General features: G+C 40.4%; 1 protein-coding gene across 1 annotated transcript; it reads left to right on the forward strand.

Moving 5' to 3' along the window:
• Positions 1 to 4,701: 4,701 nt before the first annotated feature.
• LOC124621928 (transcription factor SOX-5-like) lies at positions 4,702 to 46,801 on the forward strand. The gene is made up of 7 exons (XM_047147434.1): positions 4,702 to 4,796; positions 33,860 to 34,012; positions 38,729 to 39,080; positions 40,201 to 40,377; positions 42,330 to 42,377; positions 42,482 to 42,634; positions 42,869 to 46,801. Exons 2-7 carry the CDS (start codon positions 33,923 to 33,925, stop codon positions 43,360 to 43,362), a joined length of 1,314 nt encoding a protein of 437 aa, XP_047003390.1. The 5' UTR covers positions 4,702 to 4,796; positions 33,860 to 33,922; the 3' UTR covers positions 43,363 to 46,801.
• Positions 46,802 to 72,089: the final 25,288 nt, after the last annotated feature.

Here is a 72,089-nt window from a genome sequence, read left to right on the forward strand (position 1 = left end):
TTTCCTGTTAATAGTTTGCACATCACCAAGAATATAGTTATCTAAACCAGCATAAGAGTTATGGAAGTATAAGAATAAATAACAAAATGCCTTTAAACGACTTAGAGGCAGGACAGACATCCAGCCACAAAGTTACAATAAATAATTTTCCAAATCAAGTACCAGAGCGAAGTCTGTGACCACGAGACCAACACGAAGAAGAAGAAGAAGAAGAAGAAGATGATGATGAAGAAAAGCATGTGCGATGAATTGTCAACATGATATTTTCTTCACTCTATACAATCCTTTTGATGTTAAATAGAGTTGGCTAACAGTATACAACTCCTAACTATTTTAGTTTAATAATTTATTATCAAACTGTACAGTTAACGAGCCCTGGCTTCGCAAGCATCCGATCCTGACAATCTCACTTTTAGGCCTAAGAGCATTCTTCAAATATTGTTGTCGAGCCTTTCCGGAACATTTACACATACACTGCACAAACGCTGGAGCAAACATAGTGCATCCTAAGACAGAACGATTGCTTCTTTTCTTTCTTTTTTTTTTTGCATTCAAAACTTCACAAATTTTACACGTAACAAAAAGAATGGAACAAAACACTTGTACTGCTTTTAGTAGAATAGATTCTGTAGTTTTTTTGCTGTCTGTGTACATTTCTTAAGCATTTCCACAGGAAACTTCAGCAATGCAGAATTACAAAATATTCGATTATTCCATGTTTGCACTCATTGTAAAGTCTCGAGTTTAGATTCAGAATAATACATTGCTGAGGTACAAATTTAAATCTAACGCACGTGTTTGGAAATTTCTTATTGTCCCATAAAAGTACAGGAGCTTATTCTATCCGTAGCAGAAAGGATTTTTCAGTTTTCACAATTTCGGTATCATAAAATGTACTAAAATATTTTGTTGTTGCCATAGTTTAAATGCTGGGTTCCAACAACGTAACACCCAACGAATACTGGTTATTTGAAGATTTTCTTGGTACTACTACAAAATTACGTGCAGTAATATAGGAGGTTACTTACCTCTTTTCACTGTAGGAAAATAGTGTGCAGAAATTAGCACTTGAGTTTCAGGTCGTGGGACATCGTAAGCCCGAAAACAGGACTGATTGGCTGTGGAGACAAAATTACACGTACGTTCTTGAATTATGTTTCAGTAAATGCATCTAATTTGTCTTACAAATGGAATTTAAAAGACATTCTTTGCGGGAAACAGTTTCTCCCATGACGATCACGAGGAGCAAAGCCTACCCTGCCACCTAGTGGTTCCTCATGAAATTAGTCCCGCCTCTTGCTGAGAGGGAAACTCGTGTGCTCGTGCCTCACTTCATCCGACATATTCTTATACGATAAAATGCTAAAATAGCTAGGCTTAAAAAAATCTTGTACTTTACGAAAGGCTAACAGAAAGCACCTTAACGAAATTAAATATGTTTCCTCACTAAACAGACAAGTTGTCTCCCTCACTTTAATGTTATATCGGTCACTTTTGAAATGCACTTGCTAATAAACTGTTACACAGAAAACTATTTTTCATATATTGTACGTACACTTGTTTAGACTTCATTAGAATACTCTGTTAGCAAAGTATTGAGCAAAACGTGCACAGATCTTACACTGAAAGCTGGGGAAACGAGATGCTTTAAAAACGCACGTTATTTGCTCTTTTCTTTATAAATTACACGCATTTAAGGATTCTGGAGTTGATGAACGGTATTAATAGTTTAGAGCATAGTTTACTAAAATAAATCTTCCAGGACAATGACAACTTTCGTTCGACATTCGAGTGGACGCATGCAGTACTAGGGAGAAAAGAGTAGCGGACCGATTTTCTGTGTAATTAGGCTATAGTCACACCTACTTAAAAAGAGATTACAGTGAATACCTTTGAGTAAACAGTATACGTACATAACTATTTATTGGTACCTAATTAGTGCTTCTTATGCAAAAAAAACTTGATAATAGCTGCTTCTCAGAAATTACGTGTACCTATACACAGCACACGTCCGTGAATGTTCTCTTACGCTCGGATCTTGGGTAAACACTAACGAGGCCAACGATTTCCGGGAACACCTGTGTTTAAACTTTGTTTATGTTTTATGTGCTGTCATTACGAATCCACGTGCTATTAAAGCTTTTCGGCACATTTGTCTTCCTAACAAACAAACAGGAAGACAACAAAATTTAAATTCATGAATTGGTCAGATGTGGCACAATCAAACTTGACTCATCCGGTATGTCACAGTGAAACGAATACCTGATTAAACAACAGTGGGAGACATGAAGTAAGAATCAATTTCGAAATAAACAAACACTTTCAAACAGATTTGATGTTGTCTCGATGGAGGACAATCAGTGTGAAAATTGGCGACTGCTGGATATACCAGTGACGAGAAATGTCCAAGTTTTATTTTCTCATACATAACAACAAATATGCGCAACAGCAAGAAGATACAGGTCGAGACAGAAGAAGTCAAATCTTGCCAAAGTTAGTTCCGGAGGGCGACATATTAAGCGCAGCGAAACAGAAACAAAACATTTTACTGGAGTTGGACAGAAACTAGGAGGGCAACTGGTAAACTACCAACGACAGAATTTCTTAACCATGCCCGAAACCGAAACAAAAGGAACACACTTGTTTACGTGAATTCCTGTAACACGTGGATTTCATAACGGCGTAATAACACTTGCCAGTCAATTAATTAATGAGCTAAAATCGTTTTCGTAAGGCCAACGAAATTGTATTACACTTGGTCAAGTCCAAAACGGAATAAATATTGATAAGTAAAAAAGGAAACTGAACGATAATTGACGAAGTTGTAGAAGAATTTCAAAATCTACAGCTGTAAAAATAAGTGAGCATTAGAATGACTGGTATTTAATTACCACAGATGCAGTCAATTTAATGAAAATTTACTGGTCTCGTAGTAAGTACTCGATTTTCTTTGTTTTGCTCCTTTCAGTATTAGGTTATGACAACTGGTAGCTAGAAATTACAATTTCGTAGTTATAACGGTTGATGTTCCTTTGGACGTTTACAATTCTAACATTTATCTACAGGTGGCAGTAAACAGTCATATCTCTTTTTCCTTGTATTATGGAAACTATCACAAAAAGTTTAGATAACTAAGAAAAGCATACAGAAATTTCATTAAGCAGACTGTGCACAAATGAAAAGACTATAAAGGAAACCTCTCTTCAAATTAAAATGGATTGCGATTTGCAGCACTGGTTACTGCCTTTTGTCATAGTTCTGATCTAATCTCTGGCTCGACACAACGAAGCGTGATGTCTACCTTCTTGGTCTCTGTCTTTACGCAGATAAAGATCTTTGATCTTCTGTTGCTCTACGTGGTCCTTCAAACAACATGAAGAGAGTAGAGAGATTCGTGACCGTCTCAACGTTTTGACAATATCAGATATGTTGATGACATTGTCGTGTCTTTAGATCTTCAATAAGTACTAAACAGTCTATTTGAAAGTAGCAAATCTCATGGTTTACCCACCAGTAAATAAAAAATCAAAATTAATAGTTTTTTAGAGAAAAGAATAGCATTCAGAAAACACTTTGGCTAGACTTTTCTATAAATGAGATAGCTGATAAAATGGGACACCTGGGGACCTCTTTTAATTCAGAATGGGACAGTCAGATTGAAATTAAATTTCACGTTGAATGGGCAGTGTTTAAAATTCAGTTCTGTACTTATAAAGCAAAATGAGCACTCAGAGGAATCTATGACTGACGGCCTTCTGTAAGAAACATACGGTTAGACACTGAACGGGGCACTGGACTCGCATTCGGGAGGACGACGGTTCAATCCCGCGTCCAGCCGTCCTGATTTAGGTTTTCCGTGATTTCCCTAAATCACTCCAGGCAAATGCCGGGATGGTTCCTCTGAAAGGGCACGGCCGACTTCCTTCCCCATTCTTCCCTAATCCGATGAGACCGATGACCACGCTGTCTGGTCTCCTTCCCCAAACCAACCAACCAACCGGGGCAAGGAGACCACGATACACTTGAAGGCCTCTGATATGTGGGTTTACACTTACATATTCAGAATCTCCTTAAATGGCCACGATGATAAGTGCGAAACACTGAGGAAAATTGAAAAAGTGTTACAAATTGAAAATAATACCAAGAAAGGAAAACTAATTTTGTCATGCGATGCGGCATCCTAAGAGGTAAAGGTTCCTACAGCTGACACTTTAACGTAATATAACCTCTAGACCAAGAATTTAAGAAGCGGGTTTGAGGCAGATCTTTATTCGAACGTCGATGGACAAACAGAAAACTGGCAAATGAACCGCTAATATCCGGTAACGGATCGGTTCTTGAAAATGAACTGTTCGAGTAAGCAGCTGAATTGGAAGTATATCTCACTAGCGTACCCTGCGAGGTGATTTACAGTTTTGTGTCTTGAGTGGTGAAAACAGGATTAGCCATACTTGGTCCACATAGTTTGATAACAGATATAAAAAAATGTCGTGTGGCTAGGGCCTCCCGTCGGGTAGACCGTTCGCCTGGTGCAGGTCTTTCGATTTGACGCCACTTCGGATATGTTAATTATAGAGATAAATTTAGCGGTCCCGCAAGTCTCACACACAACGATCAGTCTTTCAGCATACGTAGTACATGTAATTTCGCTTTGTTGTTATCAACTTGTGACTTAGTGGTGTACTCTATTGTTGCAGGCATTCGCCAGCGCAGAGACGCAGAAGCAGCTGGAGTTGCACCGCTTCCAGCACCACCACTTCCTGCAGCAGCAGCACAACAAGATTCAGGAGCTGCAGGTCTGTGTTTTCTTATTATTATTACTTTTCGTTTCCCACCACTAAAGGTGGAACGGGCTGCTTGAGTAAGGACCCATTGTACATGCAGTGACCTTTCAGCCAAATACTAGGCGAGCTGGTTACAGCAGCACAGGGAATCCACATTACGAACATTTTGGAGGGGAATTCCAATTCTGGCATTTCGTTTGTAGCCAAGGGAACGTTGGTCAGAACCTGTGGACCCTTAATTCTGGGACAAAAAATGTGAAGCCTAGTGTACGTGGACGTGTATTTCTTCATGCGCATACTGAGTGAAGTCAATGACTTGCTCTATCTATGTTACAGGTCTGTGCCACACTTTTTTCAGTATAAATGACAAGCATCCAGAAATCACATGAATGGTAAAGAAAGCATTCTATAACGAATACCTGAATCCGATTGACGAATGAATTTTTTCTAGGCATCCCTGATGAGACAATTTCATATTTAAAAATACAAAAAAAAAGAGTAAATTATGCTGCAGACTTTCAGATAACTAGACCATCGTGTGACAACTGACTATGTTCGACAGTGACCATACGGTATAAGAAATATAATTTTGAAAGTACACAGAGACTACAACAACTGAATGATGACTTCATCTACTGCAACAAATACGAAATTATCTCTCTCCCTCTCCCTCCCCCCCCCCCACCCCCCCCCTCTCTCTCTCTCTCTCTCTCTCTCTCTCTCTCTCTCTCTCACTCTCTCACTCGCTCTCGTTTGCGGATGAGAAGCTTCGTCATTTCCGCACAAATCGGTTCAATAAAAACCAATTTTTTCTCATTTCTTAGGGCTAATTATACTCATGTTTTTACTGCTAAAACTTTAACACAATACGCGTTTAAGAAGATAATTACTCTGCACTTTCTGCAAATTATCTCAAATGTCATACTGGTCAGACAGTAGCGAAGAAATATAACATGTGTCAAGCGACTGTTATCAATATATGAAATGAAGTAGGCTACCTTCCTTCCCTTTTGTGTTCAGCGTCATAACCTTTTGTAGAAGTACTTTCAGAAGAAAGGCTGACGAATATAAATATTTAAATAAAACCTAATTTCGCCGGCCGAAGTGGCTGCTCGGTTCTGGCGCTGCAGTCTGGAACCGCGAGACCGCTACGGTCGCAGGTTCGAATCCTGCCTCGGGCATGGATGTGTGTGATGTCCTTAGGTTAGTTAGGTTTAACTAGTTCTAAGTTCTAGGGGACTAATGACCTCAGCAGTTGAGTCCCATAGTGCTCAGAGCCATTTGAACCAATTTCAACCCTGTTTCGATGCCATCACATTTCCATTCTGTGAAAAATGTGTTCTCGGTGATTTAGTTCTAAGTGAGTGTTATAAAATTAAAAGTGGTAACGCAGCCGCGAAACAAGACTTCCTGGATAAATAATGTTAAGCAGTACTTGTTAAAGGAGAATACATTCCAATTAGTCTTAAGACAAGTTCTGGCCAAACAAAATTTCTACCAGCTTGAACCTTTATCCATTCCATCGGACGATGCTGACTGTGAGCAGCAAAAGCACTGGAAGCAAATGAAATGGAATTCCTTGAGGAGTTTCCACATTACAGATGACTGTGCTGCTTCCGCAGCTGAAGCCTTCATTTTATACGAAAAAGCAGCTACTAAATGCATGTATTTTGTATAAAAAATAAATACATTTAGCAGTTGCTTGGTGTAATTTTTTCTCATATATAAATGAAATAATTATGTAAACGCAGTCAATAAGAAACGTAAAAACAAATTCACCAGGATATCAAACCGAAAGATGCCAACTGCTTAGAAAATCGATTATTTTAGCTTTACTTGACTATCGGTAATGGTCTCCCAAAACGAAAGCCGCATTTCTTTACAGAAATAAAACTTGCTTGTTATTCCATAGTACATTTAAAAGTTATGATAGTCTCCTGGTAGTTAATATACGCTTGAGAACTAAATGATGTACGTATTTAGATCCAAAGTTGTATTAACATCATTAAAATTGTTGATGAAATAAACATTTCAGTCACAGACAGTGGTTCTTTTTTCTCACTGATAGTTTTCACAATTAAAAGTAAATTTAAATAAAAAGTAATGAGTGAAGGGACAAAAGGCAGATGTGTCGGATGTAGTATTTATATTCACTTAATAGTAACTGTGTTAACTGCCAACATTCAACGAAGACTAACGTAAAATTGCTTTATCCAGAGCGGATGAACAGATATCCACGGTTGTTTCTGGACCACCTAATGCAGAAGACACATACTGATGATTCCACCCAACGAGGAGATGCAGTGATTAAGACTGGAAAAGTGTTTGAAGGAAGTAGATTTAAAATAATCCGACCTCCTTGTCCGTAGTGGCGGTTTATTTGTACTTTTAGCTACTTGTAAATATGCAGCAGCTGCGTGGAGAGGTATGCTTGCATTGGGTTGTGATTACGCCGGAAGGAAGAGTATATAAGTTTTGCATTAGGCAAGAATGCCGTACCAGACAAATCTACACAATTCCCGTTAGTAGAAAAGTGAAATAAACAATATAAGCTACTCAAAATGGATGTCGCATCAGCGATCTACTAGTGGAATAAAATCATAAATAAATCTTAAGCGTAGACCATATTAAGGAAGTTATTCGCCAGACGGTTTCGATTTATTGTTAAAACAGCACCAGTGTCACTTTTGTAAACAACTTATAAGAAAAACAAATCAAACACAACATAGTAATGAGTGTAGCTACAGTAGAATTTGTATAACGTCAACTTGTCGGAAGTTTCACGAAACTAAACTGATGAGAGAACGGAAAAAAGAGGATCTGAAAACCCGTAAACAGGGTATACAGGGTATATCGAGCTTTCCTCGCCTAGCAATGGGGCCAAACACCGTAAGTAACGTGTACGAAACATCTCATTCGTAAGCAAAACTATTTTAACTCTAGGAATACAAATCTAAAAATGTAAAATGTATGCAAAATGTTTACTACCAGTTCTTAAACAATACAGCGAAACTCGTCTGGGGAATAATTTGCTTAATGTGCAACGCGGTGAGGACAGAGGAAAAACATGCTTGATGAGTAATAGCTACTGCCGAAGAGGGCCTTCCAAACAAATTTATCATAAAAAACACTAGTGAGTTTCATCCTAGAATACTGCTCAAGTGTGTGAAACCTTACTAAGTAGTACTAGTTGGGAACATTGAACATATAAAAAGAGGACACCAAGAATAATCGCAGTAAAAGTCGGAGTGGATATAAAATAAGCCCAATAACATCGTAGGAAACATGGCCTTGCATTGATTATAAAACTGCACATTTTGATACACTAAAAATATTGACAGGCTTTACCATTAAATGGAGTTATATTTTGACATGTTCGAAATTTTAAGAACATGCTTCACCAATGAAAAACGTAATTACACTTAATAACATTCTAAAATATTTGTAGTGGACATATTATATCATGCGTTTTCAATTTCAGTGTCAGAGACACTAGAGAATGGCTTCAATAATAAAGCAGATACCGGTCGTGTACTAAAATGATGAACTTCCCGGCAGCTAGAGCACTCTCCAAAGAAGGAGAAGCTCATAAAAAATTAGGCCATTTACAACGCGTAAAGAGGCAGTTAAGCGGTTATTCTTCTCGCGTTCCAAACACGGAAGAATCCCCTAATCCGCTACACGTAGGAAGTGCCCTCTGCCATGCACTTAGTATTGATTTTCAGAGTACGGATGTACATATACAATAAAGGTTCTCGTAAATGATCAAATACTTAGTCAAACTTTCTTATTATGTCAAATTATTTCGCAGTGCACTGTTTTGATTGACGTGTTTGACTGAAATTTTGTCTGATGGCTGATTTCACAAGATGGTGAACGTGTTAATGTTTCGCTAAGAATGTTTAGCAAGAAAGAGTGTTTATTGTAATGTAACTCATTGTATCGCGAGTTTCCGCGCGGGAGTGCAATAAAGTAAAATAAAATCAAAGCTCTCCGGTTCTTACATTGGACGAGGTAGGTTACGAGTTCCCACATTGTGGTATTTTAATTAACTTTCACTGGAGGAGTAAGAAGAAGACAACATATTTTCGCGTAACTGTGTTTCCTTTTTCAATTCGAGTGCGTAGTAATTCTAAGAAGTTATTAAAAGCTTCACTGTCCATTCGGAGAAAGTTAACGAAATCATCAGCTTTTGAAAGTAGTATTTCTTTTAGCAGATTTTCATGGGTAAATTTAAATTTCAATTTTAGCTACGCCCTGAACCAGCTTCTTTTTTTCTTCTTTATGTACACTGCTAAGGTAAACGCATGATACGCTTAGTCTCCATTGGCACCTATTCATACCAGTATCAAAATACTTCGCAACACGAACACACAACGTGACAGCTGATTCAAAACTGAGGTTATCCTATACTTGACAAACTTGGTTGGTACATCTGCGGTCTTCTTTGAGAAACCGTTGGATAGGAAACAGCGAATTTGACAAACAAGTATGATCGTTACCAGGGGTGCTGTTGCTACTAACGTAGAACCGAATAAAAAGCGTCGAGTCATTCGCTGGAGCTATCTAAGGAAGCCGCGCAGAAGAGGCTGGGACGGGATTAGAGCATCCTAGTAGCCCCAACGCCGCATCGCTCACTTGCCAGATGAAGCGTGGTACGCAGGTCTAATTATCACCGAACAACTCCAGAGAAGAACGGTGCTGTGACGATCCGTGACTGGGATGGCCACAGTATGTGACGACGCGAGCGTGCTCCTCGGATATCGGCCAACAAAGGCAGTTCTTTTCGCATTCCTTTCTGCGGACGGGACAACTGGCGGATTAGAGCCCGAAGGTAACGGTCGGCGGAGGGGCTGTCGAGCACAAAGGCGGAGGGAGCGCCGAGGCAGCGAGCATCAGTGTCCCGCCAGCATCCGAGCAGGTAGCGTCTCGAACAACACAGCACCACACCACACCGCACGCTGCGTCTCTCCGGTGAGTCGGCCGGCCCGCCAGCTGATGCAGCGTCCCGTCACCACTGCCCTTTGCATTGGCCTTAGCGGCATAACTGCGACATCTCCGGAGGCATGGGGGAGGTTTACAATAGCGAAGGAACGGACGCAGTTCCACAGCGGCTGGGACTCGGCCGTCGTGTACTTCTGTAAAACTGACGACATTTAGGACGACAAAGGAAGTGGCGCCGGTTTAGAGCGAGGATGTTCCGATCCACAGTGGCGCCAGTGCAAATGAATTTCCAGGCAGTGTCAGCTTCGAAGGAAGCCGAATGAATAATCACCCCCACCGGGAGTCGTTAGTGCGGAATAACTACAGCGTAACAGTGCTGCGCAACATCTCCGACGAACGTATCGTGTGAAGGAAGTCTACACTGACGCTCAGGTACCAACGTGCTTAGAAAAAAGTTCTGCTCGCCTTGCTCAACCACCCAACAACTGTCCTGCGACTGTGATATAAATTGAGGATAATTCTGCAATAAACATGCACTGGTTGCAATTTTTTCTTATATTTTCGCTGGATCGTTTTCAAGCACCAACACCTTCACCATCGTATGTGAAATTTGCTGTAGATTTCGCGAGCAGACCGTCACAAAAGCTGTAGCACTGACGGAAAAAGTTAAGCTCGAATAATGTGGAATGGAATTGTTGTTTCTGACTAAGTGTCGTAGAATCAACAAGAGCGTGTGAAATTATTTGATAACTTAGAAACTTTTTGTCAGTTATAGCGAATGATGACGCAGCAGAAAAATCACCAACATGAATAAACATCGTCAGGAAAGCACGTAATATTTCTACAGGATAGTGCGAACTTCAACATTTAGTGTTCCGAGGTATTGTGTAGCATTATTCATTCACTTAACGATATTCATCACGCTCAATAATGCGTTCCTCGTGTATGTTTTAATAGTCACGTCATCAGTAATTGAGGCACATAATACAGTGCTACCAAAATCACCATTTTGCCATATAAGAGACTGATGCGAAAAATTGTCCCTGTCATTCGATGAGGCAAAACAGTATCCCACACCGCAGTAAACTAATTATCTGTCGTTTCCTCAAACGTACCAGTGAAGCTCGCTCAATACTCAAAATGCGAATTTCCCGCATAATCAGTTTTCATTACTTATGTTACCAGTACAGTCAGTTTTGTTACTAATGAAACGAAACACACTGCAGTTCTTTAATGCATCGTGTCCTGTATTTGCGCTATACTCCAGTCACAGCAACACGCGTTTGCGCACACTGTTGTCGTATCATTAGCAAACTCATTTCCACGCTGTTTAGACGGGCCCCATTATAGTTTGTTTGTTCTGCTGTTTGTTTTATTATGGCATAACACACGGCAAGCAAGTATGCAATCAGCTACATGTGACGAAACATGTACTCTGTAGGCCCTGCTGCATAGCTTGATTGCAGCACAACCTCGGATCACAACTATTCGTTCTCTTACTTTCATTTTTCTTATTCTGCCCTGCAGTCTTCGGAATCCCGCTTGCTTTTCCCTCCCTTCTTCCGATCGGTAATTCTTTATGAGGTTCAATTCCTGTACTGTATGCACCTGCGAGTATTACGCCCAAGATTTACCACTATCCACTCTGTCTATTGCCTTATCTCATAAAAATTATGTCAGTTTCTATGTGCAATATATGGCTGTAGTTTATAATACAGCTTTCTACAACTCTAACGTACTCCCGTTGTCTTCTACATTTCAATTGTAGACAATGAATACACTTGCATTTAAAGTCGTACGCATACTATTTTCGTACAGAAGCGACAGTGGCAAAACCCGACGAATTTCAACTCCGAAGCAGAGCCTTCGAAACAAAACGCTTGGCACTAATTACTATTGACGTGTCCCCTGTTCTATGACAGTCGAGGCAAGGTTTCATTTACTGTAACTTCCCGTAAAGTGGTAGAATTTTGCAGTACCAGTATGATATTTTTGTTTCATTGATCTTGCAACAGTCTTTGTGTGCATCTTTAGAACTTACCACCTTCCTCAAACTTCGTCTTTTAATTCGGCGCTGGCACTTTGCTATAGCTGTATTACTAACAATCTAGCAGCAAACAATGTATACATTTGTATTTCAAGTAGTACGCGTACAATTTTCGTATGTGAGTGATGACCGTGTAGCACAGCTTTGTACAGTAACTGTCTTTGCGAGAAATACTTACTAACAGGACGTTGTTAAGTGCGTTCTTCCTTCCATTGTGTTCCCATGACGTCCGAAATGTCAGCTGTGATGCTCCCCATACTTTTCCCTTTTTTTGTCTTGTGTAAGTATCCCCCTAGAGATACGTGAGGTAAAACGGTTTTGTTTTGCTCATCAGACACGACGTGGAACATTCAACATTTGTCCACCCCTATCGTATTCAAATGTTCAAATAGGTGTGAATTCCTAAGTGACCAAGCTGCTTAGGTCATCGGTCCCTAGACTTACACACTACTTAAACTAACTTATGCTAAGAATAACACACATCTATGCCCGAGGGAGGACTCGAACCTCTGGCGGGAGGGACCGCGCAGTCCATGACATGATGCTTCAAAGCGCGCGGCCACTCCGTGCGACTATCTTATTCTACATCTACATACATACTCCGCTAGCCACCAAGCGGTGTGTGGCGGAGGGCACAATTCGCGCCAAAGTCATATCCCCCCCCCCCCTCTGTTCCACTCGGGGATCGCACGAGGGAAAAACGACTGTCAGAACGCCTCAGTACGAGCTCTATTTACCTTATCTTTGAATGATGATCATTACGCGATTTGAAAGTTGGTGGTAATAATATATGCTCTACATCCTCGGTGAAGACTGGATTTCGGAATTTAGAGAGCAGCCCCTTCTGTTTATTGCGTCGTCTATCCGTGTGTCCCACCTCAAACTTTCTATGAGATTTGTAACGCTCTCGCGATGGCTAAATGTACCAGTCACGAATCTTGCCGCTCTTCTTTGGACCTTCTCAATTTCTTGAATCAGACCCAACTGGTAAGGGTCCCATACAGACGAACAATACTCTAAGACTGGACGAACTAACGTATTGTAAGTTATTTCCTTTGTTGAAGGACTGCATCGCTCAGGATTCTATCAATAAACCGCAATCTAGAGTTCGCCTTACCCGTTACTTGTGTTATCTGATCATTCCATTTGAGATCATTTCGAATAGTCACACCCAGATACGTACTTGACTGATGTTACCGCTTCCAAAGACTGATCATTTATTTTGTACTCGTACATTAATGGGGATTTGCGCAGTAGGTTACACTTACTAATATTGAGAGATAACTGCCAGTCATTACACCACGCATTTATTTTCTGCAAATCCTCATTGATTTGTTCACAACTTTCTCCATTCATATCTGATGTGACCCTGGTGAGTCGTCAGCTGGAGAAGTTGAGTCACACTTATGAAGACTGTATACAACCATTATTTATTTACCACCGATTCATGGGCTGTTGTCCGAATTTTGAAAAGTAACAATAGAAGTTGTCAGTACGATTTTGGTACATATACTGTGTTCGAACATTACGAATTACCTCGAAGAAAAAGATTTATTGTCAAATCGTTCTTGTGCAAACAACTAGCTCTTTATTCTCATTAAGTAATGAATGATGTCGACTGGGAAACTGAGTGAAATTGATTTAATATTTCTACGTTTCCAGAAGGCTTTGTACACCGTTTCTCATAAGCGCGATTTCTAATCAGATTGTGTGCCTACGGAGTATCGTCTCAGCTGTGCGACTATGATTCGTGATTCTCTGTGAGAGAGACTACAGTTCGTAGTAGTTGATGGGAAGTCATCGAGTAAAAGAGCAGAAGTGGTATCCGGCGTTCTCCAATCAAGTGTTATAGGGTCTCTGCTGTTCGTAATCTATATAAACGATTTAGGAGACAATCTGAGCAGTTCTCTTAGATTGTTTGGAGATGATGCTGTCATTTGCCGTCTAGTAAAGTCATCAAATCATTAAAACAATTGCAAAATTATTTAGACAAGATATCTGCATGGTGCGAAAAGTGGCAATTAACTCTAAATAATGAAAAGTGAGAGGTCATTCACATGACTGCTAAAAGGGCTCCATCAGATTTCGTTTATACGATAAATTACACAAATCTAAAGGGTGTGATTCCAACGAAACAGATAGGGATTACAATTACGAATAACTTACATTAAAACTATCACATAGATAGTGTTGTGGGGGAAAGCTAAGCAAAGAGTACAATTTATGGGTAGAGCACTTTGAAGATGCAACAGATCTACTGAACAGACTGTCTGCACTGCGCTTGTCCGTCCGCTTCTGGAGTACATAGCACTGACGGAGGACATCGAAAAAGTTCAAAGAAGGGCAGCTCGTTTGGTATTATTACGAAACAGGGAAGAGAATGTCACGGATATGATACGCGAGTCGGGGTGGCAACCGTTAAAATTAAGACGTTTTTCGCTGTGGCAGGATCTTTCCACGAAATTTCATTCACCAGTTTTCTTCACTTTACATTAGAAGAAATGATCATTGTATAAGAAAGAGTCACCTAAAATAAGAGAAATCAGAGCTCGCACGGAAATATTTAAGTGTTCGTTTTCCCCGCGCGCTTTTGGAGAGTGGAACGGTAGAGAAATAGCTTGAAGGTGGTTGAATGAACCCTCTGCCAAGCAGTTAATTGTGAGTTGCCGAGTAGTCGTGTGGATGTAGTGCGTTCGTAAACATTATTTAGCATTCTACAATTACACTTTGTAAGAGAGTCAAGATTTTAATCTCTGTCGTACAGGCATAACCTTAAGCAAATGACAGTGTCGTCGCAATGATGATATCTCCTGCACTTGTAGGTATACTCTGCGGACCGCTTGGCAATATGTGAAAGAAGCTAATACGTTTTGTGCTCTTTAGCCTTCCTCCCATTCGAGTCATAACGGAATGTAGGAAGACTGATGGCTCATGACTGCACTATCTCACAACACAACCAACTGGCTAAGTTCTTGAGCCTTCGTAAATAGACGTTCGACACAAGTGTTTAACAGTACACATAATTCAGAGTTTCTGTTACATTTATAGTATTATCGCATGAAACTAAAAAGTCGCAATCCGTAGACGTTTTATAGCATTAGTTTGTCGAATCCCCCATTACCTATCGAAACGATGTAGTGGTTGGTACTGAAATGGTGTTCGACATCGGCGACATTCAAAATCTAGTTTACTTTAGGTTTTCGTAATGTCTCTGACTCAACCGAGGCGAAAGTCAGAATGGTCTTAACAGAAACGCGGTCGATTTCTTCATCTATTTTTAACAATCCCAGCCTTCTGTTCCATCTCTAACTCAGTTTTGACGGGATACTAAATGTCAGCTTTCCCTTTTTCGAACAGTATCACAGAAGGATTAATGCGATATAAAATGTAGATTTTAATATTATTGTTACTGTAATTATTATGTACAGTGTGACTTTTCGATTCCGAGCGTGCATCTACGTCTATCCTCTGTAGACCACTGCGAAGTGCGTGGTGGAATGTACTTAGTATTGCACCACGTATTAAAGTTTCATCCCGTTCTATTGGCGTATGGAACTCTGGAAGAATGACCTGCTGAAATACCGCACAACAATTAGTCTAATGCTGTCTCCTCGGTCCCTACGGAAGTGATAGTTCGGGAATTGACGCTGCTGTGGACTGGTGCTCCTTCACCCACACCACGAAGAGCTACACTGAAATAACGTGAAGTCGACAGTGATTTAACAAGTGCATGGTAGGCGCCAGACCTACAGCCGACATAATAGTTATACAGTGTCAACCAAATACTTCAGTAGCCGGCCGGAGTGGCCGAGCGGTTCTAGGCGCTACAGTCTGGAACCGCGCGACCGCTACGGTCGCTGGTTCGAATCCTGCCTCGGGCATGGATGTGTGTGATGTCCTTAGGTTAGTTAGGTTTAAGTAGTTCTAAGTTCTAGGGGACTGATGACCTCAGAAGTTAAATCCCATAGTGCTCACTTGAACCAAATAATTCAGTAAACAAATTATAATGGTATTATTAATATTAATAACTGCTACAACATGCAAAATTTCCCCCTCAGTGTTATGAAGGTTGCGTATTACTAATTTATAACTAATAGAAAATAGCGCTTGCCCCTTTCAGTAATTCGTGTCAATAGTATAGGACATTAAGATATACTGTATCAGGTGCAGAGAGAGGTTGGGAAGGTCCTGTAATGTCTGACATGGCGGAAATTTAGCCAAAAGCTTCAGCCATTCTTTGTGCATAATATGAAACGTGCCTGTGGAGTCACGTAACTGGGAATCACTGTCCCTGTAACTTCTGACCGCTACCACCCGTTCCGCCTTCATTCAACGTCTGAGAAGCGGAAACGGTCGCCAGTTAACTGCAATCAATACGGCCGTCTTCTGGCAGCGACAGAACAGCCTGCGTTTTGTCCGAGCACAGCTCCGCACACCGAAAATAAATATGAGTGCGCCGTGTCAAATAAAGGTATACTCCGTAAAAATTACAGCTTCCGGCGCCCGCGCGGCTGCTGGCTCGAATTAACAGGAACTAGTTGCTACAAATAAAATTATGCCTTCTGTTGTTTGTTTGTCTGTTATGATAGGCGCGGGATTCACAAGCGCCGACTGCCGTGCCGACGCTTTGACCAACTTTCTATGTCTCTCTGTTGGCCTTTCTGACATCAATCCTCAGTCTTCCAATTCGCCTGCATGTCACAGCACCTCGCTGCACATAACTGCTGGCAAACTCAGCAAGTGAAATTAGAAACTTCGCGAGCTGTATGTTGGCGTCCCTTACGCATGTATTTCCCCCTCTCAATACAACTGTTCCATTTCTGTTGTCGTTACAGAGAGACAACTTCGGGTAAGTAAAGTGCAAGGAGATGTTGGTCCAGAATTCATTTACGTGTGATAGCAGCCACTGAATCCGACATCATATAAGATGAACTTTCTTTCTGACGAAACACCCTTTTCATAACTCCCAGAACTAAGAAACGAATGCCCTGCATTAAGTGTCACTTCACTATAAAATCGATTACGACATTTTATTGCCATTAGTATTTAATTTCATGTTGTTACATATTCTCCATTAATATAGGCTCAAAATATTTTCATCAGCTCTTTCGTATTCTTTCTATTTATATTCCATGAAAAATTGATATGCTTATATGTAGTCCAAGTGCAGTTCTTCCTATTTAAGGGGAGCCAGAGGTGCCTATGCTACCCATGTTAAAATCACTAAGTTTGAGGAACATTTATGAATAAACTACCAAATAGAAAAATTTGATTTTTTTTTTACATATAGAGTGGTTTAGTATTGCAGTTATGACAGAGTGATTTTGGAGTATCTTTTCTAGTTTCCTTCCAATTATTTTTTTTATTAATGATCCAAATTTTTTTCAAATAATTGCTTTATAATTAAACTGAAATGAAACTACTGAACATATTGCCAGATGGCTGTGTTACAATGTAAGTTTGACCACTAGGAGTGCTGTATAAAAATTTCATCTCTCTAGCTTGAGTGGATTTTGAGAAAATGTTCCTTATATTCGAAAAATTCTAATTTACGGGAAATGGCTATCAAAGTTTCTCAATACATTCCTGCACTATAGGATGGATTATCAGGGTCTTCTTCTTCACCCTCCAAAAGCTTCCTCTTCTGTCTTCTTTTCTGGCTCGTTGTTCCATCATACTTCATATGCCTTTCTCTTCTTTCTGCTCCTCTTATCCTTTCTCTGTCAATATTTCTTAGTGCTCGTACAGTGTTCACCCCAGCTGTAAATCCTAATGCCTTCAGAACTTCACACTGTTCCCTTGGTTGTAGGTTGCTATTGCATCATAAATGCCAAAGTGCAGTGTTTTTATGCTTACAAACACCCTTTTAGGAATCACTTTCCAAATCAAATTGTTTACACTCTCATTAGGATTCTGCGTCTTTCCATGTAGACATTTGTGTAACGATTCTTGCTGTGCTAAGTCATGAAAAATTGGTTTTATTGCATTTATCACAGCTGCTGGCAAACCATGTTTGTGATCATAGTTCTTTTTTGCATTATATTTGCACCAGGAATCTTTTGGGCACAGACTGTGTTGAGGGTGTTCATTGGAAGAGGCAGTATGAAGGAACAATGCCCACACTGCTTTTCACATGTCACTAACATTACTAGTATTTTGCCTTATAGCATACCCATAGTATCTCTGTAGACGTTCAATCACCTCATCAGTAAGCCTGCCTCTCCCTCCTATTGTCTTTCCATCACTGAGCTTACTTGAACCCAAAGTTTGTTTGAGCCTTCGAAGCAATGCACCCATACGCTTTTGCACATGCCCAATGCATTCCAACTTTTCTACTACAAATTCATTTCCATATGGTTTCAGTTCCTCTATAGTCTTGAAACCTTTGGAGTCACCATCCCCAAGGTAGTATTTGTACCTAACGTTGTATCTGGGAACTGAACCTTCAAAAATTTGTTTCACTCCATCCACTTCCATTGCTCCACTTGATCCACTAAAATTTCCCTCACAGGTTCCACTGTGCTCTCCTTTGATTTTATTTTTGTACCTACAATGTTTTGATAATATTGCAACATCTATCACCACAAGTAGCAGTTACAACCCCATTCAGGGATTTATGACCCCTCTTCTGCCAGAAACCATCTAATGCCACTACCAAATCCCTAGAACCACCGTTCATTTCTACAGATTCCTCCACTGCTTCCTTCATGGTTTTCAAAGCCACATCTTCAACAGAGGATCCTACCAGTTCACAGTAGTACCAAAATTTGCTGGGAGGCGATGGCAAGTTCATAATACCACAAAACAGTTTACCAGCAGCAGACCCTTTTCCAATGGATCGAAGACCGTACACAAGTCGAACATTCACATCAAACACTCTAGATCGTCCATTTTCACCAAAGAGACTGGCACGTGAATTGTAGAAAGTCACTTGATACTTGCAACATGCACAGATTATCTTCATCTCACAAGCTAAACCAAAGTGCTTTGTTATCTCTGGTCCCACTCCTACACTTGAACACATTTTGCACAGAACACTTTCTTTCAGCACAGAAGATAATAATCCAATATTCAGTACTTCGTTAATATCATCACTGTCACTAACATATTCACGAAATCTGTCACTTCCACCAGTCAGCTTCTTGCTAGATGATGTCACAGGGCTATGGCCGGCCATGTGTTGCTTAGCATAAGAACGCACTGTTTCAGTAATTGTAGTATCGCAACTTGGTATTAGTGTTAATTTTCTTTTCCCTACGTTCTTCCTCTTCTTATATACACGGATACTAAAACGTGGCACCGTAACCAGAACAACGTTTTACACAAGAAGTATAATACTACCAACAGGCGCAACACTGAACTAATTCGAAACGGTAAACAGCAAAGAGACGATGTTCCGCGCTCTTAGCGCTTCATTTGTCACAGAAAATAATGTAGCCAACCCTTGCACACTCGCTGTATGCGTAACATAAGGCGCTGTATGCGTAACAGGTCGAGAAAATCCCAAGCAGTTCGCCAGGAAGTCACAAGAGGGTGTTAGATGCATTCAGCGGCCGCCTATTTCCTCTGCATGCGTGGGGGAAAATGGTAATAACTCCACTTCTAGGGCGAGTAGAACAATAATTCAAAGTTTACATTAAAGAGAAATGTTCCAATTAATTTTCGGCAGCAAAAAAAAAAAATCGTAATTTTTTGGATTTGACCACCTCCGGCTCCCCTTAAATATTTGTTGATAGGTGACAAATTTAACACAATTATATTAAATTTGTCACCTATCAATAAATATTTAAATTATATATATAGGAGCAAAGAAAGGAAGGAATATTAGAGTTTAACGTCCCATTCTGTGTCCTAAAGTCGTACACATAACACATACATGCTGTATTATTTCGCATAAATTCACCTGATGATGGAGGTTCAAACCTCTGAAACGCGTAGTGGAAATACAATAAGTTGTGTCTGGCAACAATAAACTTGTTAAATCGTTTTTCCAATCGATATCAATAGGAGCCACGGTACTACCTAACCTAATATGTTCTATTTAAAGTAGATCATGTGTTGATATGATGCAGCAATACAGGAACCAGTTGAAATACGGCTTTGTAATGAACGAGCTTCAGTCTTTTGCAATAATACGTATGCTTATGCCTTAGTCTTACTTTTACACTTAAACAGAATACACTACGTGTCCGTTTAGCTTTTCAAGATATAGTTATCTGCAACTTACCAGCAGGCACGATTAGTGTCGAATTAGTTTACCTGTATATTTTAAACATCCTTCCTTACTTCGTCATTTGCTCTCAACAGTATAACGGAGAAGACATGATTCACCACATGGGAGAGCAGAGGAAATTAATACATCTCCTCCATCATAGCAATTTAGATTTTGTTCAATTCTTTCTCACCTTTTCATCCGCTGAATGCTGTTACCAGTTTCTGCGCCAATTTTCCAGTGACTGCCTCAATTTTCAATTCCCTGGACATTTCTGTAATTTCTTTATGTTTAGGTCAAACCTTTCGTCTGATAGTTTAGCCAGTAGTAGTTCATAAACTGTAAAATTTGCTGCATGTTCTGTTACTTACTCGAAATTCTTCTTAACACTAGGTTACTGTATGCTATGCGTATGTGAAGCTGAGCTCCGTGTGCTATTCATTCAAAAATAATTTTGTTTTGTTCATCCTTGTGGTATTGTTTCTGATGGGTCTTACTACTGTTAATCAACGACAAAATAAAATAATAATCTGATATTACGAGGGTGTGCTGATAGATAATGCCTCGGAATTTTTATGCGAACACTCTTAAAGTTTTTTAAATTAAATAAACGTTGTTAATATTCCAAAACTTTATTCTTCGCGTCTACATATTTATTTCTCAACGTAAGTACCCTGGCGACGAACACATTTCTCCGAAAGAGAGACCAATTTGTTGATACCGTCACTGTGGAATGTTTCACTTCGTTGACGGAGCCACAACCTCACCTCTGTTTGCACCGCTTCATCAATATGAAAGCGAAGGTCTTCTATAAGTTTTGGAAACAGATGAAAATCATTAGGGGCCAGAGGGACCGTATGGGGAATGATCGAAGACAGTGAACCAAAGGAAGACAGTGAACCCAAGGCGTCGGATTGTTGGAGATATCGCAGCGCTTGTGTATGTTCCATGTGTGGACGAACTCTCCGAATTCGAAACTCGATTACAGCACGCTGTTTCTCACATACCTACATTTTACACGCTACAATTCGGAGTTCTCTAATGGCAGAGGGCTGCAGAGATGTAGACTTGCAGATAAATATGTAGAATGTTAAAAGTTTCCTTTATTTAAAAAAACCTTTAACAGTTTTCACATAAATCCGGAGGCATTACTTTTCATCATGCACTCGTAGTTTTCTGCAAGCAGAGCTTAGCTCGCTAGCTGGTATGGCCACCTCGTAGCATATTGCACTGATATGCAGTGTCCATGTTGCGGATGTGTCAGTTCTTGTAGTGTTAGGAGGGGACCGTCAGATCTGTTAATAGCGGATTTTGATAGTTGTTAGATACGTTATAAAGGGACCTGTCCTGATTACCTGGCTACCGGCTTTTCATGCGACAGCCCTAGTTTCCTTGAAACTCGATGCTGACGTTTTATTCGTACGAATTACACCTGTAAAGTAGCCATATTTTGGCACAGCGACCATAGCACAGCGGCGAAGTCCAGGGCTATCACGCTGACGGCGACATAGCTTCAAATCCTGCACAGGTACTTTCTATTTTCTATTTCATCGAAAAAATCATTCATTACAACAAGTTTCCTGCAGATGAGTATTCCGTTTGTTACAGAACAGATTACAGAATCTGCTTACTTGTTATCGCTTGTTGTGCAAGAACAAAATTGGTACAGTAGCCTATTTATCGTAGAAGCAACCTAAACACAAATTGGTAGAACACTATGCACATTTATTGCCTTGCAGGTACACGGATTTTTCGCAAGCGATATCGAAAATCATTTCGTTTCAAATCAAAAACATTGTTCTTTCTGCGATTAACTTCGACGTGAACTACGCGTATCTGGTAATTCCTGTGAAAGCAGGTGCACTAAATTCATGCAGAATTAAAGAATGTTTTTTTGTGGAATTTTCCACGAAATGATTTCTCTATTAGTCTCTAACAAGACTCGAGCATTTCGAATTTCATTCGTGGATATTTTAACCTAGCTGTAAAATTAAACAGCAGAGTTAGCTGTGTACCGACTGGATGGTAGTCCTGAACCTTAGCCGCTGCGCTACGCTTGCTTGGTGCCAACATGAGTAACGTTACGGGTGCGGGAGGTACCATAAAACATCAACATCGATTTTCACGGAAACTAGGCACTGTCGGAAGAAAAGCCGCCGGCCAGGTACCCAGTACAGGTCCCTGTGCAACATAACTAAGACACAACGAAATACGCGATTAACAGATCTGATGGTCCCCTTGTTAGACTAAACCATAATTTTCCTTCCTTGTGGTCTTCGACATTATTTGTAAATGTTAGGCGTCGATTGTCTGAACCTATCCCGGGAGTCAGGTATTCCGACTACTTGATAGAGCTCCACCGTCGGGAAACCTCGTGTCAAGAGCAAATTGAATCTGAAAGGACAGTGTCGCAGCTTGAACGGCTAAAAACGAATGAAAATTAATTCACCATACGGAGATACGTCCGTTCTACTACTCATAAAGGCGATTTACCTGTCAAGTTCTGTATTTGTATGTAATCGAAATTTGAAACTTTACCAATTTAAAGTGACACAGGCACCGGCCGCAGAAGAAATAGCACCGCGTAACAGACAGTTATGGCCAGCAGAATCGCTAGAGCACAAATGAGAATTTTTGAGAAGGTGATGCATTTTAGAATAGAATCTCATCTGAGCAACAATAATATCGTCAGCAAATCACAGTTCAGAAGAGTTGCTCTACTGAGAATGCCATTTACGTGTTGCTCACCAAATTTTACTAACATTAAATAATAAAATAGCGACGGTTGGTTTTTTCTGAGTCTTATCTAAGGCGTTTCACTGTATGAATCACAGTATTCTCCTAGTCAAATTGAAAGTTTAAGGGATTGATGGTATAGCCAAGCAAAGGATAATGTCATATCTAACCGAATGAATGCAGAAAATAGTACTCAGTAATTGAACCAACGTAGTCTAAGGACATTATTTTGACTAGGGAGAAATCACGTTGCGGATCCCCAAGGCTCGATCTTAGGTCCACTATCGTTCCTCATATATGTAAAAGATATTCCGTTTAATATACAGCAACCAGAATTAGTTCTTTCTGCAGATGACACTAATACTGCAATCAATTCAAGCATACATACAGCAACAGAAGAAATGGTAAACAGTGTTCTTAAATGTATGATTCACTGGTCTTCTGCGAATGCAAATGATATCACTGTGGGTTTTAAAAAGGCACAACATATTTATTTCTGCACATCTAGGGGGGGGGTGGGGGGTGCTACACCACTGTACCAATGGTAAGTGTAGCACATGGAGAGGAAATAATAAATAAGAGGGAAACTTCAAAATTCTTCGGTGTCCATATTTATGAGAATTTAAATTTGGGAAAAACACATTTTGGAGATTCTCAAACAACTTTGTTCAGCCACATCTTCACTTGCACTTGCACTGCAAATCTTGAGGAGAGACAAATCAGTAAGATTACCTATTTTAATTCAGTGATGCCACATGGAATAATATTCTGGGGTAACTCATTTTTAAGAAAGAAAGTCTTCATTGGTCAAAAACGTGCTGTAAGAATAATGTATGGTGCACACCCGCAATCATCTTGTAGGCATCTGTTTAAGGACTTAGGCATTGTGACTACAGCTTCGCAATATATTTAGTCCCTCATGAAGTTTGTTTTAAATAATCCACTGCAGTTCACAAGGTACAAAGATGTACATAATTATAATACCATATGGAAAAATTACGTTCATTATACCACATTAAGTTTTTCTTTAGCACAAAAAGCGGTGCACATGCTGCAACTAAATTTTTTGATAACTTACCCTGTCTGACAGACAGGAAAGTAAAATTTGAAAGCAAAGTGAAAAAAGTTTCTAATTGACAACTCCTTCTGTTCTGTAGAAGAAGTATTATTGTAATGTATAAAAGTTGGTGAGTAGGTATTACTAACTCACACCTGTATTTAATTATATATATATATATATATATATATATATATATATATATATATATATATAAAATTCAGCATATAGCCATATGTACAAAACAGCGATGTGAGTGTAACATGACTCGTTCCCACAACATTACGATTTATATAGAAGTGTAAATGTGCCGTTTCAATGATGTGATTAAAACACATTGGAGTGGACCAACTCGTGGGAAGACTTTGGATCGTGGGGTCACTGTGTGGCTTTTGATACTGGTCTACCGCAGTGCGGATAAACTGAAAACGATGTATTCTATTCTCACATGTCGCCCTAGGTGCGTACTGTTCCTTTCACCTATGTTTAATCAGTTCACTGAAACTGCACATTTGCACTACTATTTTCGGAAATATGTCGCTGTAAGTAGTGCATGCGTTAACATGTATTGTTTCATGCAATAGTCAAACTTTGTACCAAATAATACCTCAGTTAATTACCTTCATGTTCCACGGATCATTTGGACTATAAATCGTAATGCTGTGGAACAAGTCATTTTACATTCACATCGCAAATTAATTTGTACATACGGAAGAACGCACGACAGCACATCAGCTTCTATTTTGGGAAATACGGTCTTGTAAGTATGCATGTGTTAACACACACTGGCTCAAGCAAACGTTTAGCTTTTTGTCAAATAACACCTCATTTATGACCCCCGTGACTCTGCTGGTCATAAATGCCTGTCACGCGCTATTGTTTCTCCAGCAGCTCGTGCGTATTTCGATCCGTTAACTTTCAAACATCACCTGAACACAAATGCATAGCTTTGAACATAAATGACATTTATGACTGGTAGAAAAGACACATCTCCGCATTTTAAAATAATTATTATTCGGTTTCAGCCACTATCTTCGGTGTGCTTTCCTTGTAAGATCTCGGTTTTTCACCCGCTGTTGGCGTTACCTCATACTACTCAAAAACTTCCCACAGAAACCTGTGAGATTGTTGGAATAGGTACGGAGACAGGGTTTTAACGTCCCGCCAATAATGAGGTCATTAGAGTCGGACCATAAGGTCGGATTCGGGGAGAAAATTGGCCTTATGCGATTTAGGGAAACTACGGAAAATCTAAACCTGGTTGACCGGACGTGGATCTAAATAGCTGCACTCCCAAATGCGAGTCCAGTCTGCTAAACACTGTGCCACATCGTTCGGTGGCAACTATTGTATTCCGCATCGGCTAGCGTTGTAGCCAACCAGCTGTTTTGACTCTCGGTTCGTCAATAAGCTAGCGCTAAGTTACTGGTGCTTCTAAATCACCAAGTTTGAGTGAGGATACCCAGAAGAGCAAAAAGTGTTTTCGTCCATAAACGAATAGGCTGTGCTATTTGTTCCTTTAAAAATTTGATGGGTGTCGGATGTAATTTTAAGTTCTATTCCCGTGCTTGCAGAAAATAATAATTAAAGAGGGCCAGCTTCCTTGCAAGAGCACATTTTTCTTTTTGTTTTGTTTAATCCCCAAACATATGTCACCACACTTGTGGCCTCTTCATTATATTTTTCTTTTATTATTTCTTTTTTTTCATATTATTTGTGCCCTGTGGCTGCCAACGTAAATCAGCCACAAGTCTAATGCTGTATCAATTTAGACTTGATGATTTCTGTTGGTAGCCACAGGGTACACATATTTATTTCGTGTATGGCATATTACATCACATGCATTAATTACACATAAGCAGTCTACAATACAGACATTAAGAACGCATAAAAAACATGCAGGTCATATAGAAATAAAAAAAAATATGTATACAAATACATACAACCACAAAATACGAGGGTTGGAACTTTAATAGCGGAAACTATTTATTTACAGCTCGTACAAAATACACTCCTGGAAATTGAAATAAGAACACCGTGAATTCATTGTCCCAGGAAGGGGAAACTTTATTGACACATTCCTGGGGTCAGATACATCACATGATCACACTGACAGAACCACAGGCACATAGACACAGGCAACAGAGCATGCACAATGTCGGCACTAGTACAGTGTATATCCACCTTTCGCAGCAATGCAGGCTGCTATTTTCCCATGGAGACGATCGTAGAGATGCTGGATGTAGTCCTGTGGAACGGCTTGCCATGCCATTTCCACCTGGCGCCTCAGTTGGACCAGCGTTCGTGCTGGACGTGCAGACCGCGTGAGACGACGCTTCATCCAGTCCCAAACATGCTCAATGGGGGACAGATCCGGAGATCTTGCTGGCCAGGGTAGTTGACTTACACCTTCTAGAGCACGTTGGGTGGCACGGGATACATGCGGACGTGCATTATCCTGTTGGAACAGCAAGTTCCCTTGCCGGTCTAGGAATGGTAGAACGATGGGTTCGATGACGGTTTGGATGTACCGTGCACTATTCAGTGTCCCCTCGACGATCACCAGTGGTGTACGGCCAGTGTAGGAGATCGCTCCCCACACCATGATGCCGGGTGGTGGCCCTGTGTGCCTCGGTCGTATGCAACCCTGATTGTGGCGCTCACCTGCACGGCGCCAAACACGCATACGACCATCATTGGCACCAAGGCAGAAGCGACTCTCATCGCTGAAGACGACACGTCTCCATTCGTCCCTCCATTCACGCCTGTCGCGACACCACTGGAGGCGGGCTGCACGATGTTGGGGCGTGAGCGGAAGACGGCCTAACGGTGTGCGGGACCGTAGCCCAGCTTCATGGAGATGGTTGCGAATGGTCCTCGCCGATACCCCAGGAGCAACAGTGTCCTAATTTGCTGCGAAGTGGCGGTGCGGTCCCCTACGGCACTGCGTAGGATCCTACGGCCTTGGCGTGCATCCGTGCGTCGCTGCGGTCCGGTCCCAGGTCGATGGGCACGTGCACCTTCCGCCGACCACTGGCGACAACATCGATGTGCTGTGGAGACCTCACGCCCCACGTGTTGAGCAATTCGGCGGTACGTCCACCCGGCCTCCCGCATGCCCACTATACGCCCTCGCTCAAAGTCCGTCAACTGCACATACGGTTCACGTCCACGCTGTCGCGGCATGCTACCAGTGTTAAAGACTGCGATGGAGCTCCGTATGCCACGGCAAACTGGCTGACACTGACGGCGGCGGTGCACAAATGCTGCGCAGCTAGCGCCATTCGACGGCCAACACCGCGGTTCCTGGTGTGTCCGCTGTGCCGTGCGTGTGATCATTGCTTGTACAGCCCTCTCGCAGTGTCCGGAGCAAGTATGGTGGGCCTGACACACCGGTGTCAATGTGTTCTTTTTTCCATTTCCAGGAGTGTAGATACGTGTTTCAAAGTTTTACTGGCCTTCAGAATAGTCACCAGCATTGTGTATAACCCGTTGCCAGCGATGTGGAAGTCGTAGGATACTCTTAGCAGTGCCATTTGTGTTGAGCGGCGCGGTCTGTTGCCCGACGAATTTGTAGCAGTTCTGAAGCGAATGCCGTCAAGTGTTTCCTTCAGTTTCTAAATCGAGTTGAACTTACGAGGGCTTAAGTCAGGGGAGTGCAGTAGGTGATGTAGCACTTAGCAGCCCAATCAGTCAAACAAATCAGTAACAACTTGCACTGTACGTGCTTGAGCATTGTCCTGCAAAATGATGGTCAGGTTCTGCAGAAAGTGTCATCACTTATGTCTCTATGCTGTTCATTTTTGGAACACAACCTACGACCAGCTTAGAGGCATAAGTGATGACACTTTCTGCAGGACCTGACCATGATTTTGCAGGACAATGCTCAAGCGCGTACAGTGCAAGCTGTTACAGATTTGTTTGACTGATGGGGCTGAAGTGCAATACCAGCTACTGCACTCCCCTGACTAAAGCCCTCGTATGTTCAACTCGATTTCTAAGCTGAAGGAAACACTTCACAGCATTCGCTTCAGAACTGCTAAAAATTCGTCGGGCAATAGACCGCGCCGCTCGAGCTGTCAACACAACTGGCACTGCTAAGAGTATCCTACGAGTTCCACATCGCTGACAACGGGTTATACACAATGCTGATGACTACTTTGAAGGTCAGTAAAACTTTGAAACACGTATCTATTTTGTACGAGTTGTAAATAAATAGTTGCCACTATTAAAGTTCCAACCCTCGTGAATAGGAATACAACCACAGCCGAATGTCCATGTTGCTGATTTATTCTACGCCTTTTCAGTAGCGTGCAAGAATTTGGAGCGGTCGCTAGCGAAGGCTGTCAGTGGGCAATCTTCCACTACATGTTTTCCGGTTTGTCTGGGAGGGCCACACTCGCATCTGGGGGAAGCTATTTTTCCCCATGAACACAGCGAGTGTGCACATCTGCCACAGCTTGTGCCTATTCTATTTAGATAGCCCAGATTTTGCAAGGCTTGTCGAATCCATACGGTATTGTGGTGAGGCAACGCGTATGATGCAAGGCAGGACGTGCCTCTTTGGTCCACTCCTCTTACCAGTGATCACTTAGGCTGAATGCACTTTCATCCAAAACTGTTGCGCACTTTAGAGGTTGATGTCTAGAGCGCAGTTTGGTTCCCTCACTGTCGAGGATGTGTTGATGAATTTGCGGAAGAGGGTTATTATCGATCTTTTTCAGTTCTGTAATGAGTGATTTCTGTCGTAGCAATTAGGGAGCAGCTACATTGCTTACTGCGGTTATCCAATAAGTTGGGGTCGCCATTATTCGGCCCGTTATAGTGGCGCATAGTTATTTTAGCTGGATATCAATGCGACTAGTGTGAGTACTGTTGATTCAACACAACAGTCGTGGAAAATGTTTCGGGATTAACTAAACAAAACAAAAATTGTGACTTTGCAAGAAGGTGGACACTTTTTAATTCATTATTCAGATGAAATTCTTTAATGGTTTAACGATTTCAGTTCCTAAAAATTAAATAGTACTTGTATTTCCGTTTCTTCATTGCGACGAATACTGGCAAAACTTCAGCATACTAAGTGTTGTCGATATTTTAATTTTATATGCGTTTCGCGCCTATTCAAAAAGTCTGCCTTACACAAGAGTTTAAACGCTTAGAATGTCTCAGTGATATAGCATATGTACGCGCATAATAGTTCCAGCTGATTACAAATTAAAAGATTATACTTTCACATCGCCTGGTGTAAACGAAAAGATCGTCTAGCATTACTGGCCGAGAGATCTCGAGTAAATTATTTCGGCCGTTTAGTGCAAGTGTTTTTACGTGACACTACTTCGGCGGCTTGCGCGTCAATGATGAAATGAAATTATGAGTACGACATAGGCACTCAGTCCCAGAGCAGAGGAAAGCGCCGACACGGCGAGGAACCGAACCCACGGACTAGAGGCAGCAACGCTAACCACTAGACCACGAGCTGCGCACTGGCAGGTGACTATTGCGGCCTAAACTTAGCGCATAACCTGCGCCTGCGGTAACTGCCAAACGCCTTCAGCCTATCACGGCGCCTTCTCTTGCGTTTTCTGTCGTTTACTAGGCAGTCCGCAACATGTGCGCGTTCAAGTGGCTATATCTCCAATCACAGAGCGAATCTGTACATTAACACATTTGTCCTGCGATATGTCTTAAATGTTGCTAGCGTGTACAGGGCTATTACAAACGATTGAAGCGATTTCATAAATTCACTGTAGCTCCATTCATTGACATATAGTCACGACACACTACAGATACGTAGAAAAACTCATAAAATTTTGTTCGGCTGAAGCCGCAATTCAGGTTTCTGCCGCCAGAGCGCTCGAGAGCGCAGTGAGACAAAATGGCGACAGGAGCCGAGAAAGCATATGTCGTGCTTGAAATGCACTCACATCAGTCAGTCATAACAGTGCAACGACACTTCAGGACGAAGTTCAACAAAGATCCACCAACTGCTAACTCCATTCGGCGATGGTATGCGCAGTTTAAAGCTTCTGGATGCCTCTGTAAGGGGAAATCAACGGGTCGGCCTGCAGTTAGCGAAGAAACGGTTGAACGCATGTGGGCAAGTTTCACGCGTAGCCCGTGGAAGTCGGCGAATAAAGCAAGCAGGGAGCTAAAGGTAGCACAGCCGACAGTTTGGAAAATGTTACGGAAAAGGCTAAAGCAGAAGCCTTACCGTTTACAATTGCTACAAGCCCTTACACCCGATGACAAAGTCAAACGCTTCGAATTTTCGGCGCGGTTGCAACAGCTCATGGAAGAGGATGCATTCAGTGCGAAACTTGTTTTCAGTGATGAAGCAACATTTTTTCTTAATGATGAAGTGAACAGACACAATGTGCGAATTTGGGCGGTAGAGAATCCTCACGCATTCGTGCAGCAAATTCGCAATTCACCAAAAGTTAACGTATTTTGTGCAATCTCACGGTTTAAAGTTTACGGCCCCTTTTTCTTCTGCGAAAAAAAAGTTACAGGACACGTGTATCTGGACATGCTGTAAAATTGGCTCATGCCACAACTGGAGACCGACAGCGCTGACTTCATCTTTCAACAGGATGGTGCTCCACCGCACTTCCATCATGATGTTCGGCATTTCTTAAACAGGAGATTGGAAAACCGATGGATCGGTCGTGGTGGAGATCATGATCAGCAATTCATGTCATGGCCTCCATGCTCTGCCGACTTAACCCCATGCGATTTCTTTCTGTGGGATTATGTGAAAGATTCAGTGTTTAAACCTCCTCTACCAAGAAACGTGCCAGAACTGCGAGCTCGCATCAACGATGCTTTCGAACTCATTGATGGGGACATGCTGCGCCGAGTGTGGGAGGAACTTGATTACCGGCTTGATGTCTGCCAAAACACTAAATGGGCACATATCGAACATTTGTGAATGCCTAAAAAAACTTTTTGAGTTTTTGTATGTGTGTGCAAAGCATTGTGAAAATATCTCAAATAATAAAGTTATTGTAGAGCTATGAAATCGCTTCAATCATTTGTAATAACCCTGTATGTTAAGCCAATGCCTTACCTCATATGGAAACGTCCTATTCGAGTGTTAATTGTGTGTCGCTCAAGAACGTAAATCCCTGATATCAAATGCCAAATACGTTCCATCAACGTAAATAGGTTAAGTAACTTACTAGCAGATCAAAAATATGTGCCGGACCTGGACTTTATCCTGAAATATTGCCTTTCGTGAACAATCCTCTCACCGACAGAGCTATCCAGGTACGAATTAATCCGTCTCACGCCTGTAATTCTGTCAGTACTTCCCTCCCACTTCTTACTTTCCTTTCTTTTAGAAGTGTCAGTCCCGCAAGGTACGCAGAAACACTTCTGTGAAGTTTAGAGTAGGGGAGAGATATTGTCAGAAATGAAGCTGCGAAGGTGGGTAGTGAGTCATGCCTGCACAGCCCAGAAGATAAGAGCATTTCCCGTGAAAGGTAAGGTTCTGGCTTCGAGTCTCGGTCTGGTGGACAGAATTAAATTGACCGGAAGTTTCAGAAAAGCGCACACCTCGCTTCGGGCTTTAACTTAATGTGAAAAATTCGTTCTGGAAACAGATGAAAACATTAGGAAGTATTTCATTAACAGGTCTATACCCAATACGATCCAAAGTATCCGGACACCTGTTAGTGGACTTAATATGGGGTGTTTCCAACTTTCACCAATATGAAGGCTTGAACTCTGCTCCGCTTCAATGAGATGTCTAAATGTCTGTGGATGTATGGTAGCTCCTTCTCCGCCACGAGACGAGACAAGAGAAGGTAGCGATGTTCGACGACGGGGTTTGGAGCGAAGTCGACATTGTACCTCGTCCAAAAAAGGTTCCGGGTTCAGGTCGGGATTCTGGGCAGGCCACTCCATATCAGGAATATCACTGTCCGCAACCCATTGCCTCACATCAGCTGCTTTATGACACGGTGCATTCTTTTGCTGATATGACCAGTCGTCATCTCCAAACTGTTCCTCCACTGTAGGCAGTATACAATGCTGTAAAATGTGTTCGTATCCATCTGCATTTAACGTTTTCTTAAGCGCAATAAGGGGACCACGTCCTAACTGCGAAACACATCCCCATACCGTAACACAATCTCCTACATATTCACTGTTAATACTACACATAATTGCAGGCAATGTTCTTTAGGCATTCGCCAAACACAAACCCAGCCATCGGAATCCCACAGATTGTAGCGTGATCCATCCCACCAAATCTCTTATTTCCAGACATCTCCTGCCCAGAGACTTTGCTTGTTACAACGCCTCCAGCGTCGCATAGCACTGACTGGAGAAATATGCGGCTTATGACGAGCTGTTCTACCCCGTTCTTTTTACCTCACTACGCCCAGACAATGTGTTAGCTGGGTTGCTGGTAGCACTTTGGAACTCGCCAGTAATTCCTCCTGCTCATTTCATACTATTTTTTACAACCATCCTCCGCAATGCTCGACGGTCCCCGTCCATCAGGGAAACATCCATATATATTCTATGTGCCTATATATATTTTATCTGTTTATTTTCATTGTATTACGATGACAGATCCAGTATTATTATCAGACGAGCCCTGTATGAGTAAATACACTGCCATACAAAAAAGGGAGCACCAGAATACATGTTCGGAGGTCAGTTTAACGAACATACTATCGGCCGGTATATAAATGATTAAAATTGCAATTCTCTATAACAGGTTGTACGACCACCAGAGTGCATTTAGTGTCTTTCACGTTTAGCGTTGTTACCAGGCTTGATAGAATATATAGGGGAGTGAAAAGCGTCAGGTGTTGCGTGATCACTGTGAAGAACACGGAGATGCCGCGCACTCGTATGTTGCAGCGTTATCAGCACCTCACAGAGGCCCCCATTGTGTGTCTCCATTTGGCCGGCTGGTCGAATCGCACCTTTCCAAATCTGTGGAGCATTCGAATGTGACAGTAGCCAGATGTTGTATAGGGACGTGAAGACAGGTATATTCGTCGTTAAGGTTCCGGTCAGCCACGACTGACCACCTCAAGGAAGGATCGCTGTACTGTGCACCACGCACATCGTAACGCCTTCACATCTGCGTATGTTATCCGAGAACACGTAATGGGCTCTCTACAACATTCTGTGTCATCCCGCACCATTGGTCGGAGATTAGCAGTGGGCAGACTCGGAAATTACCATCACAAGCGTAGACTGCCGTCAACAGCACAACATGAACAGCCGCAGCTCGACTAGTGCCGTGACAGGAAGCATGGACTGCTGATAAATGTCGTCATATTGTGTTCAGCTATAAATAGTGGTCCAGGACTACTCCGGATGACCATCGACGGTGAATATGGCGGCGACCTTGGGAGAGGTCGTATTCTTTTAATATTTCGGAGAGGTACAGCGTGTTAGTACTGGTGTCATGGTGAGGGGAGCCATCAGATATGACTTCAGGTCACGTTTGGTAGTGATCGAGGGAACTCTGACAGCAAAACGGTACTCACGGATATTCTTCGACCTTATGTGTTGTATATCATAATGGTGTCAACAGAATAATGCTCGTCCACATATAGCTCGTGTCTCTATGAACTGTGTGCATCATGTTGAGGTACTATCGTGGCCAGCAAGATCCTCAGATCTGTTCCCGATGTAACATGTGTGGAATTACCTCGGACGTGAACTCTTGTCCTAGTGGAAGTACTCGGGATACCAAGGACCACTTACAACAGTTGTGGGCCATCTGCCTTAAGTGAGGATGCAACGGCTTTCTGATCCTTCCCGACCAAATCAGCGCTTGCATACAAGCCAGAGGTGGCGCAAAGTCATACTGATAAGTGGGCTCATACGGCCAAGTTCTTTGTAAACTTGACTCGATTTTGTATCACAGAAATAACATCACATGCCCTCTCAACCCGTGAAGTTTTCATTTCGTTTCCTCCTGTCCTTCCGGATGCTTCATGTTCTTTTCTTTTGTGAGACAGCATAAACAAATGAATGAAATGTCCACAGTTCTATTTTGAGTGTAACTGGAGAGAGTGGTTTGTTACGGAATACTGACGTTTTATTTACAGAACCAGATCTCATCGCAGTACGCGTCGAAGGGCCTGGGCGCGCTGCAGGGCCCGCAGTCGCTCATGTTCCCGCCCTACCTGGAGCACCTGCGCGTTTCGCTGGCCGGCGCCGCCTCCGGACTGCAGCCCAAGCCGCCTGTCGCCGCCGCATCGGTCAGTACTTCCACGTCCGCCTCTGCCTGCATCTCTCTCTAAACTCCACGTTAAGCCACTGCCTTCTGGGATTGCCGGCCACAGATAGTCCTCCTTCGTTTTTTGCCTAACTACAACATGACAGCCACGCTGTGTCACATGCTGGCAAAAGAAAATACTTTCCGATTGCCACGGAAGACTATTACATCGCATGTTCCAGTTTTTTGATAAGAACAAAATTAATTGTTTTAAAACTAGTGCAAAAATCTGTGTCACATCTGCTGTGTCATTTCAAAACTCGGTAAAAGTGCACTTGTGGTGTCCGCGGCTCTTACGTTGCAAGCTGCTGTTGGTGATGGTTTGCATGATGAATAAAAGCAAGTGAACACTGCGAATCGTGAGTCGTATGTGGGAAGTCCATAACGTTGGTAGTTCGTAATTTTCTATACTTCCTAAATGAAGTTAGCTAATATTCTCTGCCATGTATTTAACTGTGTTTGCAGAGTATCTATGTAGATGTAGAAATTAAGCACATCCTCTGAAATTGCGGCAAATTCCAAAGTAAGACACACAAGTAGGTGACTGCAACGTCGAACGTAGGCCTTGGGCTAACGTACGTATCAGTCTGTTACCGTTAATTCCTTATCGGTGTTCACATTCATTGGCTGTGCCAACTCACAACCAATTTACCACATTCCAATCTAACCTAGATCTGGGGTTCGCTACAGATCAATCTGTTACTACAATCGTGCTTGATGTTTACATTAAAGACCAATAACAGCTACTCTCGCACTGTACAAATAGAAAACAAAAATAATCACTTCGTATTTTCCGGGAATTGAAATCATTAGAGTAACCGATTCTCATTGGCTGCCATATACTATCACCCGACTGGCTACGACTGTCAATAAAAAAATTACGACAGCACCGCACAACGTACGAACCACGGATTAAGACAAAGATTTTCTTTCCACTTGGCGCCCTACTCCCATCACTATGCAAAAGTTTGTAATTCATTATCCTATATTACATTTGGAATTAATATTTCAAGGGGAATAAAAAAAAAAAAAAACAGATGGAACCGAACCGCTACAAACATTTGCACCTAACTAAATGTGCAACTTGGGAAACTTGGTAGAGAAATGTAATCACAAAAACGTTGTATTTATGAAGATATAAATGTACCACGACGCTTGAAGAAGGGTAAAAGCCCGAAATCTGTCTTGGTAGAAATAAAGATTTAACTTATAAAGAAGGTTGTATGCTATATTTCTTCAAATATTTTGACACATAGTTGGAGAACTCAACCAGCATTTCTTCTTCTTCTTCTTCTTATTCTGTAGAGATCAGTCCGAAGACTGCATGGCAGCCGATCTCCACTCTTCACATTTTTTCGATTTCCTCTTCATTTCTCCATCGGTCTTACATTCCTCATCTTTCATAATTTGGTCTGTGTATCATAGTCGTGGTCTTCCATCAAGTCTCTTTCTATTAACATATATATCTCTCATTGTGTTCAGAGTCCCTCATGTCTCATTAGATGGCCAATAAGTCGACTCTTCTCTTGACAACTGACTTCCAAAGGCTTCCATTCTCAGCCACTTTTTTAAGGGCCTCTTCGTTTGTAACCACTTTAGTTCACTTTATGTTCACTACGCATCTACAACACCACAGTCCTCAAGAATTTAATTTCTTCTTTCTTTCAGTCTCCATTGTCTAGATTTTGCAGCTATAACTTGCCACACATCAAACATAGCCTTTAGAATTCTTTTCCTGATTTCAAGGCTGCCAAATTTTTAATATAAGTTCTTCTTCTTCCTGTTGAAGGCAATGTGTGCTTGAGATATTCTATTTCCGTCCATCCCTACTGTTCTTAACTCCTAAAGTACATGAATCCGCTTCCTCAAGTAGCTCACCACCTACGTAAATTTGGACCTTGGCTTTCTCTTATTTATCACGTTCCATTACCACCATTAACAAGGATATATTAATGGACGGCGTGAGGTTATTCGCTCTCGTCTATGCGCATGACCTCTTACAGACAGCTCTTTAAACACTTGGACATACTGATAACGACCTCACAGTACATTTACTCCCTTATGAAATATTCCGTCAACAATCAGTCACCGTTTGCAAACAACATTAACATTTATAAATATAACGTAAGATGGAGACGTGATTAAATTATCAATCACTCAGTCTTAGTGTTGCACAGAGTGGAGTGAGATATTTGGCCATAAAAATCATTAAGAATTTAATGGGTGATTCCATGTCAGATAAATACAAAAAAATAATAGGCCTTATAATAATAATATTAATAATAATAATAATAATAATAATAATAATAATAATAATGCTTTACAAACTGACTATTTCGAATTTTTGTCAAATTTAGCGAATTCATTACACATGTTGAGAGAAAGAAAACTGCCAAATTTCAGAATTGTGGCCAAAGTACGACAAAAGTATGGCCGCAAAAAGTTCTGAATAAGAGCGGAAAATTCGACAAACACTGCAGACAAAAACGGCTGTAAGTTCTGTTCTAATAGAGGTAGAACTGTAAGACTCGTAATTATGGAAATGGCTGGGAATAAGCTTTCAAATGACTTGCAACGTGGCCATGTTCAATCAATGTACGCAATTACGGTCAGTGACCTTGACCGTTGGCCTGAAGATTTCAGGACAAGTCGCCTTCAATTTTCTGAAAAAGAAATATATTTGCTTTTTCAGGTTACATGTTACAACACAGTAAAAAAAATCTAGTTTGTTTTGAATTGGCCATGCTGCATATCATTTGAAAGCTTGTTCCCAACCTTTCCCAAAATTACCTGCTTTACATTTCTATCTCAGTTAAAACGGAAGTTACAGCCTCTGTTGCCTGCAGTGTTCGTCAAATCTTCTGCACATTAGTTCGGGCGGCCATTACTTTGGTTGTACTTCAGCTGCAATGCTATTATTTGGCATTTTTTTCTCTGCTCATATGCAATGAACACATCAAATTTGACGAAAATCTAAGCTGGCCGGTTGGCATCTGTGTTGATTTGACATGGAATGACTCTAACGGATGATAAAATTAGCACACAAACTGAAATCACGTCTGCTTGACAACTACTCCTACTGCATATAAACTGAAATCGTATGATTGACAATTATTTCTACTGCACAGAATGTGTGTGTGTGTGTGTGTGTGTGTGTGTGTGTGTGTGTGTGTGTCTTACGTGTCTTATATGTATGTATCTTAAACACACATACAATATACAGGGTGTTTATAAATGAAAATCGGGATTTTAACGCTTTATAATATTTATTACATTAAACTTACAGTTATAAATGATATTTCAAATGAAAGAGCAACTCAGTCTGCAGTTACTGTGCAACGTGCGTTCCGGCTGAAGTTCGGTTGCGATCTTCCAAGTGATAATAACATCTGTAGATGGAATCATCAATTTGAAGATACCGGCTGCCTTTGTAAAGGGAAGAGTACACGACGACCAAGAGTTAGTGAAGAGACTGTTGAGCGAGTGAGAGAGTCGTTCACTCGTAGTCCAAAGAAATCAGTCCAGAAGGCTAGTCGTGAATTACAAGTTCCCGTGTCGACTGTTTGGAAAGTTTTAAGAAAACCCGTACAAATACGTCCTTACCGTCTACAGTTATTACAGGCTCTAAAGCCGGCAGACCATGGATTACGTGTCAACTTCGCAAACGAAATGTTGTTTCATGACGATGAAGATTTTCTGGATCATGTTGTCTTCAGTGATGAATCGACCTTTCACTTTAGTGGATATGTTAACACTCACAATGTGCGCATCTGGGGCTCAGAAAATCCTCACGAGGTGGTACAAAAGCAACGAGATCCCCTAAGGTGACTGTTTTTTGTGCCGTATCCCGTCGTAAAGCTTAAGGGCCTTTCTTTTTTAATGAACTTACTGTAACTGGCACTTCTTACCTTGATACACTAGAGCAATGGCTCTCCCCTCAGTTGGAAGAAGATGAGCCCGAGAACTTCATTTTCCAGCAAGATGGTGCGCAACCTCACTGGCAGAGCGAAGTACGCGATTGGTTGAACTTCACTGTACCCAAGTTCTGGTTAGGCCGCAAGGGGCCCAATGACAGGGCTTGCTTTGCATGGCCTCCACGTTCACCCGACCTAACGCCATGCGATTTTTTCCTTTGGGGTCTCATCAAGGATCGAGTGTACATGCCTTCGCTACCAGCAGACCTCCCTGAATTAAGAAACCGGATTGAAGCAGCGGTTGCTATAATCACTGAAGACACACTTATCAACGTTTGGGAAGAACGCGGCTATAGACTTGATGTGTGCCGTGTGACAAATGGTGCACACATTGAACATTTATAAGGTTCTTGGTAAAAGTGTTTGAGTTGCTATTTTGGTTGACATATCATTTATAGCTATAAGTTTAATATAATGAATATTATAAAGCGTTAAAACCCCATTTTCATTTATAAACACCCTGTATATATTGTGTGTGTTTCAAGACAGACAGAAAGAGTGAGAGATTAAACATGGTTAAGTACAACAAGACCTTAAGAAATCATGTAAATGGTCTGCATATGGCCATTCTTTCTGCCGAAATGATGTAGGACCCAATGTAATTGTAAAACTGCCTCATTTCCTATCGCAGCGAAGGACTACAATAATTATAATGCACGGAACATGCAGATAACTAGCAGTGATGCATATAGCATGACTAAACCGCGCTTCTTTTTGCGTAACAGATGATGGGCGCCCACCACGTGCCGAGCTGGATGCACACGCCAGCGCCTGAGAAGTCTCCACCCCCACCGCCTCCGCCCCACCTGGCGCCGCCGCCGGCCCCACCGTCGCCGCCCCCGCCGCCGGCCCCCGCAGACCCGGACGCACCTCTCAACCTTAGCAAGCCCAAGGGCGGCGGCGGTGGAGGCGGAGGCGGCGGTGGCCTCTCGATGGGTGCCGGGGCGGGCGCCTCGGACCAACAGCCAGTGGCCGCCACCACCCCCAAGCTGCTGCCGCCATCGCTGATCGTGCCACGCGCCTTCCTGCCGTACGCAGGCCTCCCGCCCCCGCTCGGGCCACTGCCCCCAGCCTCCGGTGAGTAACGATACCACTCCTACCTCCTACTGGCAAATGGGTCAAATGGTTCAAATGGCTCTGAGCACTATGGGACTTAACATCTATGGTCATCAGTCCCCTAGAACTTAGAACTACTTAAACCTAACTAACCTAAGGACAGCACACAACACCCAGTCATCACGAGGCAGAGAAAATCCCTGACCCCGCTGGGAATCGAACCCGGGAACCCGAGCGTGGGAAGCGAGAACGCTACCGCACGACCATGAGCTGCGGACAAATGGGTCAAGAGAGCAGTATTTTGAAAAGGGGTAGCTATTGAAATGGCCATCTGAAGCTGTGATGAAAGTGCTTGGGAGTAGAAGAATGACACTATTACAAGAAAATCACTTTGAAACTGCAGAACAATACTGATCTGAAACACAGACACTAATTTCAAATGTGAATAAAAGCTAATACCTTCAAGTACGCTGTCCCATAATCATGTGCTCCTGGGGGCAGTCGAGTGAGAAAGGGCGCAGATGGGCAGGCATGGGCAAACTGCTGACATGCGGGCAGTCTAACAGTCGGACAGCAGGGTACATACTACTCCACTGGCCAAGTGCCTGCAGACAGGGATGGCCAAGCAGCTCACGAGTATGCAGAACGCGTGCAGTCTGCCCATCTGGCATGTGACCTACACTACCCGCTTCTGCATACGAGCACACTGAGGGACGGGCAGGGCCAATAGAGAGACTATAATATAGGCTCTCTAAATGATGCCCTTGCCCCATGGAGTACTGTTGGACCAGCCTATCTTAAATCATAGGACGTCACTCATATTAAAAATGTCTGCCATAAACCAAGTTTAAATTCACTACCCTTGTATACAGCAAAAACTTTACATTTGGAAAAAGAAGATAATGTTAACTATGTAGTCAGTTACCTCTGGCCAGCTGAAAAAGTACAGCATCCATAAAAAACTAAATATCTTTGTCTCTTAAATGTAGTGTTACATTTTATAATATAATTGAATTAAGCATAGTGCATCTGGATTGTCAGCAAAATTATCATCCACGCAGAAATAGCTTGTTATAAAAGGCATCCTATGAATTTTTGTTTCAAGATCTACAGGAAACTAAATGCTTTTGTCGTTCAACAGGTAAGCTGGGTCTTCCTTCAAGTCAAAGCAAGGATGGGATGATCTCACCTGAAAAGCACTCACCCTTCCCACTGCATATGTATGGTCTGGCCACAGGATCTCACCTCACCTCTACAAAGTCAGAGTCTTCTCTCAGTGGCAGCAAGGAAGATGCTGATTTTGTAGCTACGCAACTAAGTAAGTCTTCTTTATTGCTAAAATACTCAAGTTCAATACTGACTCCTATTACAACTTCAGTACTCTGTTATCTCTCAAATAGACACAGTACAATCAGAAACAGTCTGGAAAGCTTTTAAGGGTGTTGCAGGGTATGTTGTACTGAGAAATAACTGTCAAAAAAAAATTGACAATTTGTGTGTTTCTGAGCTAATTAGCAGTGAAATTAGCCAATCAGGCCATTGCACGTGTAAATTCATGCAGTCCGTCAGAGACAGTGTCACCAAATATGTTCTTCAATTGGTTTTCTAAAACCAAACAAGGGGGTGATGCAAAAACTGGACATGGGGTGGTAGGAAGGATCAAACTCAAGAAAATGGCTGAGAAGTCTTGTGCTCTATCTACACTATGACAACAACTGACACTAATTGTATCTGGTGGGCTGCTTGAAGCTGCGTGCCCATGACCTGATTGGCTAAATTCAAACCAAATTAACTCAAAAAACGTGCACTGTATCAATTTTTTTCTAAATAATTATTTTTCAGCACAATCTACCCTGCAGCAACATTACAAGATTTTCTGACTATTTCAGACCACTCTGTATACACATATCAAAAGATTTGATCAAAACCATGAAGAACACTTGTAATGTTTGGTAGGGGAAGCAGTAACTAGCAAAGCCATTAATATAGGTTTATGTTCTAACTAAGCAAGTTACTTTATTCAGCTGTGGAGGTTAACAACAGAAAATGTGAAAACTACAGTAGCCTGTGGGGAGGGAGGGGGAGGAATAAAACAAAATAAAGAACACTAATGAAAATCTGCTGAAATAAACTTGTGTTCTTAAGCATAAAAAAGTATACACAGAAAAAATTTAGCTGATAATTGCAAAGAGACTAATCATAAAATTACTGATGTAAGCAATTTTGAGAGCTAGAATTTGGGGTCAGGTCAGTGTGTACACTAAATACAGAGTACAGATTTCAAGTGTATGAAAAGAAAAGATGGAGCATGTGTTGTGCACAAGCATAGAACAAAAAATTTCAAGAACACTAACAGATGTCAACATAGTGGAAGGAAAAAAAAACAGAGGATGATATCAGCAGTGTGGATTGGGCAGTGTCATTCACTGTTGTTTAAAAGTTTGTAAAATACAGAGGTCTAAATATAGCTCTAAAGTATGGTAACAGAAACGGATTTTGAATTTAGATTGATGCTGACATTATGGGACATGACTTATAGCAGGCTTAACCACATTTATCAGACACTGCAAATACCTTATGGAACAAATTCTCAAATGTAATTCTACAAACTATTATAGGATTCTAAGAAAAAAACAAATGGGCAAAAACAATCATAATTAATAATTTTGACAATAATTTTCTACTAAAATAGACTAAAATATTAAGTAATAGGTTTCTATGTTTCCACAACAAATGTGCAACTAGATTCCACAATCTGTCAGAACTGTAAGCTCACTCTACTTAATAGAACTATGAAACAGTACTAATGTATGACAGAAAAAGGAAAAGATATGTACAGTTCAGAAATTGTGCTGAAGGATATCTTCAATTAAATGACCATTATTTTCAGGCAACTGTCACAAAAATAATTCCACTGGTTGGAAAGGTTATTAACAAATTGTAGCCTTGGATGGTACAGATACAAAAAGAATGTTGTTTTCCCATAATCAGTAAACATTACTCATTTTCATGTATTCCTCTCTCTTCCACTTTCTTCTTGTTAAGACATGACTTCTCAATTAATTATTTATAATTGTATGCACTTTCTGGTGTTTGGTAATAGTAATTTGTAATCAAAATTCAGATTCAAAACTGCTTGTCCTTGCTGACTGAATAACATTGCTCCTTAATAAACTGATTGTTACAATGTCTAATAATGCAATGTCAATGCTGTCTTACTTGCAATGAATTTGCTTAACCTAATTTGTTGTTTTTATTCTTTGCTTTCAGTGTGGGGAGCAGAGGGTGGCTACAGATTAGATGACAGTGGAGAGAAAGGTATGTACAAATAGATGAACTGACTGCTTCACTTTTTCAGCAGACAATATTTTAAATGCTTATATTATTGAAATATATGACTCATTTTTAACACTTGTTTACAGCAAAGATTGTAAGGCAGCAAAAGCGGGACAATGAAGCAAAGCCACACATAAAGCGTCCAATGAATGCATTCATGGTCTGGGCTAAAGATGAACGAAGAAAAATACTGAAAGCCTGTCCTGACATGCATAATTCAAATATTTCCAAAATATTAGGTAAGTTAAATGAATTTCAGGTAAATGAAAACTAAAACAAAAACTTCTATTTCATTCTTTGAAGGACCTTCATATTAGCTTCGCCTGTTTTTCTATTTCCTTCTTCCTATTTCTCTGCTTCATTCATCATTTCCTCTCCCCTCCTGATTCACTTATTGATTGTGAATGAAGAATGAAAAAAAACATTAGTACATATGAATATACAATTAGATTTCACGAATTGTGGTCTTTCAGGAGCACGATGGAAAGCCATGTCCAACGCCGAGAAACAACCTTACTATGAAGAACAATCTCGTTTATCAAAACTGCACATGGAGAAACATCCTGACTACCGATATAGACCACGACCTAAACGTACCTGCATTGTTGATGGAAAGAAAATGAGGATTTCTGAGTACAAATCATTGATGCGACAAAGGAGACAGGAAATGAGGCAGCTGTGGTGTCGTGAAGGTGGTGCCGGTCCTGAAGTCAATGTTGGTGCATTCTTAGGACCTAATGAGCCCAGCACAGCACCACCCAGTACATCAAGTGGCCAGTCAAGCACTCCACCACGTTCTATTCCCAATGGTGCTGCAGGTCCCAGCACTGATACCACAAGTAGCCAGCACCACCCATTTTATTATCCTCCAGACAGTCTGTCTCCACCTGATGTACTTGGATTTTCTCCAGATGCAAACTCTGCTGCAACTTATGACACCAGTCCGAGGCATCATGAAGAGGACTGAAGGCTGGCGGGCTTCTATAGCCCACCTCACAGAGTGCATATAAACTATTCCTCAAACTACCTACGGTATCGAAATGATCTCGGTGGTTTTGAATGGGACACAGTGTTGTGGCACTAATTCGTAAATTTTGTCAATTTGCTGTGCCCATCAGAAACGTTGGTGTATTTTGATATGATACACTGCATTAATTCTGCAATAAGAATGCAGTGCATAGACAGTGTTAAGTGAAATATATGAACATATGCATAAATACACGTATATAAATGTTTTAGTGAACTCTGTCAGACAATTAATGGAAAATCTGAACCTACTTGTATGTACCAAGTGATAATGTTGTGATCTGTGGTGTTCTGCGAGACAGTGACTGGAAACGAAGAATCACACAGAATTTGTTTTGTTTTTGTTTGGATTTTGATTATTCGCTTCTGAGGTTGTGATAATTCATTGTGCCATGTTATGCCATGGTTGGGTTTGATAATCAAGCAGGTAATAATATATTACATAATAAATAAAGTGGTAGTTCCTTTTCCAATGACATAACTGAAATTTATTTTATAAGAACACATCATCTCTGTTAGAAAGCAATTAGTGACAAATCAGTTAATCAAATATGCTGATATTTCACATGTTATGCCATGTTCTGCTTAATAAATATACATTTAACTCATGCTTCATATAGAATTGTATCTGTTAAATTCTCACTGAGCAAAAACTTACAGACTCATTTTCCAAGGTATTTACCTCTAATATCAAATGTTTATTCAGTCTCTATCGTAAGTCCACAAACCAATTCAACACTCAATCAAAATTCCAACTCAATACAAATTGCTTGTTTTGTTTTTCTAGATAGAAAGGAGGTAAAAAACTAAAAATTAAAGACAGCTTTGTGAATCAAGGCAAGTAAATATACTATTTCCCAGATATAAAGCATGAGGAGAAGTAAAATACATTGCTGTAAACATTTTAATTACAGAACATGATCCCTTCTTCTTGAGACGTTGTACAGAATGGCAGGAAATTGTATAACACAGACCATCCACACAAAAGTTCTGCAAACTGCAATACAAACTTTTCATGTTCCAATTGATGCTACATGTTACTAGTCTAAAAATAAATATGATTAAAGGAATTTTTAAGGGAATGGTAGAGCTTTTACTTCCATTCATTATATTCAGGGACCACATCATCATTAATTTTGTGATTTCTGGAATGCAGAGCACCAAGAACTGACACATCTGTGTGGTTAACCCAATAGCAGGGTTCAGTATGTGTTCACATGCTCTGCAATCAGGCATGGAAAAGATGTACTAAGATGATTCAGTCTGGCTTGTAAGGTTCTGTCTTGTTAATTCTCTGTGACCAAAACAAGCGGCACAGACAACCCTTTTTTCATCTTAAACCTCTCAACCCACAAGCCACACCATGCCACAGTAACTTTTCTGCCCCACAAACCTTACATTCATTAGATTTATAGTACTGGCCATGGCTGTCATAAAATATTTTGAACTTGTGCCTCTCTCTATAACCGTAAACATTATTTTATTTGTGCACAGAGGTACATTTTCATGACTTAAAGATTATCTTTGTCAATATTTGTTCACCAATATGTCTATTGTCTGACTTGTTAATTTCATCAAACAAAAATGAACATTTTGAAGAACATACCTCATTTGCAGTCATGTTTCTGTCAAGATTTGGTGGCATATTTGTAGTATCTATAGACAATCCCACTCTTTAGTCCATACTTTAAACAACAGGCAAAAACACTGGCTTTCAAGCTGAAAAAATAAAAAATGAATGCTTTTCCACATGGCATATTTAAAAATTATTAATTCTTGTTTACAAACACTTTCCAAATGTATTTATTGCAGCAAACATGTCATATCATCAAACCATACAGATCTTTTTTTATGAGAGAAGGTGATAATTTTTTGCAGTGTACACAGTATTTGTCAAATTTTTACATTTTGCTCATTATTCTTATGGATCCTGCTTCCATGTGAAAAAAGTGCATGCTTGAAACCTAGCCACAGACCCTGCAATATTTATTTATCTTTGAAAGGGTTGAAATGGCCAGTAATGTTAATTATTGTAATTTATTGTTGTTATTGAACATTTGCAGACTGAGTAAAGTAACAAGTCATGGAGGAATGTAGAGAGATGATGCATTTTTAGAATTCGAAGTATAGGAAATTTAACTTGATTGTTGGTAGGAATGGTGCTATTGTACTTGATAAAAATAATATTATTTCAAGTGTGTTATTTATTTGGGTGCATGTTTAATGGAAATTCCAAATCTTTATCACTGTAGAATAAATATTGTAAATGGAAGTTTATTGTAAAAATGGATGGTGAATTTTTTATTATATGTATATTGTAAGGTAAGCTATGAGCTAACACTGTCATTTATGTTTCAGATTTAAAACATAGCAATTTTGATAAAATAATTTGGGGTATAAAGTATTGTTACATGTACAGTTATTATGCAAGAATATAAAATGTGATAACTTATAGTAGGTGCCATAGAAACCAGTTTCATTTTTCTGTAAAAGTAATGAGATGTATTCTTCTGTTTGATACTGTTATTAATGTAATGCTGTACAGACTGATTTCATCTGTTGTGTTGTTTTAAAGTAAATTATTTTGGCAGTTTTAAGTATGAAACTATGTCAAGTACACTTATCTTCCTCTAGAAATTGTAAATGTAAAATCAGTACAACAAAGCTTCAGCATGGATGGGAAAATTCACTGCATATATTTATGCTTTCCATTAGCGTAGGAAATCTTTCACAAATAAGTAATTCTTCTGCTTAAATGCAGAATTGATAAAAAGTGACAGTTTGTATGGTTCGGTCCATGTAACTGTTCATACTTTGTCATGTATCACATTAAAATATTTCTGGTAACAAATTTAGATCAGAGAAGTATTACTACCAAAATATGCTTAATGTAAATTGCCAGTTACTTGCTGGCTTATTGTGGCTCACAGTTTGTGCCAAATATATGTGTAAAAGTTTGAAAAATATTGTACAAATTCCAAAGAAAAATGAGTGTGTGCTTCAGCGAACAAAATAAATAGAGGGGATATAAAATTAGTATATAATATCAAAAGTGATTGAAAGTAATGTTACAAATATATATATATTATCACTATATATGGTGTTTTATGGAATAAAATATGCCAGTTTCATGTACAGTAATAACTTCCTTTGTGTACTACTTGACTTATTTTATCAACATGAAGTTTCCACATCAACAACTTGGCTTACCCAGAAGCTTGCCTATCTAATACCTACATAACAATGCTACAAACTGGTTACTACATTTGGTATTGCTTCTGTGACCATACAGTTTGATACAAGAAAACTGGTCTACTAGTTGTTTACATGTCTTCATGTACAGTTCTTAGTATAAATAAATGGACATTTTTTGGACAGTATGAGTACTGTGTTTCACTGAAAATATTATTTCTAGGAACACTCCGCAGTCAAGTTCACTTCTGATTGCCTTTCCCAGCACTTTTCTCCTTGCAGAGCTCTTTTTTGATTAAAAAGAATTGAGACTGAGGATATATGTTTCTGGTGTTTAATTATCAGACTCTGGTATCTAATAAATAATTTTTTTCATGTTTTGTAATCATATTCTAATACAGTAACATAAAATGAGGAAACCAGATATGGAAGGAATAAGGGAATCTGCAATATCACAGAAAATAATTTTCAAGATCTGTAAAGTTGTAGCATTCTTCCAGAAAATGTGACTTCATCCACCACGAGTACTGTTTACATTTCAGTTTGGAGACAGACTATACCTTCCCAGCATTAACTATCCAGTTCCTCTGTAAAGTGGACAAACAACTTCACTGAGCTCACATTGTCTAGAGAAGCTAATTTCATTTCGTTAGTGAATTCTTATCTGCAATCTGTAATGAGCTTTTATGCAAAACACATTCCTATAATCAAAGGCTGAGGAGTGCTTAAGTTGTAAGTGTGATGTTGTCAGTGACCTATGCAGAGTTGATAGCATATTGTAAGGCCACATAACTGTGCTATAATCACTTGGCTGTAAATCAGTGAATGACCACATAGTTACTGCACTTGTCTCATCATTGTGATACTGGTATACTGCATAATTCTTAAATTCAGGAATTTCTGGCACTTGTAGAGTGGGCTCCACTGAGTGGAGCCACTTATCATACATCCACAATATATCTCACAAGGTGGGTATCAATATATCAGATGGAATAGGACTGATCATGTTTAAATCTAAAACAGTAATCAGCTGTAAGGTCCTGCTTGACTTGTGTTGAAATGTTTGAAGTTCCATAACATCTACATGACCTACTTCTGTTACAGAGAGAGCCAGTTTAAGTAGAGGCTTAAACTGTTCTTCAGATGTTGTGAGAGCTGAGACTAGGTTGATGCATTTGATACCCTCAAGCCGCAAAAAGTGTTCTAGCCATTGATAGTGCAGCCAATGAAATCAAAGTTGTCAAATACATATTAACAGCATGCTACACTTGGGAAGGTTCTCCAGTACAGTAGTCAGTTGGCAGCTCCCACTTTGCATAATACCTCATTTAATAACTGAAAATAAATAAGCACTTAATAAACTGAAAATAACTCCACTAAATAAACACGAGCTCAGTGAAGTTATTTTGTCTACTCACATGAGTCAACTGGACAGGAAATGCTGGGGAATGTACAGTCTGTCTGCAAACTGAAAAGTGACCAGCACTCATCTTTGGGGAAGTTGTCTTACCTGAAAGAATGCTACAGCTACCATCCAGAATGACTAAGAATCAATTTCCCTATAGCACTGTAGAACAGTGCACAGAGATTTACTTAGATTCTGTTTATATGCGTTTGTTGTCTTAGTATTATTAGTAATTTATATTTGTATGTAGTGTAAACACATCTTGCAGAAAATAAATACCCCAGGTGTGTCTGCACACAGCATCATCAGCGATTCATAAGGTGAGCTGCAAAAGGGTTGGTATAAATGTGTGAAACAGCCTGTAGTTGCTCTTTGTGACTTCTGCAGCAGAGAAAATGGGACATTGCCTGCTTGCTCTTTATTTTGCAAATATACGAAGGAGGCAAGTGCATGATCACAATCCAGCAAGCTTCATTCATTCCCACTTATAATCTCCACCTCTGCTTTCCTCCCTCAGAACACAATTTATCCCTAATCATGGTCCCACTGCACTCAGATACTGTACAAACATTTCGTGTATGTTCTTACCCCTAACAATATACATTAATTTTATGTCATTAAACACTATTTTCAATAATCTGTGATTTCTCCATCCCCTGTGCTGTGGAAACTATTTTCCTACAGAAAAAAATGAGTAGGACCCTTTTTGTAGGAAATTTAAAGTAGTTCAATTCTCCACTAGGAACCTTTTTCGCTTAGAAGTTACCTTTAAAGACCACTCCTCCCATGCTTACACCCCACCTGTCAGGATTTGTAGTTAGTTCTTCATACCACCATTGTACAAAAATTTTCAACTGTATCTACTTTTTCCCCTAATGTTTATTGACTGACTGGACTATTAAACAACTCTGCAAAAACAATGAGAAAGTTTCAGTGATGGTGGTGTGTGATGAAAGAAAGGTAAAACTTTGCTGTAGGTAATGTTGGTAGAAGCACTCTCTAGGAAATAAAGTGATGGCTCACTAAATAAATCAGCTTATCATCATGTGACTGTCATAACAGACTTAATGTATATAAGTAATAATAATATTTGATTGTCAGCCCTACCTGAAAGTACACATCTATTGTGATTTACTGCAAGAAGAATACAAATGGATTCTGTAACTTCCAATGACTGGAATTTTTTCTTTATTTCCTGATATGGTCATTAAATCACCTGTATACCTTTTCAGGCCTTACCTGTTAATCAAAAACTAATCTTTACAATCAGTTAAATACTGTGTACCATACGATATTTATTCACATTTCTCTCTTTGATGAGCCTCTTTCAGTCCTTTTCTCTGTTGCTTCCACTTGAATGTTGTATGTTTCTTTAATAGAACTACATTTCAGTACATCCTATCTCAGACCAGAGAAACTGTATCTGCCTTTCAGCAACATAAGCTTCTCCTATTCCCATTAACTGAAGTCAGCATGCCAAACTTTATTGATACTGGTTTGCACTCTCCCTTATTGTACACCTTTCATGAGACAGATTGCACCAAATGCAATTCCACATCACACTTATGCACAAAGACACATACTGAAGATCGATGATTACTGATTACTATAGTATTTAAACGTATAATATCAAAAAGCTTTAGCACTGCCATGTCAGTCAATCCCGCAACTGAAGCTACTAGTCACAGTATAACCAAAGAGTTAATGACATACCCACTTTTCAGTTATAAAAGGTACAGAGAAAAAGCTCTGCCGGGTAGTGAAAATGAGAATTTAAAAAAGTACTCTAACAAGAAACTGCTTACAGTACATTTTAAGGAAGCCAATATTTTAAACAGGGTTCAGTTAATTACACAGTGATCTTGTTGTTTCTGTGCTCATATGAAAACCTGTAAATTTCATGTGCTTGTAAGGTTATCACAATTTTAAGTACACACATCAGTGATAAAAAATGTACATGGAGCTATGATTTACATGTTGCACCAAGATTTAGGTACTCAAAAAAGAGATTATGGTGGCCATCTTTCTTATGTGTGTCATAGACCAACATACCTATGTTAAACAGAGAACTGAACAATCTAATACACTGAATATTTTCAAATATGCAGCTGTAATTGAATCATCTTAAAAATGTGTTTCTTGATTTAAGAAGAAAAGCATGCAAAAATTAAAAGGAAAATACAATGTTTACGACAGAGTCTAAATTTATGAACAGATTTCTCTATTTTTCAATACTTTTGCAACAACATTGCAATATTTCTTCAGTAGCCCCATTGAATAAATGAATGGCCAGTATTTAAGTTCCAGTCAGTGTTTCATATCTAAATTAACTCTCCAACCTCTGATACACAGATTCATTAGATTTACTCCAGCAAATACTGTTTATACCATCAACAGGCTTTCATTTCAAAAATATCACATGAAGGACATTATAAAAGTGGCAGTTCTTCACATTACTGGCTTGATAGGACCACTACTGAGCTAGTTTTGGAATCAGTCATTGACTTAAGAGCTTCTTAGTATCGCTTTTGTCAAGTATTCTGTACAGAAAGAGAAACATATGATCTCATAAATTGAGCAGTCTTATCTTCTTAGCAGATGACATTGACTAGGTGCACCAGAGGAAAATAGATGAACCTAGAACTGGGAAATATAAAAAGAAGCTATACAAAGTTTGTGTTCATAATCAACATAAACTACAGTGACTTTAAATGACTGTTCAAAAAAACCTGTAATGTTTGCTGATGATACAAGCATACTAATCAGGGAACCAAATTCAACCACACTATACACAGCCATCATAATAGAAACACAGTTAGGACTGGTTCACAGTAGATCATTAAGTCTCAATCCCACAGAGACTCACATTATGCAATATGAAAAACAAAAATGCACTCTGATATCGGTAACAGATATACTAAATATACTAAATGAAATACTAAGTGCAAAATTTCCTCACTTTTAATTGATTAACAAGCTAAAATGGAAACAGTCAGGCAGTCTAATCAAGGTCAATTCAGTAATTAATTTCCATGTAGACTTCCTTGCTCATTTAGAGTTCAGAGCTGAGTTCTCTGTACACTGATTCAATCAAAGTAGCAACTTTCCCATTAATTTCTTTGTTTGAAGTTTATTATAAATAGTGTTAACAGCTGCTTCACTTTGTTAAAGGGTAACTCAGCCTCATGGTGAGATTTACAGAATATAATGAATGAATAAAAAAAACAAAAATCACTCAGAGATGAATAAGGAGGACGATCAAAGAATTCACATTGAACATAGACATGAAAACTAGGTTGAAAATTGAAATTAGAATTGTTACACTAAGATGAGAACACAATTTTGCACAAACAAGAGTACTGAGTTTTCTCACTTCATTTACACATCTCTAAAGTTAGTATTTACATACAAGGGTTGCAACTTAAATAGTGGCACATATTTATTCACAACCGATACAAAAGAGTTACATGTTTGCACCTGTTACTGTCCTTCAAAGTAGTCACCAACATTGTGTAGAACCCATTGCCAGTGATGTGGAAGACGCAGTATACTGTTAGCAGAGCCTGTTCTGTTGGTGTGAATGGAGCGGCCTAAAGTTATGGTTATTCTTGTGTACGACTGTGATGGTGTTATTCTAATGCATTACATTCCCCCACGGCAGACTGTCAATGCACAGTATTACTGTTCGTTTTTGTAGCATCACCTGCGACCAGCTTTGCAATAGAAGTGGCGTACATTCTGCCCAACCCACCCATCATTTTGCACGACAATGTCCGGGCACATACAGCGCAAGCTGTGGCTGCTCTGTTCAGTTGACGGGACTTAAGTCCTTATGACTTTGATTTGATTCCGAAGATGAAGGAACCACTTCATGGCATTCACTTCAGAACTGTTCCAGAGATTCAACAGGCAGTAGACCGCTCCATTCGCACCATCAACAGAACAGGCTCTGCTAATGGTATACTAAGCCTTCCACATCACTGGCAATGGGTTCTACACAACGCTGGTGACTACTTTGAAGGACAGTAACAGGTGCAAACATGTAACTTTTTTGTATCAGTTGTGAATAAATAGTTGCCACTATTTAAGTTCCAACCCTCATATTTGCTCTCGCGTTGTTTACTGAATACTTCAATAACTGGTAGCAACAATGTCATTTCAAAAAAGCATACTTATTGTTAATAAGGTGTGTGACAATACCTGTCTCGAAAATACTTTAAGTCATTAATATTAGTTTGCAACTACTTACCAGAGGCATTTCCCAAATATTAAGATTTAAGCTGCTTTCTTTCTGGGAATGTATGTGTCAAAAAGATGAGAAGATCAAGTATCACACAAAGTTAGATGTCGTACTTCACTTTTACAGATATAATCTAGAACTGACCTTCAGATGCACATCTCAGTGTGACCTGTATTTTGTTTTGGAGGGAAGTAGTAGTCGTAGTAGTAGTAGTAGTAGTAGTAGTAGTAGTAGTTTTATTCCATACAACAGTTTTTCTGTTAAACTTTATTGCAAATTATTTGACTTGTCCTATATCATTATGTACCCCTGTACAGTGTATGATTCATAGGACCAATAAATATACAATACAATACATCCCAAGATTAGTTTTACAAGGACAGGAAATCATATTACAATGCAAGAGCAACAAAAATGACACAATTCATGTACGTAAAATAGAAAGTCCAGGTTGGAATATCAACAGTAGTATGTAAAAGATATATTGCTATTCATCATAAAGATGACACATTGAATTGCAGCAGGCACAAGACTGTTACACACTGAGCTCTGGCCAGAGCAGTCAGAAGTAGCAGTTGTGTGTGTGAGTGAGTGTGTGTGTGTGTGTGTGTGTGTGTGTGTGTGTGTGTGAGAGAGAGAGAGAGAGAGAGAGAGAGAGAGAGAGAGAGAGAGAGAGAGAGAGAGAGGGGTGCACTTGGTTGTGTGAATGTGTGTGTGTTTTCTTTTCTGAAGAAAGCTTTGGTCAAAAGCTCAATATATAGCAGTATTTTTCTTGTACCTGTTTGCAACTGAATGTGCCATGTTTACAATGAGTACCAATCTAGTCTTTTCATACTATTGTTTATAATTCATATTTACAGTGATTTACACACTTACAGGACTAGTTTGACATTGACTGGACAAGTAGTGGCCATGGCCTTATAGCAGGAACCATCATAACATTTACATAAAGTAAGTTAGGGAAACCATAGAAAATCTAAATCAGGATGCATGGATGCAGGCTAGAGGCTCCAATCTCCCATATACAAGGCCAATCTGTTTGAAACAGTGCTACCTCATTCAGTTTATCCCTAGCGTACAATATTGGTTTGCAATTAATTTACTCAATACTGTAAAATATTAGTGTTACACTGTTCATTCATTTCTTACTCTCAGTCACTGCATACACTTTACACACAGTGGTTCACAATGTAGCACTACATACCCTATCAGCTGATGCCAGGACCATGGCAACAATGTTCGGTTTCCACTCTTTGTGCCACAGTTCCCCATTTGCTAGCCTAAAAAATGGAGCCAGCATCCCTCTATAATGAATGAGATGAGCTCAGAAGGAGGATGAGGCATGGACTCCACTTAAGGAGAAATAGTAAGCTCAAGTTAGTGAACCAGACAGCGCGGCTTTGTAATGGTCTGCATAAAAGCTTGAACCCAATTATCCTAGATTATAATCAACAGAAAAGTGATGTGAAAAGGGATATGAAAAACCCTGTTCCCATAGCAAGGAAAATGGTTTGGATGTGAGTAAATTATCATTACAGCGTGGAGTGTAGGACCTGGATAAAAATTTCACTGCTACACTAGGTACTTCCAATGTATGTGGTACATATAGGACTAAGGCTCAAAAGGCTGAAATATAGATGAGAATACTATATCATTTTGGTATTATAATGTACAAGGTTTATGAAACAAAACAGATGTTTTTGAATCATTTATCACAGAATTGGTTCCACATCGTAAATCAGTACATAGCATTCACTATTTCAGTTTAGAATGCTACAACCTATCAACAGTCTACTGTAGATCACATAATAAAGGTGCTGGTGCTGCTATTTACTCAAGAAAATTTAAGTCTATAGTCTCCACAGAAAAAGTGCTTTGGGTGAACAAGTTCTGTGGCAATAAATATTTCAAAATTGTGATTCTCAGAGTCACGTTTCACACTGTCTCTTTCTTTGTTAGGGGTACATACGAGGTGTTCAAAAAGTCTCTCCGCAGTGCCGTATGATTGTTAGCCACACGTGCCGTATGATTTTTCGCCTGCCTGGGTTACTTCCCTTCAAGTGGACTCTCCCAGCATACCGAGCGAGGTGGCGCAGTGGTTAAACACTGGACTTGCATTCGGGAGGACGATGGTTCAACCCCACGTCCGGCCATCCTGATTTAGGTTTTCCGTGATTTCCCTAAATCGCTCCAGGCAAATGCCGGGATGGTTCCTTTGAAAGGACAAGGTTGACTTCCTTCCCAATCCTTCCCTAATCCGATGAGACCGATGACCTCGCTGTCTGGTCTCCTTCCCCAAAACAACCCAACCCTCTCCCAGCATTCCACTGTTTCGTTTATCTCAGCCAGCATCATTAGTATCGTTGGTGTGTGTCGTTACGTGTTGTCGTGAATGTTTGAGTTTAGTTCCTTTGTTTGTTTGTCTCGTTTCTGTCACTGTTAAAATGCTAACCACTGAAGAAAGTGTGTTTTTAGTCAAACAAGTGTAAAAGCTGATGGTTCGTCAAACATTTAATTCAGTTTTCCCGGAGACAACACTCCCACATTGCGATACTGTGCAAGATTTGATTAGCAGATTTCGAAGTACAGATTCAGTGTGAGATGCACCGAGAAGTAGTTGTCCTGCCGTTTTGTCTGAGGATAAACTACTCGATATTGCTGATAAAATGTCCATGAGTCTAAAGTCACTAAGAAAACTCACCCACGAAATCGGTGTTAGTGTCGGAACGGCCCACACAGCTGGAAGGAAAAAATTAGAACTTTTCCCATACCAAGTGACAGTTGTGCAAGAACTGAAAAATACTGATCATGGCAAGAAACTGCATTATTATCAATGGTTCAAAAATTTCTTTCAACAAAATGGAAGGGATATTCTCAATGAAACGTTCTTCACTGATGAGACGTTGTTTCATTTATCCGGGTACATGAACTCGCAAAATTCTCGTATGTGGAGTACTGCAAATCCATTGTGTATTCATAAGGAACCACTTAATTCTGTGAAAATAGGAGTTTGGATTGCAATTTTTAGACATCGGATTGTGGGTCTCACATTTTCCAACGAAACAATAAATACACAACGATGCTGCAGTGAGTTTAATTTCGGTATACTCACTGCAGCATATGGCACGTGCAGCTAACAATCATACGGCACTTCGGAGAGACTTTTTGAACACCCGGTATAAAGCCCCTTGTGGAACTTTTGATGGTTTGCTAAAATCACTTTGCTAGAGTTTTGAGCAAACTGATGTCAGGTATCAGAAGCGCAATCTCGTCATACTTGGAGATCTGAACGTCAACACTTCACTTGGTTGCCAGGAAAGCAAAGTTTCACAGCACTGTGATAGATCATGTTATAACAAATAATGATTACATTGTCAGCAGACTTTATAATTGGTCACCTTTCAGATCATTTACATCAGACACTAGTGCTAAAATGTAACACCAAATTCAAACAAAGAAAAGTATACGAGCAGAAGAGAATACTACCACCAAGCAACATTGTTAGGCTAAGACATAATTTAAGTCAGGAACCATCGGAATCAGTTATTACTACCACTGAGGTCAAACAATAAATGGAACAATTTCATACAACTTCTGACCAGGCAGATGAATAGTACAAATCCATTAAAAAAGGGAATATTATAAAAAATAAAAAAAATAAAAAAATCCGCCTCTAAAATCAAAATGTGTGTTACTAGATGTTAAAGTAAAACATCTGAATGAAAATGAGAAAACAAATATAGCTTGCACAGACTGACTAACTCTACAAGTAATATAAATATCAGTGCCATTAAGGAGTTAGGAGATTAGAAGCAGAAAGAATTAGCCAACAGATATGAAGTTCAGACAATGTCACAAAGATCAGAAACGACTCAACAGAAACTAAAATTAATAGTGTACAATTAACTGTGAATAATGGTGTTGTTTTTGACCCCCTTCAAATTACATAATTACTTAATAGATACTATCAAAAATGATAGCTGCATGAAACCAGATACACACATTTGATTCCATTAAGGAACAGAACTGCAGTACACTACCTGCAATAAGCACAGATGACAATCTGCAGCTTATTGACAGCATCAGAAAAAAAACACAACATTAGGTGAAATTTCTTGATATCTATTGAAGAAATGCAAACATGAACTAGTGGAACAAGACAGTGTATTCTGTGACAATTTGAAATTGACTGTAGCCAAACCTTTACACAAACAGCAAAAAGAAACCATGTTCATAACTACAGACCCATTGTCCTATTCTTCACATCTGGCAAACTGATTGAGAAAGTAATGTTAAAAAGGAATCCTGGAAGTGTATAACTCTGACATATTAGATGATTTCCAGCATGGTTTCAGAAGTTGAAGTACTAAGTAGCAGGAGTACAATTTGTCCATTAAATATTTGAAACAATAAACAAAAAATCCCAAGTAACAGAGTATTCCTGTATCTTTCAAAAGCTTTTGACAGAGTACATAATGACATCCTCTGAGTATTAAAAATTGTGATAAGTGACGTCACTGGAAAACTCACACAATTGCTCGAAACATATTCAAAAGGTAGACAACGGTGTACAGAAATTATACATAGTAATGGAGAAACAGTAGAGTGGAGATGATCAAGAATAATAAATATACATATTGGTGTTCCCCAGGGCCCCATTTTAGGTCTGTTTCTTTTCCTAGTCTCTGTTGTGTAGGCAGCAAGCCCATCTTAATTTAAGACATCTAAAATTTTGATTTGAAAGTTTAGAGCTCACTCTGAATGAGAGAACTTAAAACTAAACATGGAAAAAACCAATATTATTCACTTTAAACTGAGTGATCCAAATGGACAAAATATTGTGATTGGTGAAATTATATCAAGAAGTTGTTCAGAATGTAAATTTTTGGATTTGTATCTAGATTATCAGCTTTCATGGAAACAGCAAGTTGCCCATGTTAGCAAAAAATAAGATCCAGTCTATATGTATTAAGGAGGTTATCTTTCTTTTGCTTGTGCCTTTATTCTGCAGTTTTGCAGGTTGGCATGGTTAGGGTCAGATTTGGCAAGGTGGCCGGATGCCCCTCCTGTTGCCACCCCGTACCCCTCCCAGGATGGAATTAGTGTCTAGTGTCTAGTGTAATCCATGGAATAGCGTGAACATGTTCAGATGTCTGCGAGTCATGTAACTAACGCGGGACGTGGGGACCAGTCCAGTATTCACCTAGTGGGATGTAGAAAACCACCTAAAAATCACATCCTGACACATCGGTGTTCATCAGCAATCCGCTGGGCGGATTCAATCTGGGTCCAGCGCGCCTACTCAAGTCCAGGAAGCAGTGCATTAGTGCTCTCGGCTAACCTGGCAGGTGTATTACGGAGGTTATCACCATAACTTTATTCTGAAACTCCAAGGACTGTATATTTCACATTAATATACCCTTTCTTGTCTTATAGAGTAGTACTCTGGGGTGGGACTTGCCACACTAATATGAAAAAGGTTTCATAATGCAGAAGAGGAGGACATTGAGAATCATAGCAAAAGTTAAACAAGGAACATCTTGCAAAATACTATTCATTAGATATTCTCACAGTTTCTGTAATGTACAATTATGTCATGGGAACCATTTGGTTTGTGAAAGAAAATAATAAGACCACAAATAGGAACTTGGAAATTCGCAAGCATGATACAAGGCACACAAAGACTTCCACATGGTTAACAGAAGATTAACTTTAATAGCAAAAAGCCCCCATGTCAAGTGAGCTGTTCTTCATAATTTGTTACCAAATGAAGTTAAGATGTTGAGAGGGGATACTTTTAGAAAGTAACTCGAGCAGTTGCTTATCCAAAAGTGCCACAGGTACTTTTTAACTGACTTTGTAAATAAGACTGCTTTAGTGATCTCTTTAAGCTTTTTTGGCAATTTATTCCTTGACAGAAAATGCTGATTTGAGTATTATGTTTATTCTTTCTTGGTAGACATAAGTTCAGTTCACATTTTGTTCCATGCTCATGGATGGACCTGTATGTGCAGTAATGATCAATGTTATTTTTTATGTGTACAACTGACTGGTAAATGTACTCATGTGGTGTAGCTAAAATCTGTAGTATTTTCAACAGACCATTACAATGAGTTCAACTACTATTTTTGGTTATTATTCTTATTTGCTTTTACAGTAATTTGAAAACTTTGTTCCTATTTTGTGCTTTTGTTCCCCAGAAAAGAATGCCATAGCTAAGAACTGGGTGTACATACAAATAACTAAAAGACAGTGATGAAAGTACTCTAAGGACATAATATGCAGGTGACATTCTGTCTGGGAGTACCTTTGTGTGTCCACACCACTACAACTGAGAATCAATATTCATTCCTATAAATTTTGTGTTTGTTAACAAAGGCTGTAGAAATGTCATCTACATTTAATTTAACAGTGTCATTTTCACTTTTCAAACTAAAATTCATGGCATTTGTTTTCTTTGTATTCAATCTCACTTTTTTACACACTTACCAATTGTTAAGTTCCCTTGAGAGTTTCATTTTGTTTCTGTGGAAGGAGTTCTCTTGTTTTCTCAGTCACTATAATATTGGAGACATCACCAATGAAAATATTTTCCCCATGACTATCACTGCTGGGAAAATCACTGATGTGTATTGGTCCAAACATGCTACCCTGAGGAACTGGTTCTGATAAGTGTTTTACTTAAACATTATACTTATCTGAAGTTTGTATTATCTCTATTCTTTTTATGTTCGGAACCTGTCATAAGCTACTTGTGTGAAGAGAAGATTTCAGTCATGCACAATAGGTATCATAATACAATAATTCTTTGTACAGGATTATTCAAAAAGACGAATCCTATTTAACCGATTTTATTCATGAAGAATGAATTTACATGAACAGTCTGCATACCAATGAAAGGAGGAAGTTTCAAAGTTTTTTTAACACTGTTTATAAATGTTCAATGTACCCCCCTTTGCTGCACGGCAAACATCTACGTGGTAACAAAACTCATTCCACATGTGAAGAAGCATGTCTTGTGTTACAAAGTTCACCGCAGCAGTGACATGGTTCCACGGGTCAGCCAGAGCTGTTGGTAGAGGTTGCACATAAACATGATGATGATGATGTTTCATTTGTGGGGCGGTCAACTGCGCAGTCATCAGCACCCGTACAAAGTCCCAATTTTTTCACATTCCCATTTTTTTACACAGTCGAATCTAGCCACTGTCATGAATGATGATGATGATGATGATGATGAAATGATGAGGATAACACAAACACCCAGTCCCTGGGCAGAGAAAATCCCCAGCCCACCGGGAATCGAACCTGGGTCCCCGTGATCCAGGGGCAGCAATGCAGGGCACGAGCTGCTGACTGCATGTAAACAGCCTCAACATAGTGCCACATGAAAAAGGCACAAGATGTGAGATTAAGAGTTCTTGGTAGCCAGAAGGGTAGAGCCACGTCTTGTTTTCCCATGCGACCTATACGTTGCCGAGGAAGGGGCTGATTTAAAAACTCTCCAACAACATGGTTCCAATGGGGCAGAGCTCAACCCTGTTGGAAAATGAAGGCTTGTGAATCTTCAGTAAGTTGAGGCAAAAGTCATTGTTCAGAAATGTGCATGTACATTATTCCACTTATGGTACTTTCCACAAAAAGGAATTGCAAGTGAACTTTTGTCCATGACAAGGTACAGAACATGTGTAGCTTCACCACATCTCTCTCTTGCTGCAATATTGTACATGGATTTTGTGGACATCACTTTTCCACTAATAAAGAATGTAGCTGCATCGCTAAAAATTAATGCGGTAGAAATGTGTCATCCTCCATCATTTCTAGCAAGTCACCACAAAACTCAATACACAATTTCTTGTCATTCTCAAGGAGAGCCTGCACAAGTTGTAAGCAGTAGGACTTGTACAGCAAATGCCACCTCAAAACTCACTATACATTTGGTTGAGGTTTTCCTATTTCCATACTTACTCTATTGGTTGATTTACAAGGGCTACAAACAAAACTGTCACATATTCATCTGATACCATTTTCAGACACACATGGTCGGTCTTGGATTTTTCCTTTGCAGAGCTAGCCAGTTGGTTGAAATTGCTTGAAACAATGATTTATGCTTTTCCTAGTTGTTGGATTAATGCTCAATTGGAAATGAAATGCCTGTTGTACTGTAACTGCTGACTCACATCCTGCAACCTCAAGAATGCAGAAAACCTTCTGCTGCATTGTAGCCCTCTTACTCACAATTGGTCATTGGTGTGAGTACCGTAGCAGCCATTTACAATACTATCACCACTACAGCAATGATTTATGCAACTAGTAGTAAACAAAACAAAACTTTGGACCTTCCTCTTTCCCTCAGTGTGTAGACTGTTCATGTCCCATTTATATATTGTAAAATGCAAATTAATTAAATTGTGTCCATATTTTTGAAAAAAGGCTTATACAATACAGAATCAAAAGTTTCAGCAATATTTCAGAAAATGGCAGCAGGATATTAAATGCACAGTAACAACACTGAATAATTTGAGAAAAAGAGGAGTCACAGAAAAGACTAATTTCATGTCTGTTCTTGCAGCACATGTTAAGCCAAACTTTTTATACAATTATTGTATCATAAAATAGTAATTGATCTTATGATCACTTAGTTTTAAAATTACCATGTGCAATCATAAATATATTTAGCTAGTACATCATCTCAGACACAGAGAGCACAAGAATAACAAAAGAAGTGTGAGGAGCCCATCAGAAAATAATTAAGGGCATTCGCAGTGGTATGAAAAGTGTATGGGAACAATGACAAAGTTTTCTGAAGAACAGACATGAATCTTCTGACTCACAGGTTATTATTCATTTATTCAAAAGATCTTCATCCCTAAACATACAGAACACACCGTTTTGTCACATATACGAATGTTTTTCAGTCTTACAGTATCTCTTTGCACTTATTGAGATCTTTACAAGTATATAATTGATAGGAGAGCACCACCTGTGTCCCAGTAAATTGCATATACATTTCTATTGTGTCAGGAGGTGCAACCATTAAGACACTGGCCTCATTCTGAGATTTGTCCAGTTATTTGACGGCTGAGACATCGTAACTAAAATGAAGTGAAGTATTTACTATTTATGATAAAATAACCATAAGCATACTGAAGCCCTGGGAGAGGGGATCTATTTGTTTAACTGACCACAAGTGAGATTGAAAATATTCTAAATATTTATTTTTAATATATATTAATGGAGTAAGAGGTCACTTGAAGTACTGCTCAATTGTATAGCCAACATGTTGTATGGCCTCCAGTATTTTACATATTCAGTTCCTATCAGACTGTCAAAATAATACAATCAAAGTAAAATATTAGAACACCTGTTGAGAGATTTCCAATATATCCACAATTTATTTAGAAACAAGTATATGGAATGATTACATTTACAGATAACTGGTTCAAGCAGTTCTGAGGTACCAGGTATGGACCTATCTGAAACAACCACTTTTTGCTCCATGGGCAGCATTTTTGACATTGACTCTGGCATGCAGTTGAACATAAAGATGGCGAATACAGTTCTACACATGATCCACCTTTTTGTGTGCCTCTGTAAGAGCTCTGGGTGGGTGAGTCACACGAGTCACTTGCCGTGTCACACACATGCTTGATTGAATGCAAGTCTGGCAGTTATGCTTGCCAGTGATTGTATGCCTTGCAGAGGATGTTGAGTTTCACAGGTAGTGTGTGGATAAGCATTATCTTCTTAGGACAGAACACCTCCTTCCTGTTGCTAGAACAATAGAAGAACTGTTTGAAGAACATTCTGTACATATCAAGGGCCGGTTAGCACTCACTCCACCAATACCAAAGGTGAACAAAAGTGGTAGTTGGTTGGTTGATTGGGCGGGGGTGGGGGTGGGGTGGGGGAGGTAAGGGAGCAAACAACAAGGTCATCAGCCCTCAATCTAAGAGTGATGCATCCAGAAGTAGAGACATTCACCAAGAATGTTTTCTGATTTAGTTGGTAAATTCATAACAGTAAAAGCAAGAAGGCTAAAAATGTAATGTACATCTTTTGTATCGTCAATAATAAGAGCAAGATGAAGGAGATAGGGAAGTCAGCAGGTAGACATCGCAGGCTCTGCATGCCATCCACAGCTGTTTCAACGCTGACCCATTACAGTCAATAATGCCCATTGTTCAACAAAGTGTAGTCTGCCCCCAGTAGCTGAGTGGTCAGCGTGTCGGAATGTCAATCCTAAGGGCCCGGGTTTGATTCCTGGCTGGGTCGGGAATTTTCTCCACTCAGGGACTGGGTGTTGTGTTGTCCTAATCATCATCATTTCATCCCCCTCGACGCACAATTCACTGAAGTGGCGTCAAATCGAAAAACTTGCGCCGGCGAATGGTCTACCCGACGGGAGGCCCTAGTCACACGACATTTTATAACAAAATGTACACCCAGAATAGATAACTGGGTGTGTCAGAAAGGAGGTAAACAAATCTGAAGGTGATAAAAACAGATTAAGAGGGGGATGAAAGAGTAGCACAGTTAAGAAGGTGGGGTTAGGGGTCCCCAGATGCAGTGTACAGTGGGAAATGTCCCATCCCCATTCACCCCGCCCCTAGTCTAGAGGTAGATTAAAACCTTATAACTGGGAATAAAAGCCACTTTCACATAGAAATTTGAGAACCATTTCAATGCAGGGCCAGTTTAAGGGCCATGTGTCACAAACCACTGCTTGGGGTGCCAATCTGAGAGGAACACCCGAGGTGCTACAGCTGTAAGATTTCTATACAGGACATATCACAATTAGTAGCTGCCACTTTGGATGCCAAACTAACTTTGCATATCAGAATTAGTAATGAAAACTGACACAGATAAAAGTGTATGAGGGAAAAGAAGGGGATGCCAAACAATAAGTCACTTTTGTGGAAAACGCTCTCGAACTGACACTGGTTCAACCACCTATGACCTGTAAGCCAGTATTAGAGGCAATGAGTCTGCAAGTCCATACTTAGTGCAGAGGACCTAAAGGTTGGCGGATTCCACCAGGATATGAGCTATTGTCGGTAAGGCTCCACAACCACAATGTTTGTTGTACAAAATAAAGCTATGGGTTAACCAGGTGTGACCCCTGGAGACAACATGGGACAATGGATTCCTTCCAGGAGAAGTGGAAGGAAGAGCACCTTGCTATAGTAGAGTTCCTAATTGTGTGAAATTATTAGCTGGGGAAGTACCCCATTACATGTCATTCCATTTCTGAGCAACCAGAGGTCTCATGTGCAACCATATATCTGCACCTGGGTTCAACAACGCAAACAAGAAACGAGTAAGTGCTCTTCTAGCCAAACGGTCAGCCACTTCATTCCACGGGATATCCATGTGACTTGGGATGCAGAGAAATTGAACAAGCTGCACGATGAAGGTCAGCATGAAGGTCATGAATAGCAGACAACAACAAGTGGCAAGAACAGCACTGGTCAACAGCCTGGAGACTTCTCATTGAGTCAGTACATATTAAAACATGGTCAAGGGAGGCCCATTTAACCACATGGAGGGCTTTGTTAACGGTTGTCAACTCTACTGTGAACACACTACATGACCCTAGCAGGAAATGGCAGGAGATGTAAATGTATATCCTGTCAGATCCAGAGTTTTAGAACCATCGGCGAAAAAGATAATAGCACCCTGAATCTCTTGAAGATCTGGACATAACAGATGCTAAAAGGTCACAGGGGTGATAGGACCTTAGAAGAGATTAACCCTAATCTGTGACCAAGGCACCATCCAAGGAGGAGTGTATGAGAAACACTAGGAGCACAGTCCAGGGAGGGCAGATGGACATTTTGATAGAGAGAAGTGAGAAGCATACCAACTGGTAGCATTACAATGTGAAGGTGGGAATCAGGAGGATGACACCCCTTGTATATAAAGAAAATGGGTTACGTGGGATGATCAGGGAATTGTTGAATGCCAGTTGCATAGAAGACCAAGATCTGAAGGGGGAAGATCCCCACTTCAGTGAGGAGACTGTCTACAGGACTAGTCCAAAAGACACAAGTGGCCAGATACCTGACACAGTGGTGGACTGGGTCTAACAGTTTTAAAGCTGAAGAAGCCACCCAGCTATAAACCTGGCAACCATAGTCCAGTCGAGACAAAGCCATGGTAAATATGGATAAGAGTGGCACAATCCGCACCCCAAGATGTGTGAGCAAGGAAGGAGAGAGCGTTAAGCTCCTGTGTGCAGATAGTCTTCAGGTGATGAAGGTGGGGCAACCAGGTCAAATTTCTATCAAAAAGGAAGCCCAAAAAACAGGACTGTGTTACAACATCCAGATGCTGAGTACCTAAGCAGAGTTCTGGGTCAATATGAACCATGGTATGATCGAAGAAATGAATGATGCATGTTTTTGTAGAAGAGAACTGGAAAACAGGGGAAAGAGCCCATGCAGAGGTCAGCCAGATGCCACATCAGGGCTGGCGTTCAGCAGCTGCTACTGAGTGGGAGCTGTACCAAATGCAAAAACCATCGACATTCAATGCAGGGATGACAAGTGGCCCTAAAGGGGCCACTAACCTTTTAATGGTGATGAGGAAAGGAGTGACACCCAACACAGAGTCCTGTGGGACACCATTCTCTTGGACCTGTGGAGTGCTAAGGGAAGTGCTGACTCTAACCCACAAATGGTGGGATAAAAACTGATGAATAAAAGTTGATATGGGGCCTTGAAAGCCCCAGTCATGGAGGGTGAGTAAAATGTGATGACAAGTGTCATACACCTTATGAAGGTCGAAAAAGACTACAAAAAGGTGTTCACGTTTAGAAAAAGCTTGTCAGATTCCTTTTTCCAACCTAAGCAGATGGTCAGTTGTGAATCTTCCCTCCTGGAAACCACACTGATAGGGGGACAAAAGGCCTCTAGATGCAAGACTCTAGCATAATCTGTGGGCAACTATCCTTTCAAGCACCAAGCAGCTTACAGAGTACAGTTGTCAGGCAAATCAGCTTATAAATATTGAGAGACATTAGGTTCTTGCATGGCTTGAGGATTGGGACAACTAAGTTATCTCATCATTGTGAGGGAAGGCGTCTTGGAGCTAAAGACAACTGAAGACCCTGAGGAGATGTGGCCTTTGGGGAACATGCAGGTGTTGGATCAGCCGAATGTGAACTGAGAGTCTGGGGCTGTGTCATTGGATGAGCCAAGAGCCTGAAGTAATTCTCAGTCACTGAGATGTTCATTGTAGATTCAGCTTGGTATAGAGAGAAACATAATGTCTTTGATTTGTTGCTTCTGCAGTAGAAAGTTAGCAGATAGGAAGAGGATGCCAATGCTATTGCAAAGTGGGTCACAAGGTATTCTGCAAGAACTGATGAATCAGTGCAAAGACCACCCTGTAGTCCAAGATCCAGAACAGCTGTTGAATGTTGGCAGCCCCTGAGATCACAGACCTTGGACCACACTTGAAATGAAGAGGCACATGCCCCAAGGAAAAGGCATAGCATTCCTTCTTACTGTGTTGCTGTGTTTGATTAAATAGTGAGCCTTAGCACAAAGTCGCTTAAAAGTGATAAGGTTGGCCTGCAAAGGATGTTGATCAAATCATTGCAGGGTGTGTTGGTGATTCTGAATAGCTATTGCAATGCAATGTCTTTAGTCCACCATGGCTTCAGCCAACAGTGGGGATGGAGGGGGGGGGGGGTTGCTCTAGCAGTGTGCAGTGTGGATGATTGTGTCTGATACACCTTGCACAACCTCATCCACAATCTGACAGACAGGTGATGAATATAACAGCAGAGGTACACAAAGGGCAGTTGGATCTGCAAAGCACCCAAAATGGCAGTTGGTCTGTCCAGCAGTGGCACGGAAATATAGGATCACCAGAAAGTGCTCACTGTCACAAAGGTCATCATGTAGTGGCCAATGTAGTGAAGCCACAAGGTTAGGGAAAGAGATCATTAGATCAATAGCTGAGAAGGTGCTGTGGGCAGCACTGAAGAGGGTAGGAGAATCATCACCGAGGAGGCACAGATCATAATCTATTAGAAGCTGTTCAAATAGAAGGCCCCTATCAGGCAAAGTGGTACTCCCTCACATGGGGTGGTGTGCACTGAAGTCCCCAGTAGGAGAAAAGGGGAGGGGGAGAAGCTGATGGATTAATGCAGTCAGTTGAACATAAATGGTCTGATTGGAGGTAGGTAAACTTTGTAAATGGTAATAGCTGAGGTTGTTTGTACCCACACCGCTATTTCCTCCAATGAGGCATGAAGGGGAACCCATTCACTGACATCTGTGTGGACCAAAGTATAGACCCATCCACATGCCCTCTCACAGCCAGCATGGTTCCCACAGAAAGCATGATACCACATTGTGTTGAAGAATGGTCACCAATGAAGTGCGTTTCTTGGAGAATAATGAAAACTGCAGAAGAAGATGAAATAAGGTGTTGTAGTTCCCGCAGGTGGCGGTAGTACCCATTGCAGTGCTACTAAATGATCGTGTGACTGGTGGTCAAGTTATGAGTGATGGGGCCGGGAGGGTCGATCATGCTGCCATATCACTGCCCTTCACAAGTGGGGATGGATCCACTTCCACAAACATCAGCTCAGAATCTGACTGTGTGGGGGTCTGGTGCTTCCAGCAGCACTGAAGGAGCCTTGTTCCAATTCTTCTTCTTCTTCTTCTTTTTTTCCTTTGTAGCCTGTGGTGGGCAAGATTCATTCAAGGGGCTATCCATATTGAGTGCAGGGACATATGAAGAGTGGACAGCCACAGAACCCACAGGCCGTGGCTCTTTCAGCATCTGTTTGGCATTGGGCCTCCATTCCAGGGAGAGGGATCCCAAGAGGGCATGATGTTAGCATAATTGACATAGGTGTTCATACTTCTGCCATGCCTCAGTATGGTCAATAGAGTTGTACTCCTGGATCTTCTCTTCTTCCTCAAAAACTTGGCAAATTGATGAACATGGAGGGTGACATTTCACACAGTTGATACACAAAGGTGGATGTTCACAAGGACTACCTTTGTAGAGTGATCATTTCACAGTTGGCACATTTTGCGTCCTCCATCCAGTGGAATGACAAATGTCCAAATCGCAAACATCTGAAGCACCTCATAAGTGATAGGATGTAGGATTTCACATCACATATGTACACCATGACCTTAACCTTCTCCAGGAGGACATTCACTTCAAAGGTTAAGATAAAGGTGCCTGTACCTGTACAATTACTCTTACACCCTTTTTGTACACATCTGATAAAAGGTCCTCACTGCTAGAGATTAGTTCAGAGCTCCTCATGTGTTTGGATCATAATATCTCTCTGGAAGATGATCCCTTGGGCCATGTTCAAAGTTTTGTGTGGAGCAATGGTCACAGATATGTCACCTAGACAGTCACATGCTTGTAGAGCCATAGATTGAGCAGCAGAGGAAGTTTCCATTAATAACAAACTAGTTCACATTTTTCCCAGAGACTCAATTTCCCCAGAATTTGTCTTCAATGTTTTTGACAAAAAATAACGGATTCATTGTAGCAAAAGGATCCCCACCAGTCCAAGTACAGACCAAGTATTGGGTGAAGTATTTGACTCCCAGATGTCTGGCTTGTCCCTCTTCCCACAGCATGACCTGGGAAGGAAATGTCATAGGGTCACATCTCTCTGCATTATAATAATCTTTCCCAACTGAAGAGAGTGCTGGGGCCTTGTGGCCATCAGCAGAAAAAAGTTTAATTTGCTTCATGTACAAATCTTCTGCCATGGTACCACCCACCCACTCTGAACAAGGGCTCTCCCCACATGTGCCACCCAGCCACAGCAAAGGTTACCTGGACAATAAACCATTTCACGGACTCCTGATTCCCCAGCCATGGTGGACACACAGTCTTTGGCTCACATGGGTAGTTTCCAGCTCAGGCACCAACTATGCAGTCCCGATGTGATCAGCTAGTTATCATTGTGCAGGTACTGGCCGACCCCCCCCTCCACACACACAACAGAATGGCTACAATGCTGGGTTTTGGGCAAACTACCTTTGCAAGAAAGGATGGGTGCAAAGAGAGAAAGGCACAAGAGCTGGTATATACACCACGCTGGGCATCCTTTCTTGCATGATCCGCATTTCTGTAAAATTTGGAAAATGGAGTAGCAAGTCAAACCCAACAAGGGGACCATATAGTTGAGAATGAAAAGTTACAAAATTACAGAAAGGAAGAAAAAGGGTGTCCAAAATCACAAACCAGAGCTGAGACACTCAGCAACAAGAAAACCATCCAATGGAAGGCAGAGTGGAAAAAATAACAGTAGGATAGACTTACAACACAGAAAGGGAAATATTGTTGCAAGGGCCAAGAATATACTCACAAACAGAGATGTGAGCCTCCCCTGAAGTGGTTGAAGGGCAACAGTTGTAGTTTATCACACAAGACTTGGGATGGGAAAAGTGCGTCTTGGACAAATGGAGTGTTCAAGACAGAATTCATCAGTGTCTACTTGGTTCACTGAAGTGAGTATCACTTGCATGTAGGCAGAATCTGCTTTCATTTCTGAAGACCACAGTGTGCCATTCCATCTTCCAAGTGATCCCCTGATGGTACCAATTGAGCTGTGTATGTTGATGATGTAGCACAAGTGGGAGCTATACAATCTGGCACTGCTGCCCTTACAATATGATGGTCTTGGTAGGTGTCTGTGTTGCATGGAAGTCCAAACCTCATCTGTTGTCGTTATTGTGGTCTTCAGTACAGAGACTGGTTTGATATAGCTCTCCATGCTACTCTATTCTGTGCAAGCTTCTTCATCTCCAAGTAACTACTGCACCCTACATTCTTCTGAATCTGTTAGTGTATTCATCTCTTCATCTCCCTCTATGATTTTTATCCTCCACACTGCCCTCCAATACTACAATACTAACTTGGCGATCCCTTGATGCCTCAGAATATGTCCTACCAACCGGTCCCTTCTTCTAGTCAAGATGTGCCACAAATTCCTCTTCTCCCCAATTCTATTTAGTACCTCCTCATTAGTTACTTGATCTATCCATCTAATCTTCAGCATTCTTCTGTAGCAGCGCATTTTGAAAGCTTCTATTCTCTTCTTGTCTACACTATTTACTTTCCATGTTTCACATCCATACCTGGCTATACTCCATAAAATACTTTTAGAAAAGACTTCCTGACACTTAAATCTTTACTTGATGTCAATAAATTTCTCTTCTTGAGAAACGCTCCCCTACGAATGTGAATATGCTCACATGTCCTCTGTTGTCAACATTGCTGCACAACTTATGTGGCACAACCAAATTGTGTCAAAATTCTCTGAACCAACCATCATACCACTCAAGAGGCCATGATTTGACCACTCTCAAAACCTGCATAGTGTGTCTCCATGGCACAGTGCCTGCTTGCTCTACATATGTTACACAGTTACAATCTTCTCATTAACATGTAACGATACTCTGCAGGATTTATCGGTACACATTACCCATAGAATCAGTGCTGTGTTTAAGTGTAGGTTTAGCTTCTCACATTTACTGCACCATCTGGGTTGCATTAGCATAATATCTAATTTTGTTACCTATTTCTTGTAGCCTTACTATTTGTTCAGTAGGGTTACTGACTGCTTGTAACAGTCCCTGATGCTCTTTGGGCTCCCTAATTATCTTATTAATGGGTTTTCCAGCATTTTTAATTTCCTGTTCTGGTCCTCTGCTTCTTTCTTGGACCTTACCAAGACTGGTGATTCCCCAGTCACATCATGCAAGTATTGTGCTAGAAAATTCACAGACACATGGTAGGTCCAACGGAGAGCTTTAGTCTCCTGTGTTTGTAATTTGTTGACATATGTCACCACAGTAGTGCTGCAATAATATAATCCATTACTGGCAACATGAACATTCTAGAAATAGTAAGACCTAGACTGGTTGACAGCAACAAGTTCAAATTGATCAAAGTGTAGGAAGTGCCAAGCTTTGTGGCCTCTTCTTCCACACTTCCTGAACCTGCTGCTTCAAGTGAGTCTCTTGTAGAGAATAATTTCAAGGTATTTAACTGTATCTGTCCGTACGATCAGTGTTCCGAAGAGGTGTATGGGTGGTACAGCTGTTGGGCATTATTTCATTAGCAGCACTGCCTGGCTTATAGCAGCATTAAAATCAATATGCCATTTGGTTGACCAGTTATCTACATCATGGCAAGCTTCCTAACTTTTGCAATGCAGTATCTGGGATAACATGTTCAGCATGATTCATGGTACTACAGCTCCTATCTGTCAAAAGTCACATCACTGGCTCAAATGTTGAATGTTCACCCCCAACATAGATGGTAAGCACCTAGCATTCCAAGGAAGAATACTTTAAACAAGAGTCTCTCACGCCATAAACTGTCAAATACTCGTGATATGTCACGGAAAATCACATAGCAATATTCCCTGCTGTTACAGTTCAATGTCATTTCCTCAACCATTTGGACAAGCTCCTGTGTAATTGAGTGTTCTTCTCTGAATCCAGACTGCTCCACAGTGTTCTTCTCTGAATCCTCCGGAGACAAGATATTTCCTCTGAATCCTCCGGAGACAAGATATTTCCATCATTTGCGGCACAGAATTATTTTCTTTAAGACCTTGCTAACAAACAGCAGGAGACAGACAGGCCTAATTCTTGGGGTCGATGTGATTCTATCCCAACTTCAGAACAGCCACAACAATTGCATGTTTTCATTTCCTTGGGCAGCCCTCTTCTCAGCGTTGTAGTTGATTCCCATGTCAGTTCTGTCAGTGCCATTTGACAGCTCCTTTAACATTCTTGCAGTATGTTATCATTTCCAGGGCCCTGTTGTTGAGCAGTCACTGGATGAGGGTGTGGGCTTCCTCTTGTCTTACTGATAGTATCTGAATCTTATCATCCTCCACTGCTACAGTGGACAAAGCTTTAAGTCACTCTTCCATCACCTATGTTTGATGTTGGCCCTTTGGCTTGTCTATGGGGCTGAAGCTTTCTTTGAACACATCAGCATTGAGCTATATTGCCATGAGCATTCAGTTTTAAAGGGCAGACAGAATGGCACTCTGGTAGTTATACTACTACACCATGTGCTGACAGATGATGCTGAAACCATTTTCACTACATCTATTATTTCCCACATGGCATATTCCGTCATCAGATCAAAATCAACACTGTAGTTCAAAATTTTCTCATTTTTTCTGTCAGATCTCTGTGAGATCTCCAAATCAGTATTTACGATCTGAATTTCCACATGTTTAGTTTCAGTTTTAAATGATTTGGAGTAGGTTACATTGTATTTTATTACTTTTCTCCATCCCCAAAGAGCACAATATCTAGCACATATTTTCTTACACCACTCAGCAAAATTCAGGCTTCCCTTACATTCAGATTTGATCTGGTTAGTACAATGAGAATATTTTTTACATGGATGCTGTTGTGAAAGACTTTGTGACATAGTAATCTAGAACAGTTACATTGAGGGTCTGATGAGTGACAAACTATGCTTCTAAAAATTTATGGAAGACTAGAAAATGTGTGATTGTTGTTTCATCCTTATATTTATCAGATCATACAAAATAACTGGACAGTTATGAAGCTAGTTCAAACCAGAACATACTAAACAGAAAAATTTTATTAATATAACCATAGGCATAAAAATTTTGACCTCTGAATTACTTGATGTGTACACATTTATAGCACAATGAAAAAGGCATCTTGGATTGCCAGTTTGAGTAAAATCTGTTGCATATGTGCTCTTTTGCTCCTTGGGATTGTTAGGCTTTCATATCAAGGAATTTGACTAATTCCAAATTTAATGACCTCACACTTCTTTT

Source organism: Schistocerca americana, chromosome 7, assembly GCF_021461395.2.
Source record: "Schistocerca americana isolate TAMUIC-IGC-003095 chromosome 7, iqSchAmer2.1, whole genome shotgun sequence".
Taxonomy (NCBI): Eukaryota; Metazoa; Arthropoda; class Insecta; order Orthoptera; family Acrididae; genus Schistocerca; species Schistocerca americana.

Bases quoted from the DNA above. Each gene is read 5' to 3' on its own strand.
- LOC124621928 (XM_047147434.1), top strand. From the start codon at position 33,923: ATGTTCCCGCCCTACCTGGAGCACCTGCGCGTTTCGCTGGCCGGCGCC. The intron at 34,013-38,728 runs GTCAGTACTTCC...TTTGCGTAACAG, and splicing joins CGCCTGTCGCCGCCGCATCG to ATGATGGGCGCCCACCACGT. The intron at 42,635-42,868 runs GTAAGTTAAATG...GTGGTCTTTCAG, and splicing joins AAATATTTCCAAAATATTAG to GAGCACGATGGAAAGCCATG.